The following is a 70636-nucleotide window of genomic DNA, read 5'->3' on the forward strand; positions in this document are numbered from 1 at the left end:
CTCACATAGACTCTTGTTGTTCTGTTTGTTGCAACATCCCAAACTTTATGAACACGCAACACAAAACCTCTGGAGTACTGCTAAAAGTGTGATGCTGGTTGTTTTTGATTGCCCCTCTCCACCAAAAGAGTGACTTCTGGTGTGACTGTAGTTGGATAAGCAAGTGCCCTTTTTCTATCAACTTTCAGTCAGTTAGCTTCATTATCACAGTGAACCATGTCAGGATTTGTTATAATGTGAAATTATTATTAATTATTAATTTTACGCTGCTGTAACATTTATACTCTTATAGAGTTTATGGAAGCCCCTACATGTCCTTGTTTTTCTTAGTTAAATAAAACATACATTATTTAATTCATGAGGCCTTGGCTGCTGTTAAAATATGCTGAATCTGATTACAGTCCAATTCTGGCCCTCATACAAACACAGTCTGTCTCATCCCATCCATGACTAAAACCATTAGGACCCGGGGCCTAAAACGGCAGTTTGCTGTGCGACTTTTATAGTCTACATGCAGAAACAAGAGGCTGAGTGTGAGTGTGAGTGTGTGAGTGTGTGTGTGTGTGTGTGTGTGTGTGTGTGTGTGTGTGTGTGTAGCAAAGTGATTTGTCACAGCACACTTGGCTGAACAAAGAAGTCCCCTCACTCTGTAACATCACAAAGACAGGCTGTCGCTACATCGTGATTGGTGGAGAGCATACACTGTGTCATGTGATTGGTGCATTGCCCAAGGGCTCAGTTATCATGAGTCAGCCCCTTTTTTCTGCATGAGACGAGGGAGGAGGGGGAGAGACAGACGAAGGGGGAGAGAGAGAGAGAGACAGGCAGAAGGGTGGTGAGAAGTTTCTTTAGGTATCTGGGAGGAAAAATGAGCTTTTCATAAGCAGAAACTCAAGGAAATACAAACTGAAATGTTTTTATTAAAATTTGTGTGATCTCACACCTTACACAAAAGATACAGAAGGGAATGCTAACTGTTTTTTTTTTTCAATTATGTACGCAAAAATATCTGTATAAACTGGAAATAAATTGTCTCAAGATTCTATACCGTTCATCAGTTCAGCTCCAGTATTTTCAACAGAAAAGATGAGGAAAGGAACACGTAACGCGGGGATCCACTGCATGACTGAAGTCCCGGGTTCAGAGGGAGAAGGCAAAGTATCTGAATGTGTGCCTTTCGACAGACTCAATCATCATTTCAGTGTGTTTCATTGTCTGAAACTCAAAGGAATGAGGAAGTGGCAGGCCAGAAATCTACATGAGAGAACATGGAAACTATGAAAGCGGAGAAAAGGTGATACAATCTGTCTTTAGAAAAACACCACATCTCAAAAACAGCACTGAAATGACTGCAGTGTGTGTGTGTGTGTGTGTGTGTGTGTGTGTGTGTGTGTGTGTGTGTGTGTGTGTGTGTGTGTGTGTGTGTGTGTGTGTGTGTGTGTGTGTGTGTGTAGGACTGATACACTCATCACAGAGTGTGTGTTAGAAGCGTCTGTAGTAGCGATGCGGGGGTCCGTAGTGCATGGGCAGGTCCATGACGTGATGAGGGTTGACAGGAGGGTTGTGGTGGTGATGGTGGTGGTTGTTGTTGTTGTTGTTATTGTTCAGGGGGGGCAGGTGCTGTAAAGGGGGCACGTAGGGGGCCGGGGGCAGCTGGTGCATCATCACCTGGTGGTACATCCTGCCCTGGGGCGGAGCCGGCGGGTAGCGGGCACGTGGAGGCACAAAGAGGGGAGCCTGTACTGCCTGCGGCTGAGGAGGGGCCAGAGGGTTCGGGTTCGGTTGGTTTTCAGGAGGAGGACCCACACGTGGTCGCTTGGCGTCGGTGATGGGCTCTGGAGGGGGGCCGACCCTCTTCCCTGAATTATCTGCTGGAAGAAGAAAAATAAGAAGTTACTGATGAAGTCTTGTCTGATCTTCCTGTCTGGTTTCATAACACAGTGACGTTGTTGTGAGGCTTCCCTGGAGGTTTCAGTCTGACCCCTGTACGCTCCGGCCTGCCTTACATGCTTTACACAAACACACTGACACAAACCAAACACAGGAAACACCCCTGCAACTGCTGCCGGTTTAAGCTGTAAACAGCCAACTTGTCCGGATAAATAATTGTTAAAGAGACAAAGAGGAAGCAGCAGAGAGGAAGAATAATGCGGCTGCAGTGCAGCATTTCCCTGCTGTGGAACAAAATTCACCACATTTCTACATCAGTCTCAGTGAAAAATGGGGGAGATGATTAACGGGACAGAAATGATATGTTTCAACAGCTGTGCTGTGACACTCGGCACTGACCTGCAGACTTCTTATTCAGCTCTGCCTCGCCCTCCTTCTGGATCTCCTGAATGATTCGCTCGTCGTCTTGCTGCAGAAACACACACAAAAGTTGTTAACATTAGCGCAACTGTTGCACTGTTCATCACAGTGAACTCAGTACTCAGATAATTAACTCGTGACAGCCTTAAAGAAATCTTCCAGGCTGTAGGTCACAGGACAGGAACAACAGGAACTTCTTTACAGGACAATGCAACACAACAGCAGTCAACCTTTATCAATACTACTAACACTGCTGAGACTGTTTCAGACATAACTCAGGTCATTTCTGAGGTGGTAGCTTGTGGTGTTGCTGTGTTGAAGTGTAATGTACATTACACAGTGAGGTGTTGTTGGGAGAGAACATGAGGAAGCTCAGGCCGGTCAGAATCTGTGTGATCCCCTCGTGCATCTCTGCAGCCTCAACATGTAGCTTCCAGCGTGGGCTCAGTAGTTATGTCTGAACCTTGTAATGCACAACTATAATTCAAGCTTTGGCCAGCACAGTGCTTGTTTAGCTGCAGGCTTGTTGTGTCTGAGTCTAATGAAAACTGTCTCGAGTGAGGTCAGAGCTGCTGTCGTGGGTGGGACAGTTTGCCATTAACCAGTGTGGTCTAAACTGATAGAGTAGTGGCTGTGTGCTTCTCTAATCTAAAAATAAACTACAGGTTAAGTGAAGATAAAGCTAGTGAGACGTGAAAAGGAAAAGCTTTAAATGATGATAAGACGGCAGCTGACCCCTTTCACTAACTCTCTTCTGGCCCTCTGGTTACCAGCATTTATCCGTTTCTTGGCAATGGTTTCAGGACCAGCTCTTGGCCAGCGAGAGCTGCTGGAGGAGCTCCAGCTCATTAACTGCTCAGGGACTAATTGTTGTTTCTAGCTGCCAGTGATGCTGTGGCCAGTTCACTGTGGGCTACCATGGAGTCAGATGGCTGGGGTCAAAGTGCAAGGAGAGGTGTGTGAGAGCGTAAAAGGCGACCACCAACATCTTGGGAATGGCTGAAGTGAACTGAAGTTTGTGGCCGAAAACTAAAGAGGTAATGTCAGGTCCTTCACTGTCCTCACGCTACAATGTCCAGAAGAAAGAAGAAGTCACTAGTTAACATGTCTAGGATTACCGTGGGGTCTGTCCAGAGGGAGCACTTGCGGCAGTGGCGGCAGGGAGCGCCTGGAGAGCGAGCGTGCTGGCAGAAGTGGTTGTAGCCAGTGATGGGCTCTCTGCAGAGGTAACACATGAAGCTGCCACAGCGGCACGACATCCTGTTGCAGCCCTCCGACTTGACCAGGCCCGTCCCGCACTTCACACACTTCCTCACCCGAGCTGCCGTCATGCGCTCCTCGCTGCGGCGCAGGGAAGACGGACAGGCAGAGTTAAAAACAATGAAAGGAGAGCGAGAAACTAATGAATAAAGATCAACAAAAAGGAAGAGAGAAAAATACAGACAGCGCTGCAAAACCACGTCTCTGACTTGGTGGCTGCGGATAATAACGTGAACTTTCTCCTGCCGGACAGAGTCCTCCTCGTGTTTTCTTAATCTTGGAGTGAAATGAGGAATGGGTCTGCAGCTCATGTTAGTATTTTCTTGCAGGCATGAACAAAAGGCCGTCACCCAGAGCTTCCCTCTCAGGGTCGAACTCATACACTGTTCTCTGTGTCTTTACCACAAAGTCAACATGACTTTGGGATACAAGAACAAATCAAAGTATTGGCCTAAACAGCCCACCAAGACACAGACCCACTGGGTGATCGACTGTCAAACAATCGAGCTATTTTTTTTTTTTCTCATGGCATTTTACCATTTTTTCTGCAGGCAGTCAGATATGTCAGAATTGATATGGCTGCAACCAAACATGGTAAGTTGATGTTTAGCTTTGGTTCAGCACAGGAATGGCAGACTTCACCTCTAACAATGAAAGCCAGCATACAGAGATAGTTACAGAATGTAAACGAACAAAACCTAAGTAGAGTAAGTACAGGGTTTAAACTGGGGCAGTGCTAACTGTACAAGCAGCTGACAGCAGGGAAGTGAATGTTGTACCAGGAACATAATTCATCTGATCAAGGGGAAAACACAGAGAGCTTTAAAAACCGGCACAGCCGAACAAAGAAGTTCTATCTGCTCCCAGGACCAGTGTAACCTGTTGGCAGTCCATTTCTGAGAGGCAAATTTCCAGCGTCTTCCCTGACATACAATGACATCGAGGCAGCAGCGGAGGAGGAAGAGGTGACGTAAATACAGTCCTTAAGGAAGAGTCGTGTGAAGTGAAACCGACCGACTGTGATGTTAAATGTAAAATGTGATATACTCATGTGTGTAGACTTTTAGGTTGAAAAGTATTCAGGTTTTAATTGGGCATGTACAATATCTAAATGTTTCCTTTCATGTAGCTTTCAGCTGTGCTTGTGAGATATTTTTCATGTATTTGATGTGTGACTGCCTCTGTACTCCCCCTCTTTGGCACTGATGTACTTTTGACTGAGTTTTCACTGTCTTACTGGAATACAGTGTATCTGGGTGTGGCAAACCAGTTTTAAACTCTGTGTTTGGGACCAAACCCCAAAATCTTGAGGGGACTACTGCTGCTGTTGTGATTCTTTCACTCGTGTCCTGTTACAATCATCAGGTCAGTGCTGCTCAGACCTGCTCCACTGATCTTTCCACCAGGCCACTTCCTGCTCTTTAAGCACCAGGACGTAAGAAGATGTGTGAGCGTCTCAAAACAGGAAGTACTGCCTAAGGGCCGGCCGGGCCACAGGAAGCAGCCGGCCTCTCTACTTCCTGGAGTGTTGTCCGGGACACTGAGCCGGTTACCCAGCATCCTCTCCGAGCGAGGAGGAGCAGAGGGGACAGCAATAGAGAGGTTCCCTCAAAGAGTCAAAATGTTCACGGGAGGCTATTGTTTGAGTTTCACAATGTTTAAACGTAATTTTCATGTCAGGTATTATTACATGTATGTGAATACTGACCTGTAAAGATCATGATAGGTGACTTCGTCTTAGTGTGTTTTATATCAGACAAATCACAGGTTTATTAAGATTCCCAGCACCAAAAAAATCCACAAATCAAAGGACCTAAAATCTGTGTATGAGAGGCAAAGTGTGGCTGTGCGTTTTAGCCCTGCTTGTTTCCGTGAGACCACTTACAAGAGCACCCTCATGCGGATCTCGTCTCTCTCCAGGACCTGTTCACACGTCTTCCCCACATGCTGCTTCCACTGGACGTGGCACTTTCTACAGCTCTCCTGAAGATAAAGACAAGGAAGGAATGAGATGTAATGTAGCGAGAGATTCTTCTTGTTGCATCTGCTCCCCTTCAACTGTCTTAATATGTCATGAAACACAAAGACATGATCTCAGATTTCCATCACATCCATCACTGTCGTCTGACAGTATTCCAGTAAACTGCTGAGTAAGAGGAACACTGCAGTCAGGATATTCCTCTCCAGCCTCTGCTCTATATGCTGCTGGTGCTGCCACTGCAGGGACTTGGACTTGCACAGACATAGCTAGGTGTGGCTCTTCTTGCAAATGAGTGTGTGTATGTGTGTGCGTGTGTGTGTGTGTGTGTGACTGCAGTAAGAGTGTGATTTGCTTGCCACTGACTGCTTAGTTGCCTAGAAACAGCAACTCCATCCTCCAGCTTCCAGCCTCCTTTGACGTGTCAGCCCAAGACGTTCAGCTAAAGGACGTGCAGGGCAGACAGCATCACTGCATGCACGTACGTACGCACGCACGCACGCACGCACGCACGCACGCACGCACGCACGCACGCACACATTCGCTGGGTTGTCTCCCTTGCTAACCCTTAGCTAAGTGGTGTCACCATAAATATTTGAGGCCACTCATCTAATATTGAAGAGCGTGGAATATGACAGCTGATGCAGCACGGTATGATCCACATCTGACCCTCAACCTCGGAAGAAAATTGGTCAGAAATCCAGCTGCTACGTCCTGTGCCATCTTTACACACCCTGCAGTCACTGCGCTTTTTTTTTGGTTATGTGCTTGGCTTCCCACAGGCCTGTAGCTCTCATAATATTCACTAAGACAGCTCTCTGTGTGTGTGTGTGTGTGTGTGTGTGTGTGTGTGTGTGTGTGTGTGTGTGTGTGTGTGTGTGTGTGTGTGTGTGTGTGTGTGTGTGTGTGTGTGTGCACGTAAGGTCAGCCAGAGGGTGGAGAACTAGGCTGGAGACGGCTGAGTTTTTGTTGGCATTTGGAGCGGTTTGGATGGAAAAACCACCGACTCTCCAAAGCCAAACCGTGGAGCCCATTCAGAAGCCTCAGGCTGAGGATGAGCTCTCAAACAGGTAACAGATGAAGAGCAGACCAGCTGTATTCATGTACCTGCGGCGTTTCTGGTTTATAAGGGAGTGTCCAAGCACAGAGGAGCATGAAACACAGTTGAGACAGTGTGTGTGATAAAGTATGATGAGAGAGCTCTCTCTGGACTATGATTTCAGTTAAACAAGGGTGTTGAGAGGAGGAGGAGGAGGAGGAGGAGGAGGAGGAGGGGTTATGTGCCAGCCAAGAGGTGCAGAACTGGTCTCAAGTGTCAAGAAAAAGCCAGCTCACACAAAGACAGAGAGGCAAAGTGTGAAGGGGAGGAGGACAGAAGGCAGAGTGGTGAAAGATCACCCCCTAGTGGTGCCCTAAACACCAGGAAGAGGGACGCCATGAGAGCGAGTGACAGTGAATGTGCCACCGACAGGCTGCTGAATACCAGGAACACACCTGAGTACTTATAGTGTGACTAAAAATACAGCCTGTGACGTCGGAGTCAACCCTTGCACAGGGCGTGTCTCCCCCCCATCCCCTGTGGGTGTGTGGTTGGAATGTGACAGACAGACAGACAGACAGACAGACAGACAGACAGACAGACAGACAGACAGACAGACAGACAGACACACACACACCTTTATGATGTATAAATTGCAGCAGTGTGAACAATTGAATCTTGGAAATTCTGCATGTTCAGCCCCTTTACTTCAGCCTCTACATCCACTCTTCCCATCCACCCCATCTTGTTCCCACTTGTCCTCCATCTCCATTCACCGCACTCCTTCCCCTCTTGCCCTGCCCTTCTTCTTCATTCATACCTTGCCTACCTTCTTTGCTTGGTGCAGGCTGCAGCAGCCCTTATAAGGCAGTGCAAACAGCTTGTAGAGCCTCTGATTGGGGGGCTGCATCGAGTCTCTTTGAGTGTATGTGTGTATGTGTTTCTGCATGCATCGTTTTTTGGGGGGAGGTGTCTTTTACTGCAATCAAACCTGAGTGCAGTGCAAAGGGTATGGAAGAAGAGAAGAAATAAGAAGACAGCATGCAGCTTAATGTGCTGTGACATAAGATGCTTCACTGGGAGAACTGATGAGATAATGCAGCGCATGTGATAATGTACGAGATGTGAGCTGGTGCAACACAACACTCACAAACACACAAAAACACACACAGATCCAGCGGCCTACATTTCACATTCCTCTGCTTTCATGAAGTAATCACACACAGACCAGGAACAAGCCTGTCCAAATGTCCTCATAACCACATGTGGAATACATTAGTATCCGCTTGTGTGCCGCTTGTGTGCGTGTGTATATGTGTGTGTGTGTGTGTGTGTGCATGTGTGTGTAGGTCAGCCAGAGCCATGGGAGGGGAGCGGGAGAAAGGAAAAAAGAGGGAGGAGAATCTGGGTCAAACTTGATCTGAAACACATTTGAAATGGTGGAGGAAGTGTGTCCAACCACTAAGAAACCAGTACGAGGGGAGTGGAAAGTGCAGCCAGCCAATGAGGTGGCGGTGTGGGAGAAAGTGGGTGGTCTTATGGAAGTATGTCAGTTACATAATGAAGCCCCTCCCTGCTGGGAGACCGAGCAGGCTGCTGAGTGACTGTACAATTGTCTTCCACCGTGCTAATGCTGATGACTACCAAGGGCAAGGCTAGACAATACCAAAAACACACACAAACACACAAAACGAGTCTGTGCAGTAATTAGAATGTGACAACAGTTGGGTTTATGAGGTTGCTTCCACCACACACAACACACACACACACATCCTCATTCCTGCACACATTTAACAGGAAGCAAGTTGTGTTAAGTTTCATAGCACTTACTTAAAAAAACAAGCTCTGTTCTATTCAGCTCAAAGTGTCCTTTTAAGAGCAGTGAGGACAATACTGTCTTCTAACAGTTAACCTAAATATGCAGTCGTCTGCAGAATAATCTTCAGACAAGGATCAGACCAGCAGATATCTGGTACATGTCTAACTTTTTGTATCTTTGGGTGTGTGTGAGAATGTAATGGAGTACAGCTGTGCAGGTCCACTGCAGGGCAGCCACTGTGAGCCTCTGGCTCCATCTACAGGCTAAAGGGCAGAATTGCAGGAGAAATGATGAACATCCTTGTCCACAACATATGCATTTCTGTGAGCTCAGAGATTTGTTGACTACATTTAGAGCCCTGCTGCTTTTCAGGCAATGATTGAAATGATAATGCACAGCTTATACAAAGACCAGCTCACAATCCAGCCAGTAACAGAGACATCACTGCAAAGAATTGGGTTTAAAAAATAGAGGACTACTGTAAATCCAGAGGAAGTGTGATGTAAAGTGAGACTTTATAGTCTGACCGCAGACAGCAGGTGTCAGTGTGTTACAGGAGAATCCTATAAATGTATCATTAAATAGTAAAAAGCTTAAAGGGGAATTTAAATGATTTTACACCACAAAGAGTGTTTACAGGTCTTAGTGAGTACTACTGCATATGTCAAAAGTTGATAAAGCCTTTGTGCCTTTATCAGTTGGGCAAGAAGTAGAACCACCCCTCGTCCTATTATCGATCCAGTTCTGCCTTATTTTGTGAGTGAATCTGTATTTAGGTGGTCGTTGAGGGTGTTTGAACAGTATGGGTCAGCACTGAACATGCTGCTCTTCAACTATCAGATTGTGCTACCCTGGAAGCAGGGGCTGTTTTTTACACGTAAAAATATCAAACAGGAACTACATTTTGTCCCTGGTTCTGGGCAAAACGCAGGTTTAGTTCCTCAGAAAGGTTCCTGGTTTCCTGGTAAAGTCCCTGTGCTGGAAATGCCCTACAATACAAGCCCAATTCCAAAAAAGTTTGGACCAACAACAGTTTTAGTGCCCCTGAGCCCACGCAGTAACATCCTTTATACAATCATGTGTTCACACAGTGCTGAACCTCTCTCTACCCTCGCTTGTGAGCCACTGAGCCTTTCCAGGATGCTCCTTTCAAACCCAATCATGATACTATCACCTGTCACCAATCAACCTGATTACCTGTGGTGTTGTTGTACCAGCTGTTTTTGGAGCATTCCACCCAGTCTTTTGTTTGAAATTTGTTGCTGACACCAAGTTCAGAATAAGCAGATATTTACAAAAATCGATGAAGTTAACGAGGAAAAACGTTCAAGGTATTATCTTTGTACTTTTTTCAATCAACTACACTGTATGTCAGAAAGGACAAGCAAATGATCACATTCTGCTTAATTGTTGTTTTACACAGCGTCCAAACTTTTTTGGAATCATGGTTGTAGATTATTTTTTCCATAGGCAGAGTTGTTGTTTTGATCAAGAGAAAAAAATAGAGAAAAATGCAGATGACAATTTCCAAGAGCCAAACTGCCCGACTTTGAGCTGAAACTACACAGATATTCAATGTGTACTTATAAAACAAAGAAAAGCAGCAAATCAAACATTTGACAAGCTGAAACCAGAAAAAGTCTGGCATTTTTGCTTGATAATGGTGATTAATTTCCTCCGAACATTCTCAGATTCTTAGCTCACAGTTACTGGAGGACTTGATGCCATTAGGTAAATATACACATTTATTATGTTGGGTGTGTTGACACAACCTCATCCCTCTCCCCCCCATTCTGGGAATGCGGTGATGGCAGGAGTGTGTGTTAGTTGTGCTGAGTCACAAAGAGACTGTGGTGGCGTGGCAGGAGTGAGACACAAGAGCAGAAACAATAAGAAGCAAAGACATGAAGAGAGAAGGGAGGCTTTTTGTTTGTGTGGTGAGAGCGAGAATATGATTGTAGGTATGCTTGTGCGTGTTTCTGCCAGATAATGGACTGGAATCCATGTGACGGCCTTGGCAGACTCAAAGCGACGCCTCCCCCCTGCATTCCTCAGACAGAAGGAGGAGGCCCAGAGATAAACAGAGAGGGAGACAAGAGGTGGCGACCTCGCCAGATGGAACCATTTCATCGCATCCATAAAACTATTCATCAATCTTTCCTCTCTTGCTGATTTTGATCTGCGTCTCATGTTGACGCTGTACGGAGATGATTTATGCTGAAGTGGCACATGCGGAGTGTTTAGGCTTTACTGTCGCCGCAGACTGAATTATTCATGATGTCTCCTCTTGAGGTCAAATCCAGCTTAAATCTGTCTTTTGTACAGCGTGGCTGAGCTCTCACATATGTGATTTCATCAGAGGATGTACATACTGTGCAAGAGTCAATGCGTTAGCCTACATCTGACTGCGAACAGGGAGAACAGTGACAATACAAAAGGCTGGTGTGTTTAATGAACTAAATCAATACAGAGTAGGCCTTACCTTGCGACACCGAGGGTTGGGACAGCTAAACAGTGACATGTCTTTGTCCAACAAGGCTGGGAAGTTGCAAAATGGACACCTGAAAAGGTCAGAGAGGAAGAAGGGTTAAGAAGTGAGACAGTGACAGTGAGAGGTAACGTATGACACAACGAGCCGTGAGACAGACAACTGAGGAAACAAAGAGGCATTATATCAGGTCCCTTATGAGTGTACAGACCCCCTTTAAGCCATGAATTAGCCTGAAATGGACAGTCGTTCAAGTTGGACAAGCAACTGGAATATTATCGTACTAGTCATGGTGAGATCAAGTGTTTGCTGCCATCATGAAGGAATTGTGCTGCAACTAATAATAACTAATAAAGTATTTCCGTCATGAATTCAAGTGCTGATTATTTTCTCCGCCCACAGATTCGTGGTTTAGTCTACGTAACATAGGAAAATTTTGAAAAAGTCTCCACATTAGCTGGAATTTCCTCACAAAGAAAAGCAGAAAGTCTTCACGTCTGAGAAGCTGAAACCTGAACATTTCAGAAAATGACCAAAACAATTTATTGACTATCAAAATAGCTTGAAATAGAGTGCGGCAGTAAAGGAAGCTTAGTGGTGGTGACGCAGAAGTCATGCAACCGTGGTGTAGTTCAGCTTTTGGCTTTTTACTTCTGCTGACTGAATTTCTGCTTCAACAATCATGAAAGTTCCGATTATCTTGCTGAACATGATGTGTAAGCATCCTACATTTTGGTTTGCCACACAGCTTATTTTCTGCAACAATGCAAAATCCAAAATGGACAAATCCCACTGGCTTTCTGTAGAGAGAACGAGGGCGACCCAGCAAACATATGTCATCCCTGCAGCACCTTGTTGACTGGCTAATTGTTTCTGCTCTATTAAGTATGTGAACATTATGGAACAAGTGTGCAACAACACACAATGCAAAGAGGATCCATTTTCAAGGTGTACATGACAAAGTTGAATGAAGTTAACCCACACGCAAACAGACAAATCCAGGGTGTGAACACACACACCAAACACACACTTACCGCACGAGTTCATCAGCACAGGTGGCAGCGACCGCCTCCTCCGCCTGCCTCTCATAATATTTACACAGTATGTTCTCTGGCAGGACCTTCTCCAGCTCACATACTGGGTAGGAGCACGGGCAGCCCCCCTCCATGCAGCTCAGCTCAGACTGAACACACACATTAACACACACACACTTAGCACGCTGATGCAAACAAACACTGAGTGACCAGGTTATTTTGCACATATCTGATGTATGTAAATGGAGGCAAGTAAAAAATTAAAAACACCTCTAATTGAACCATTTCAAAATGAAATTGCGTTATATTGCATGATATGACTAATCATATCTAGTTGTCTGGCAACATTAAGAGTTATGTCCTACTCAAATTTGAGAAAAAGTGTGCGTGTGTGTGCGCCTACCTTTCCGGAGCCAAATACTGCCTCCTGAGCGTATTTGACCAGGCACTCTTTACAGAACAGGTGGCCGTCTGAACACTGCGTCATCTTCTCGAAGGCGAACTCGCCGTAGCAGCAGCCACACTCGATCAGCTGGCCGTCCTGCACAGACATACACAGGTTTTATTGACCTCAGAGGTTTTCAAACAATATTTTTTTTTTTTTTTTGGAATTAGGAACAGTGTCAAGTACTTAAAGGGATTAAGAACTAAACTCAACCTACAAAGCAACCAACACCATTCCAACACCTTCTACAAGTGGATTTCTTTTCAAGGACACAGAAAACTAAGAAAACCAATTACATTCAGCTGCTTGACTTCGAGGGAAACACTGGAGGATCTATTTCAATTTGGGTCCCAACTTTTGCTGTAACCAGAACAGTAAATATACAGTACTGTGCAAAAGTTGTGAGGTGTGGAAAAAATGCAAAGTGAGCAAACAAAAGAAAAATCTAAATCAAACCAATGTTTGGTGTCACAGCATCAATTCTTATAGGTACACTTGCACAAAGTCAGGGATTTTGTAGGATTATAGTCAGATGTATGATCAACCATTTATACCAAACAGGTGCTAATGATCATCAATTTCACATGTAGGTCGAAACTGAAACAGAAACAGCTGTGTAAAACTGGGTGAGGAACAGCCGAACTCTGCTACCAAAATGAGGTTGTGGAAGACAGTTTCATGTCACAGGTCATGCACTGTGGCAAGACTGAGCACAGCAACAAGACACAAGGTAGTTATACTGCATCAGCAAGGTCTCTCCCAGACAAAGATTTAAAGCAGACTGGGGTTTCAAGATGAGCTGTTCAAGCTCTTTTGAAGAAGCACAAAGAAACAGGCAACGTTGAGGATCACAGACAGGCTGCATTTCTGCAAATGGAGTTGTCAGGATTAATGGTGTCCCCACAGAGCCCTGATCTCAACACCATCGATTCTGTCTGGGATTACATGAAGACAGAATGATTTGAGAAAGCCTGCATCCACAGAAGATCTATGGTTAGTTCTCCAAGGTGACTGGAACAACCAGCCGAGTTCCTTCAAAAACTGTGTGCAAGTGTACCGAGAAGAACTGATGCTGCTTTGAAGGCAGAGGGTGGTCACACCAAATATTGATTTGATTTAGATTTCTCTCATGTTCATTCACTGCACTTTGGTAACTGATGAGAATAAACTATTAACACTTACATTTTTGAAAGCATTCTTTGTTTACAGCATTTTTTCACACCAGCCTAAACCTTTTGCACAGTACTGTATATTCAGCAGCAGCAGCCATGTGACCGACTAACCAATACTATCCTAAACAAACCTATGAATGTGTCATCTTTAGGAGTAACAACAGGTTGAGGTATGTGTGGTTCCTACCTTCTTGTATTCATCTTCATTGACCTGCAGAGCCAAGAGGAAGTCCTCATGCTGGAAAGGGTGAAAGGAGTTTGGTTATCACAGGGTCAATGGTAAACAAACTGCACTTGTATTATACTTTTCTAGCATAGCACACAAAGCACTTAGAGACTCCCAGGGACTATTCTGTCCCCACTGGTGTGAATGTAGTGCCTCGTACACAGAGATCCTGCTATATTGTTAAGAAGACCTGTCATTACGCCAGCTTGGCTGTTTTTACACTGAACCACACAGCGCCAACATAATGCCACCTGCTAGCATACCAGAAGATGAGGAGTGACATGCAACACAACAGCACAGGTGTCTGATATAAGATACATATAAGGCAGCGACATTGCTGTGCTTTTGCTAACCGTGCACATTCTGTGAAGCCAAACAAAGTTTTGGTGCGTTGTATACAACATGATGTGATAAACGGTGGATTCCTGTGAGCGATCAGAAACAGAATAGAACAGAGTTGGTTGCTGTTCTTTGTCTTTGCATTAGCTGCTGACTGCTTTTAAATCCCCCAGCTGAGGGTTGCACACTAGCATGTCATCAAAACGTTACACTCCTGTTCTGTCCTCCCACCTCGCCCTTTTTACATACATTCGATTCGGCTCTGTTGCAGCAGGCCTTTTTAAGATCGAGGCAGATCTGCGCACTTTGAACCGCCATCTTGCTGAGCGCATTGCAGGACGGTTAGAATCAGAACCACCTTCATTGGCCAAGTGAAATTTGTTCTCTGTGTTTAAACCATCCTGAGGAGCAGTCTGTGCGGTACCCGGGGACCAACTCCTGCTCCAAGCAAGGAGTTATTTCTAGCAATTCTCATACACCCTTAATGTTAAACCAAATCATTACAATCACGACAAATGGCTGCTTTGGAGGGAAGCCTTAAGTTACCTCTGCTGCTGGCTCAAAGATTTCCACCTTGTGACACCATGATGTGGCCGTTTCACTGTTGGATTACCACCTGTGACAGCTTAAGCGGAAATGACCTCCAGCTCTTTCACTGGCTTCCCAGTCAGCCAATCACATTACAGTATTATTCCACATTCTTTAACACTGTATGTAGTTTCAAATTTAAAAAAATGTTTGTCAAATGGCTCTTGTTTTATGCTTGCTGTGTCCACATGCTTTTTTTTTTTTTTTTTTAGCTCCAACATAGAGCTGGTTTGTCACGTGAAATAACCAGAGATGTTGCATTTGCTAAATGAGGAGCACTAGACCATAATTGGTGTCTGTCTATGAGTTTGTAACCTAATGAGTAACATGATGACGTCAAGTGGCTAACAAATACATTCCCCTCCAGACCTAGCTTAAAAAAACGTAATAAAGGCCAGACATTTTCAGTACAATGTAAATCCAATATTCCCTACAGTAGTATGCTGGTGGAGAAATATAATGTTGAGAGCAAAATACCCTAAACTCACTCACTGACGGGGTTGTTGTCCTCTGCATATGAAAAAATATACACATTCCTTGTATGTGTACACATAATTGGCCAATAAAAAGCTGATTCTGATGAATAACTTTCACATTGTGTACCTCTGCCCATTCTTTGGCCTTCTGCTGATAGAACGTAAGCTCTTTCTGCAGAGATGCTTCCAGATTGATCCAGATCCTGCAGTAACGACGGTCGTTCTCCAAGAAATACATCCTCTTGTCAAACTTTACTGAGCCTGGTGGACAGAGAGAACCAAGTGAGTGAGACAGCCTGCAGCGGCAGCTAAAAGGTCTTCTGCAGATCTGTAGTCAAACTCAGTTACTGACACTACATACACTGCAACTAAGTGTAATTAAAAACATGCACATGCAGGTGGGTGTCTAGATTATAGCATCTGGTCTAAGCAGACAGAGAAAAGTGAAAAGTTTTGCTCACCGTGCTCAAAATGGAAATCAATGTAGCAGCGCTCAGAGGAGGTTCTGCTCCGTCGTCTCTTTCCTGAGAGGTCCCCTGAATCTTGCCACTTCTTCAGCGCTTCGCATAAGGCCTGTGTGAGTGGGGGTTAAAGAGACATGTGTAAAGCAGAGCAACAAAGAAGAGAGAGGGGAGAGTCGCAATGGCCGTGCCCCAAGACCACGGTACCTTGCGTGTGATTGCATAGTGTCCCTTCAGAGCATTGAGGGCCCATTTGATGTCCTGACAGCTGAGCATCCTGAAATCTGCCATGAGCAAGTCGGCAGCCTGCATCACAGACTCAGGTCCCACCGTAGCCAGTTTGGCATAGTCAAACAGGTCCTCTGTCACCTGAGGAGACCCAGAACGGACGCATAAAACACAGCACTCAGACACAGAGATGGACAAATGAAAAATGACACTGTCTAAGTGACATGTGAGGCTGAGGGGGAACAGCTGAATAATCAGGCTTCAAGGAAGGAACTGAAGGTCTGCTGTTTTGTGTGAACAACTGTGAGAGCCTGAGGTGTCACTGTTCTTTTCTGTTCTATGCTTTAATATGTGTGTGTGTGTATACATAGTACTCTGCAAAGTTTTCTTAAGAAAAATATAATATAAATTAATTAATTTGTGCCATGTTGATGCTTGTTGTGCTGGTGAGGATGTTAAACACCACTTACACTGACCTACACCACTACCATCCAAGCTTAAGTTAACTCAATTTTCACGACTAAAATCACCCATTTACTGAAAAATTGCACTAATCAGTAATGCATGTTACAGAGTTGAACAGACCCACACACACTCACACACACCTCTGTCTGGCTGTCTCCAGACTCCAGTAGGATGCTGGTCGGTGCTACTGCAGCTGCTGCAGTCTCCCTTCTTGGATACTCTGGGTTCTCCAACAACAGGTTACAGATACTGGAGACACAACAGAGAGGAGCAGCATGTAAACAAGCTTGCACAGACACAGACAGGACACACTGTAACAGATATGATGGTCTTTCAATACCTGTCAACCTACACAGAACAGATTCAAGAATACAGATTGGGACTGTGCCCTATTACATGTGTGGCAAAGGAGTGTACACCTTTTCAGCTATATGTGAGAGAAAAATATAATAAGATTTTTAATAAATAATAAATCTGGACTAGACAAAAGGCTTAATTAATTAACAGGAAATTCAGTTAATTAACTGAGAAGTTACTAATCATAACTCTATGTGAAGTACTGGAGAGTTGGTGCTTCTTACACATTCAGGTCTTTCACATTATTCTTTTGGATCAGTTCTGCTACATAGGCTTCTTGGACATCTGGGAATAGATCCAACTGTAGACACACAGAGAGTTGAATGGGCGAGATGTAGTTGAGACAGAGGAAGTGAAAAAATAAAACTAAAAAATAAACTACATATGAACCATCTTTTGAGCTCACTGTGGCTTTCTGTTCCAATGTGATACTCACAACACCAGTGATAAGCGTTCGAACAAGGGGCTGCTGTTGCTCCGCTCTCCCTCGTGGTGCAGAAGGACCAGGCCTCGCATCCTCTATTAAGGGGATGCCCTCCGGTGCAGGAGGGACCGGGACTAGACCCGGGGCCGGGTTGACCCTTTCTGGGTTTGGAGCTTGAGCCACAATGACAAGAGCCTCTCTTCCGTTGTGGGGGACTGAAGCCGTGGGAGCTGGTGGAGCAGGAGGATTAGAGTTCACATTAGGCACCCTGATGTTGAGGCTGCGGGCTGGTTGGACCATGCTGGAGGGACCAGCCTGTGGCGGAGGATTCGGCACAGCCTCCCCAGGCGCCTGGCTCCCCAAGATGATCCGGTGACCTGCCTCTGGAGGTCCTAGTCTCTCTGGTGCTGCAGCTATTAGCACTGCAGGGGGGATCACTGGTATGACCTGAGGGAGCTGAGGGGCCTGGACAGGAGGCTGGGCTGGGGCCTGAGCCAGGGGCTGTGGCTCAATCTGAATGAGATTGCCCTGCATGCAATTGAGTGACATGGGCTGCAGCAGGTTCTGGGGCCTAAGATGCAGCTGCGGGTGGGTTATTAGAGCAGAGGCATGGATGCTTGGCTGCTGGGGACGAACATCCTGCTTCACCTCCTTCACTGGAATGAGGTGTGGCTGTATGGTGGAGGTCCCAGTGGACTGGAGCTGCGTGGATGTACCAGGCTGAGACTGTGTCCTTGTGTGAGACTGTGCAGATGAAGTACTGGCCTGAGGATTGTCTTGAGAATGCGTACTTGTACTCGCCTTTTCTTGAGTCTTTGTAGAAGAACTTGCAACTGCACAAGAATAATGTGTGGCACTGGTTGAGTTTCTCGTCTGGGGCTCCACTGTTGTGTGTGCTGAAGAGCCAGCTTGTGGCTGTGTGACTCCAGATGAGCCAGGCTGAGGCTGAATTAGTACTTGTAAAGGTGCTCTGGATATGGTGGCGCTAGCCTTGGCGTTTGTGGAGGTAGATGGGGTTTGGATAGAAGAAACTGCATGGAGCTCCACTTTTATATGTGCTGACGTACCATCCTTTTGCTGTGAGTTTGTGTTAAGTCTTGGCTGAGACAGTGTGTGTGATGAAGAGCCAGGTTGTGGCTGTGTAGGTCCGGAAGTGCTAGGCTGCACTGGTGTTCGTATGGCTGGCCTTACTGTGGAGGAGCTGGCCTTGGCATCTCTGGAGGTAGAGGGGGCAGGACCGGTGTCCCCTGTGGGAACAGCAGGAGTTGCGCTACTATGACCTACAACTTGAATTAGGTTGTGCGAGGCCCCGCTCCATTTTGCGGCTGGGCGAATCAGATGTCTGCGTGCAGGAGTTAGTGGCTGCAGGAAAATGGGCAAAGAGACAAATTGAGGGATGAAGGAAAACAGAGATGCTACTGGTGTTGTAACTTCTGCGGCTCGTGTTACTGATTTCTGATTTCATGCCAACTGTAAAAAAAACACTTTTACACACTAAAATGTTTATCTTTTGTGTTCAAATTAACGGGAAAAATTTATGTGCACAATAAAGATTTAAGATCAGCCACCTCCAGTATCCTGATGTCATCATCATCAGCATCGTCCGGGACTAGAACGGGGCTGCCTGGTACCAGAGTCACAGGCTCCTCATCAGAGTCATCAGAAATGGTGATGAGCTCCCTCTTATGGGCACGGGAGCCTACGCAGGCACAGTGCAATGTCAATATTAGTACATTTATGTCTTTTCAGTTAAGTGTGTGAAAAAGAAAAAAAGAAAGGACAGAACAGAACATAAGCCAGAGCAATGAGGGCAAAACGGAATTACCGATGTGTTTAAACTGAATATTTTGTGTAAACATGCACATTTTCTGCTTTTTCACTTCTCTGTAATGGTAAACAGAATCATTTTACAGACCAGACAAATAATCAATCAATCAAGCAAATAATTGTTAGTTGCAGTCCTAAAAACTGAGATGCTGCAAGAGGGCGTGTGCGGAGGATTCAATTAATTCAGTTTGTTGTGATACTCGGGACAATAGGACAAGCGAAGTGTGTCACACAAACATGTGCTAATGGAAGAATACTGTAAGATGTCATGCTACTGCTACATGCTAAATACCATAACCATTAAAATATATCAGTGTTAGTGATTAAACTAAGGCAAACTGACTGTGGCTGTGATGGGTTCATTAAAGTGTTTGCAGTTTGAGTTACATCTAAGCATATGAGTGAGGATATGAAGGTGTGTCTCACCTTGGCTGCGGTGGACATTGAAGCTTGCCAGGTGAATGACATCGTCATCGCTGCCTCCATCTGCCATTGTGAAACTATACTTACCAGCAACCTGAATCAGCCCACACACAGAGTAACAGCTCAATCTGTACGATCTATTTAAAACACACACACACACACACACACACACACACACACACAGACACAGACACAGACACAGACAGACAGACACACACACACACACACACACACACACACACACACACACACACACACACACACACACACACAAACACACACACACACACACACACACACACACACACACACACACACACACACACAGTTAAAGAAGTTTATGCTGGTATTCCCCTAGAACTTCAACAAAGTCGAGAAGGGTTGGACTCCACCCTGGTATCATAAATAATGCTATGACACAAGGTTAACAGAGAACTTATAGTAATATGCGATTATCCATTGGCCAATTCAACACACATGTTCGTAAAAGAGAACCTAACAGAGAGGAAGTTTGTGATAAAGCGGTGAGTTAAATCATGTGGAGCAGCATGTGGCTTAGTGTTCATGTCACCAACTAGAAACAACATTAACGTTAGCTAGCTAACTGAAAGTTGATTTGAAGAGTGATGCCACAAGAATCTGTTGAAACAATCACTCCGTCATCGTTGCTTGCTAGCCCAGCTCCAGCTGCCTTAGATCTGATCAAAGTTGGCATGAATTCATCTTACATGTTGTTACACAGCAGACGCTAACACGGCGAGAAGCTGACAATGTTGAAATACTAGCTACATGAACTTGCGTTGTACTCATCATCTTGACATTGGTCGGAATATTGTACTATTAGCTTCAAGTTTTAGGTGCTGTCGATAAAAACAAACGTGTCAGGGCAGAAATCAATCATTTCCGCACACACACACACACACACACAGAACAAACCACTGCTCTCAGCTAAGCTAATGTTAATTAGCTTTGGCTTGCTAGCCAGCTAGTAGGTTAAGTAGTTAGCTCACTTCTGTCGGGATTACTATTCATAGAAATGCTTCGAAACAATCATTCACGGTCTAACGTTGAGGTATGAGAAATACAAATGCAGAAATGTACAATACCGCAGCTTCGCGTTGGACAACCAGACCTGAACGCCTTGTTACAGGACTGACAATCCGTGAATAACGAAACAAACTGCCAAAACAAGAACAGTAGCAACGTCACGCGTACGATGCCTTTCTCGACGTAAGGCCTGCGGCCCTCTGGGAAATGTAGTCGTAGAGGCAGAGGATGTTCTCGGCATTGTAGTCAGGCTCAGGTCACGGATACACCCAAGACTTGGAAAGAGGATAGTCTATTTATATGTAGAAAAGCCACAAGAGCAGCAGAGTTTATGGCTGTGGACAGCCCCAAGCTAAATAGCATCATTAGTGAGTAGCTAAGGTCACCCGAAAAGAGAAAGGAAAGAACAGTGAAGTCCTACTCTAAAAAGATATTATGGTATAACTAAAGCATATGTTTCCAAAATAATATAGGGTATCAATAATTTCAAATATGAAAATTATAAAGGGACAAAACATCAAAGATTGTAAAATCTGTATCTGGGTTTCCCCCATTGTAAAAAAATAGGTTTATTTTCTGGTCAGGGCCCTTGACCAAGGCACCAAGCTGAGTAAAACAAGGCCCTTATGAAAAGGAGCATTCCCTGTTTTTTGGCCAAAGTAATTCTTTTCTTCTCGTTGGTCTCCCTCAGCAGTGGTTTCTTTGCAGTTAAACCACGAAGGCCTGATTGATGGATCCTCCTCCAGCAGCTGATATCAGGATTCGTCTCCAACTGTCATCAAAGCAAACACTATTTCAATACAGAATTCCATTCTTTCATTTAGGATTAATGTAAAATACGTGTATGTAAAGATAGATAGATAGATAGATAGATAGATAGATAGATAGATAGATAGATAGATAGATAGATAGATAGATAGATAGATAGATAGATAGATAGACATGCATATAGTGGATATTTGTTGATTGATTTGGATCATTTGGATCGTCACATATACACAGAGAATAATGAAGACAACACGAGCAATGTATTTTCAATTTAATTTCTTTTAATATAATCTTATTTACATTGTATTTTTTCATAAATGTTTAGTACATAGTAAGTTACAATACTCTTGCATCCATTACACAGTGAACTCAGAACCTAGAAAATGCAGATTGAAATGATACTGCTTAACAGTCTCCAACATTCAATCTACAACAGATCCCAACTTTTTCCACATGACTTGCTCAACACTTCGGTTTTTTGATTTCATTCACTTCTATGGAGGATCAATGACTGCAAAGAGACTTTGTTCATTCATGGTGGTCTTGAGGATGATGACTACTTCTTCTAACATTCAGGCTATGAAGAAAAAGAGATGGGCAGAGAAACACAAGGGCCACAAAGAAAAAAAGATGGTGAAATGGATGATGAAACATGTATGAAAGGCTTATGAGATTTTATTATACATGTCACATACAACCCAAGAATTCCTGAATCTGACTCCTTCTTTCCATCCTCGTGGCTCATTTTATTAAATATTCAGGTGCACGCCCTCGGACCTCTCCATAACGTCAGTAGAGTTAGATTTTAAAATTAGGGCTGGGAAGATCAATCCCTTTCACATCAAATAAATGCAACATGGTATTTAAAACACCAAAACACTAACAGTTTCCATACACGGACAAGAGTATTTCTCCGCAATAATGTGAATGTTAAAAAATGTAACAAAATTCAATAAAACCCACTTTGTGGATTACTTGAATTGCAAGTGAATTGACCCTTCAACTCTGGTAGAGGGGGTGGTGAAGAGATTAGTGTGGGCTCTTTGTAGAGCATATAGCAGCTTGGTCAGTAATCACTTAGTAATAAATAATAAAATATCAGAGTGGATCAGAGTGGTCGCAGATACAAACGGAAGAGACAAAAACAGAGGAGCAGGCTCATTTTGATCATTTTTACAGCGTAACCGGGTGCCATGCCGGACACACACTCACACACTCACTCTCCCACCATCTCACATGCACTCACACAAACACGCGTACATGCACACATTCTGATACACGACAGTGGTTAAACATGAAGCATGAATACTAGTCAGTCCATCAGCTTGTCAGACAGAGAGACGATCAGTCTCCGCCTTGTTCTTCACACGTCTGATTTTCAAAAGTCTCTGTTCGCAGGCTCGCACGTGATTGGCAGATTCTGTCCGCGGACTCGAGTGCGTTGGGGAGTCAAATTCGCTGTGGCGGTAGACATTCTGAAGAATGACATCATAGCTTGTTAAAACTGAAGGATAAAAATGCTTCTTCAAAACATCTGAAAAAATTTTAAAATACTTTATTTTTTGTTTGTTTTTTCTGTTTTTTTCCCCTCCTCCTGCTGTGCTTCCTCCTTTAACCCCCCAACAGTTCGGTGGTGAAGAGGTGGCAAGAGGCCTGCATCTTCTTCTTTTATGTGTCCTTGTGATGCTTGGCCGCTCTGTATACTCTGTGTATACTCGATATTCTGTTGATGTCTGTGTGTGTGTGTGTGTGTGCGTGCATATATATGTAAAATGTCAAATAGATTGTGTGCAAGTGCAAGCGCAAGTGTGACTGTGTGTGTGTGTTGGTTTGGTTGTGGATTCATCACTCCACAGCGAAGCCGCAGGTCTCCTCCACAGCCGTCAGCAGTTTCTCGTAAAGTTTCTCGTAAGACTCGTAGGGAGGGATGTCTATTCGGTTAAAACTACAGAAAGAAAGGGACAATTAGCATCAAACCTGACACAGGGACAGAAACAGAAACCTGCATCACCTTCTTTTATGTGTCCCTTACCATGTGTGAGCCTTGGGCAGGTTGTCTGTGTTGGCGTCTATCAAATGGATTGTGAAGAGCCTTGGTCCTGCAGAACCTGTAGAACCTTACACACATACATTCTAGTTATCACTGCTCTACTCTGGTGCACAGAGCACAAGCATCAATCTTCAAATAGTGAAAGCTCTCATCAAATCTCAAAGTTTAGCAAATGAATTAGCCGATGTTTTCACTGTCATGCAAATGTCATTTAATTGATTACACTTCTAAAAATGTGTGGATTTGCATTTTCACTACAGTAATTCATTCACGATGGGGCACCAAGAGCTGGTGTAAAGATTGTTTTAAGCAAAAACGCCAAACAAAAATGGCGAATATAGTGTGTGAACAGGAAGTGTGCGTGGTCTCTGAGCCAGTCCATGACCCACCCTGCAGCGCTTTGAATCCCTGTAAGGGAACCCTGGTGGAGCCTGTGACAAACTGCAGGAGGCGTCCTCTCCTCTCCTCACTGAAGGCTTCCACTGCCTGCCAGAACCACCGCACCACGTTGCTTTCACTTGTGCAGTGCTTCAGGCGGGTGTTGGTCTTCCAGTCTGCAAGATCTATCTTCCCCAGTCCACCAATGATCAACTAGAAGAGAGAGGAAGTTTAAGGCCGAGCAAAGGCACAAAAATAATATGGCAAGTGATGAGCGGAAGACTTTCTAGTTTTATTATTATCTCATTTGTATTTTATTGACAGTTTAGATGTTCTCAGACGTCACATGTACCTCTAGTTCTTTATGGTCGAAGGGTTTGAGGAGGTGCTGGGGGATGAGCTCACTGAATCCCTTCTGCAGAGCCAGAAACTGGGCTTCAATTCCGCGCATAAACCTCCAGTTCACATAAAGTCTGAAAAACAAAAACACAAATGATGTAGCTATATAAATATACTGTGATAAACTGGCACAACTATTGAGCACAACAGCTCCTTCTGCAGACATGACGGTACATTGTTTACACTCTGTGTCAAGGCCAAAGTTTGGATAACATCCACAAAAAAAGATGCATCACAGCTGTCTCACTGTTCTTACCTCACATATTCTTTTTTGTTTTCTTCAGTGACAGGGATATTGCGGCCATTAGGTTTGAGTTCATGTTGTAAGAATTTCCCAAAGGCATTGTGCTCCACGCAGAACGTGTGGTCAAGGACTGAGGTGATGTCGTTCTCTCTGCACAGAGCATTGGAAAAAGTTAACACTGAAAAGAAAAATCTCAAGAGGGGAAAATTGCAGGACAAGAACTAAGAAACAGCTCATGCTCTCTGCGGGTTAATGTGCTCACAATATCCAGACAAGGCTCTTGTGCAACTCCGGGTCTGTGGTCTCCAGGTCGTTGAGCTGGATCGGTTTGCCTAGCAGCTGTTTGTAGAAGGGCAGCGTGAAGCTCCCATTGATGTAGTGACCATGAAAGACTGCCAGGCCCATCACGCGCCCCACAAAGTGGAAATATGACAGGTGGTCCTGAAAGACAGAGACAGACAGACAGCGAGTCAGAGAGTCCCCTTATTCAGTTTAACCATGAAGTGCTTCATATGCACCTGTGTGCATGTGTGTGTGTACTCACGGGGTTAATGGAGGAGTCAGGGTTAATCTGTAGTGTGTAGATATTGTCTGTGGAGTACTGGAACAGGCCGTAATAGGGGTTCAACATTTCATGACACAGCAGGTACAGCCACTCCCTACAGATAACCACATCGTTAACAAACATTCAAAACTCACATTTTGTCATCAGAAGAGTGTCTAATCATGCAGTTGATGAATACATTTTCACAATACGAAAACATCAATCATCTCAGTGAATTTAATGTAACACAACATTGCACGTTTTAATCAAACGCATCATTTGCAGGACTGCCTCCATATGGACTGTGAACACACAGTATAAGCTGGCCTGACGGAGGCTACGCTCAAGTTTGGGTAACCTTGTTTAGGATGCTGGACCAGACATGGACGTAGCTTGTAGAAAAATCAAACTCTGTGTTTTCTCTATCACAGAAACCATAGGGACCTACTTCTTAAACAGCACTGACGGTTTGAAGATATTCAACTTTTTCCTTTTGTATTACTTCCTAAAAAAAGTGTCTGCCAGGGTACTGTGTCATAATTTTCATTTGTTTAACCAGAAAAGCAGATTTATGGATGTATACCTGAACTTAATTTAACAGTGAGTGAAAAGATGGACTCATGCAAAGCGCAATGCTTTGAACTTTGCTTTTGAACTGCCTACAACAAATGCAGCCGCTCAGAGATGTGAGTATCTAATTACCTAGCCACCCCACCATAGTCCAGGCCCTCCTCTCCCCTGAACTTCACCATCAGACGCTTCTTCAGGTCTTTGGGCCTCATCTTCATTATCTGCCGATATGACTCCTACACCCACACACAACATTAATACAAAACAACAGACACACACACACACAGTCACAGACAAAAGAAACAGTTAGTGACCCACAACACAGCCCTTTAGATCAGTGATGTTCTGTCTGACTGCTTGTGTGCTGAAGAGAAGGACACTGAAAGAGTAGGTTGTTTTGACTCGTGTATGAGTCATGAAGAGTGTGGACGTGTCTGCCTTCTGAATGTAAACCTTCATAGGAGCTACCCACTCCATCATCGCTGCTTTCATGGCTCAACTGTGAACACATTTGTACAAATGTCTGATCTATGTGAGAGAGAGAGAGACTTCATTGTTGTCTGGTTGTGTGCAATGTTGGGATTTCTGACAGCTCTCAGGAAGCTTCAGGGTTTGTTCCATCCTGGTTTGACATTTGCACCCACCTCAAAGATCTCCTCCCGGGACACCTCTATGCGACAGTGTCCTGCTTGAGGCTGCTGCAGGGACAGCTCGTGACGGAGCAGCTTCAACTTGTGCACCAAGTCTCTCTCATAGCGCGCCGCCACATCCCCATCTCCTCCTCCTCCACCTCCCACTCCTCCAACTCCCACCTCCTCACCCCCGACATCCATCTGGGGTGCTTGGGAGGATTCCTTCGCTTGGGATTGCTGGCTGGAGGTGGGAAGATGCAGAGGAGGGTTGGGGAGCACAGCGGGCAGGGGAAAGAGAGTCGACAGAAGGAAAGGACAGGAGAAAAAAAAAGGAAAAAGGAGCAGACTGGATTACACTGTGCATTCAGCCCAGAGCAGCTAAATCTACCATAAGCCCACATTTCTGTAAATCACACAATTCAGCATCATTAACAGAGCTGATGACTGTTAGTAGGTCATGTTCAGAACCAATCTTAGTCCAGCATTATGGCTGGAAGAGATTAGATTAACAACAGATTAGTCTTTAAACCACTTATTTTGTATGTGTCAGGGATGTCTGCCACCCAGGTGTAGACTGGCTTCGCCATAAATGAGAGCATTTCAAGTGCACGAGCCTCTACCTGATGATGGTGTGTAGGCGCGGGTCTGTGAACTGTGTGGTTCGATTGTTGTGGTCCACAAAGTAGATCCGGCCCGACACGGTGCTCCGGACCTCCCAGCCCACTGGCAGCGGCCCAAGCTCCTCGCAGCTCACACTGGCCAGGTCCCTGCACCAGCAACAGGGTACCAGACTGAGCCAGCAGCACAAATCCACTGCACCAATTCAACTTGGTGAGACTAGAGCCTTCAACCAGACATCTTGTCTCCAACAATTCTGACCCCACATACTGTTCGTTCTTAAGCCCTCGATTGACCTAAACCCAGAAACCAGGGGCTGAGGGAAATAACCTGAGATTTTCTCTTAATCCGTTTGATTAATTAGTGCGCTGGCAAACAAGACATTATTTTTATACTTTTCTAACTACATCTTTCAAATGAGTCATAAAACTTGAGTAGTTCTTTAAATTACAAAGGTGCCATATAATGCACGACATAACCCATGTGTGGTAATTTCTATGGTTCTTTCTTTTTGTTTTATCTTCTCTGTGTCCTCTTTTCCTGCTGCTGCGATGACCTCGTTTCTCAGGGAGGTTTATTCAAGGTTAGGGTTAGGTGAAGCGGAGGTGTGATTGTACCGTGGTATCCGAGGGTCGTGCCAGGTGCTGACGCCTGTCTGTGTGTGAAGGAAGTACACCTGGCCTTGCACTGTTGTTCGCTGCTCTGTTTTTAAAAAGCAAACAAAGGAGGATGTAACATGACTTTAGGAAGACAACGCAACAGACTTAAGAGTAACAATGAAGAGTTATGTGAAATGTAAGTATAAACTGACCGTATCCCTCAGGCAGGTCAGGCGGTTGGTGTCCATGAGGTCTGTTCTGAGGGGTGTGGCCGTGGCCTCTTGAGTCCTGCCCTCTTATTCGCTGCGTCTGAAGACGGCTCTCTTGACTAGGTGAGTCAAGCCGACAGTTCCCGCCCCCCGCCGCACCAGTGGGGTCGGAGTAAGGCAGCGGCTCTTCGCTGAAACATCCCTCAAACACAGGCCTGCACACATGCACACACACACACACACCCCTGATCACACCACACACTATTTTCTCTGTTTTACTGGAATCATATGATAGTTTTTATTTTGAGTAGCAAAGATTGGGAGAGGATCAAACGAACTGTAATTATGACTAAACTGATCTTGCAACACAACAAACACCAAAAATGAGTCTCAGTCCTTCTTCATATGAGATTCCTGCCATAGAAGAGCCTATGCATTAACATAACCCAGTTCAAAACCTATGGGAGATTTTTGGGCCAAATGTGGTTTTCCACAGTTTGAAAAGTAAATATCACTTTCACTTCATTAAGAAAAAGCATCAACTGTGACAAGGACAGTGGCTTTTCTCCATCTATCTCTACATTTTACAACTGAGAAAGAGATACAGAATAATCTATGAAACCTGTTCAAACATTTTACAACGTACAAGCAATTGTTTCTCTAACTGTTACTACACCACGCTGGCTGCATAAACACGCGGTGACACACTCACCCATCGTTTTCCGACAGTCCTCTGCAGTCCACCACAGGGCCTCCGCTGCCAATGCGGTCTCGCGTCTGTAAGCTCACTGGAAACAAGCAGGTGGTAAAGGTCAGAGAGACGACACTGTGACAGAGCGGGGTGGCCAGAATGTGCCCACAGTGAAGGAGAGGTGACATGCAGAGTCATCTGTACTGATAATGCACCTGTGTGTCCAGCCTTACCTACAATCTGCCCCCGCACTGCGTCACTGTCCGAGGGGTTCAGCTTACATAGATCTAGACGCTGGTCTGGAAGAGGAGGAGAAAGGAAATGCAACGTGTAAATGAAAAGCTTTTCTCATGAGCATTTACGAATTTATGTGGATTTAAAATCAGAGGGCTGGGAAAAAAAAGAGGACAAACTTACATCCCGTGTCTTTTAGCCTGCTGATGGCATTTGAAAGAAGTCGTATGCAGCCCAGGAATCCCGCCCCCTGTCGTTTATGGATCTTTTTGTGGTTCCATATGCTGATGGTGATGGAGTCTGTCTTTCCAATGTAGCTGAGGAACAGACACACTGTAAGACTCTCATGTGTCCACTCCACAGTTTTCAACACAGTCTGGTATCAGCGTGAGCTACTGTCACCCAACAATTAGATGGATATGTGACACTTGTGGGAAGGATCATATTTACTCAAATATAGTGTCAACTATTGAAAACAATCCCTCATTTTTGCAACACCTGTTCTTATGTAAAATGACTGTTAGAGGATGAAGGAAAAAAATGGATAAAACAAACAACATATGCATCTTTATTGTCACATTTTAATAAAAGTAAAACATTCATTATAATAATCCTCTCTTTAAAAATGAATTCAGTGTTTCAGAGACTCACAGGTCATAGTGCTGATTCCATTTGGGGTCCAGTGTGCTCTTGACTGTGTCTGTAGAGTGGCATTGACCTGATCCGTCCACCACAACCTTGGCAAATGGATCTGGCAGGCCTGCGTGAACACAGTTCAAATTAATTTTTGACATCATCTACATTACATCACAAAGAATATAATATCAAAGTATTACAAATATCTAAAATGCAGATAACACCACCTCCACAACAAAGCAAAGCTTTCCACTCCTGCAGACATTTAACTGATTTTTTTTACTTCTTTTCTGTGTATTTCCTCAGTCTGTCCTGCAATCTGACAACCACCAACCCAATAATAGCATATCCTATATGGTTGTCAGTGTTATTTAACAGTAATCTCTACAGATATCTGCATATGCCTGCAGAATATTAAAGGCCAAGATTTTGGTATTGGAAGTGTTCTGGTTTTTGTTTTTAGCCAGAATAGTGCCGACCAATCATGTTTGAGTGGGCTTTGGTTGCCTGCAAGTAAACAGTCTGTGTGGAGTGCAAAAGAATCAGATACGAGTTATATTTCTATTAGCCTTTACAAAAATTCGCTGCATTCATAAGCACATAACTGTCAACAGAGATTTGCCAAAACATGGAGTTGTTTTGAGTTTGAAAGTTAAGGTGCTTATTGGCCAGCACACAGGATGGAAATCTTGGCAACACTGCAGCCCTGAAACATTGGCCGTTGCTCCCAGAAGCTAAACTGTAATCAGACGATAGCCGGTGGGTTCTGAGATTGACCTAACTGTATCTGGAGTGTACAAATTCATCGTAGCATGATGAAGCTGGTGGAAATGAACACTTTAATCCTGATAAGTCTTAAGGTGACAGATTGATTGTGGGTCGACTGCTGCAGTTGAACACCAAAGCCGATTTCTACACAGCATTGCTTTTCATGACACGCACAGACCCTTATTGAAACACATTATCTCATCATGTATACCAATCATTATCATAATATAAGATTCATGCACAAGAAAATGAGCACGTTAAAAAGGTACTTACGAAAGAAGTCTTTCTTTGCGAGGTTCTTGGCACATAATACTGTAAAAGATAAGATCATTATGAACAAAATGCCACACACACAAATATGTAAATGATGTTACAGTGTGTAGGCTGGTACAAATGTATGCTGGTGCACATGAAAACTGTGAGGAGGAAGAACACTGGTCAGGATAATATATGAATGCCAGAGGATGGTAATGCGCAGGAAAACTTATGTGACATGCAGACAAGAGGGAGCAGTAAAGTATAGCCTAGTGTCAGGATCACTGCACACAGAGGCACACACGCATGCACACACGCCGCCCACAGCCAGAGTGGCAGAATGCCTTCTCTGCCACATCATCTTTATGGATTCAGAGAGCAAAGCTCAGACTGACCAAGACTTTGTGAATTCCTGTTTCTGAGTATTGCGTTTGTTGTGTGTGTGCAATTTCTGGCTATTTGTTTGCCTGTACGGTGCGAAAGCAGGCATGTGTCACTCTAGGCCGGCTTTGCGAGCGCTGCTGTAACACTAAAAAAACACAACTGAACCACAATACACCAATTTTTAGAAACACAATCATGTCCAGTCACAAGTATGAATCTTGATAATAGGGCAGTGTGGGCATTGAACAAAAACAAGCTGCGTGTTTGTGTTCAAGGCTGATGTAATGCACTCAAAGTGACAGCAACGTGCTGTAACTGACATGAAAAAATAATATTTACACAACACGTCTCAGCAATGTCAGCATTTAAGCCCATTGTTGGGAATCGTATGTTGTCAAAAAAGGTACATAGACATTCGCCAAGAAGGCAGTGATTTCTTGGTCAGTATCAAACCACCATCAGGTCACACTGAGAAAGAGAAGTTTAAAGCACTTTTTCTGAACATGATTACTTGTGCTCATGCATAAGACGTTTTCAGTGTCGTTTTTTGCTGTAGAAGATAAAGGAGGGTGGAAGTCACCATAATAATAAAATATCAAAGTATGCAAACATCTTGTGTCTGTGTAGGCGACGGCCACTAGCTGCTGCTGCCAATAGAGAAGAAGCCAGACTTCTGCCCTGTTTGCAAACTATTTCCTGTGGCCATGAATAAGGAAATAGTTTGCAAACAAGGATAAAATATATGAATAAGGATAAAACCTTATTCATGGATGTACTAGTTGTGGGTTTTTCAATGGCCAGTGAGGGTATTTAGAGAGCAGGGTGGCCGATGGCTGATACATATTGCAAATATCTTTTTTTTTGGCATCTGATAAAATACATTTTACGTTACTATCTGCATTGTGTCAGCTTGCACTCTGTCTGTATTACACTATCTTTAAATAAAAAACATCTATCAACTAAATAAATGTCCATAGGTCATCAAAAAACTAAACTTCATAAAAATGGATAAAACCTTTGTATGAAAAATGAAGTTTCAGTGATCTTAAGGACAGCATTTATCAGCAGGTAGCAGCATCTCCTTACTTGCGAGAGTGAAGAAAAATGTGTCAATTTCCATAAATAAATAAAAAATAAATAAGCAGTGCACACAGTAGCACCCAGCAGATTATCTCAAAATGCCAGATATCAGCTCAATTAATTGGTCCATCGCTACTTTATTCCATAGAGTGTCACAGAATGAGTGCTGAATGTCAGTGTCTGCTGTGCGTCTTGACAGCAAAACTGTCGTGAAAATCATTAATTTTAATTTAGTTCAATTTAGTTTATTTTACTTTAATACAGCAGAACATATGTCCAGAGCAGCAATGAAGACACCTCATTATAATGTCTTATTATCTATGTGGGGCTGATTATTCATTCACCATGGTTGACCAGGGGGGTGTAAGGTACTCAGGAGCTTCACCAACAAGTGTACAGGTGTTAAATTACTGTTTGGATTCTTCCCTTAAAGCTACAGCAGGTAACTTTCATTTCACTAACATTCCCTGATGAGTAATTAACATAAATGGCCATGTTTGGTGGCCAGGAACGAGAGAACGTGACAGGAGTGTTTTAGACAACCCTTTGACCCCATTTCAAAGAGACACAAAATAAAATGAAGCCCATCTCACCAATGAGGTGGAAAGTATATCATGCCAATCACCTTTATCCAGTTCGACAGGGGAGACGGGCTGGCAGGGGGAGGAGTATCATCCCCTACATTGGTTTGAATTATTGACGGTCCTCTTTCCTCCTGTGCCTTTCTACCAGAGCTTTAAACTGGGTTTCATGCATTACAATTACAAACAACTACTTGACAGTTTTGATCATCAGCTAATAATCAGGCCATTTTTCCAGCCAAACATTTCCTGCATTTTCTCCTAAGTGAGGGTTTGTTGCTTTTCCCTGTCTCAAGTAATTCTGCATTAAATATCTTCAGGTTTCAGACTATTGATCAAATAAAGCAAGTTATTTGCATATGTCAACTCAGACTCTGGAAAATGATCAGCTATTACAATGAGACGAAAGACAAAATGTGAACCAGATTAATAAAGAAAATAATAGATGGATTAACCAATAATGAAAATAATTGTTGCAACCCTTTCTACAATCTATGCTAATTGAGCGAAGATGGGGTTACAACACACTGGTAACATTCCAGAGAGACAAAAGCAGCTCATGATCCATCTTAACTGATTTGCGACATCACCTGAGATGTTATCATAGCTTACAGGTCCAATTAAAATCTGGCATGATTTAGTTTGGCCCAGACAACCAGCGAGGAAGTTAGTCAGTCAGTGGTTGAGGATGTGGTGACTGTGTGGCGGTGTAGATGTTTCTGGTGTAGCCTGGTTTATTTCCTGTGATTAACCCACTGAGAATGGCTGCAGGATATCCTTCCCTCTTCCTCATCATCCCCTTCCATTCCTCCTCCTCCTGACTCACACATTCCACACCAAGACCTCATCTTTTCAACACAGACACAATGAAGAAAGCACAGCTAGAGGGGGAGAGAATCAAGTTTCTAATTTGCCCCTGCCTCCTCTTTCAGACAGGCAGTAGAGGAAGACTTCCTCCGTCACTGTCAATGCTTTGCTATCCACCCCCTCTCAGCCTCCAATCTCTTGCTGGAGATGAGGGACACCCCTTACTTCACCCCTCTTTTTTCCGCCTCTTTACCAGCTCTTCTGTGGCACTGACTGTGTGACAGGCCCTTTCTCAGCGTCTCAGGAAATTCCTCATTCTGCCAAGGTCACGGCTGGTAAAGACACACACAGTTACAGCTCAGCTGGTTCTCAATTCCCCCCACTGCCGCTCTCTTTTTGGCATTTATGTCCTTCCTTTTTTTAAAAAACCTGAGAGCTGCAGAGAGCCAGCGGGGGAAGAGTCCTATTCATCCAATCTTGAGGGAACAAGCAGAAACAGTTCAGGGGAGATGATGAAAAACTGAGCCTCTTCTGTGCCACGCCAGCAGCTCCTCTAAGAACTTGAAGTCACAACATGTTTTGAGCACAATCAACCATCTCCCACAAACATTAAAGGTTTGCAGTTTTGCTCTAGTCTTGCCCCATAACCACAGAGTAGGGCTGTACCAAATGTCATTTTGAGGTTTTCGAATGAAGCATCGAATGTCTGTCATCATATTTTATGGTGTCATTCTTATAAAATAAAATAAAATAAAATAAAATAAAATAAAATAAAATAAAATAAAATAAAATAAATGTTGCTACCCCACTAGTCAGCAACAGAAATACTAGTAGGTTAACACAGGACAATATGTTCATAATGCACGGTAGTGTTTCCATTATCTGGTAATTACTGTTATCCATTTACCAGGAAAATTTTCCCTGGTCATAATGTCTGGTGAAAATAATTCTCTTAAATGTGAAAATACTCCAGTTCTACTCGTCGTTTTCCGCCGCTGCTTTTCCAATGCCCACCCTCTCACTCACTCCTTGATCTGGTGGTTCTGTGAATTAAGAGTTTATTTTGACCAAAACATAGTTGGTGACTGTTGGAACAGCGGAGAGATGGACCAAGAAAGTTTTGCTGAGTTTTATTTTGTTTCTGTCGAGTTTGACTGAAGTGTGTTTCATGATGATAAAATTAACGTTTCTGTAAATGGAGTCTGGTGGCTTTGGCGAGAGCGATTTGGTGGTTTTTTTTGGTTAAACAAAAAGGATCTTGCTCTTGAACGGAAAGGTCTGCCTCTATAGATATCCTTTCCTTCATGTTGTCAGACACTTAGAATAACAATCTGAGACTGTCAGAGGCAAAAAGACGAACTTAAAGTGGACTTTTCGCAGCTGGTGGCTGCAGCACTCTCATTCGACACAGAACCAATTTCAATAGCCGGTGCCCCTTAAGCAATTTAATATAATAGTGTTTGAGCTGAAATACAATCTTGTTATTGTGATTATACAGATGTAATTTATAGTGCTGTTATATTGCTGCTCGACCACCCTCTTAATACAGGTGCGTACCTCCCTTTGAGCACAGTAAGCACAAGTGTAAATGGTGTTTTGACCGCAGTGAAAATGCAGAACACCAAAAGTTATGGATTGAAGTTGAATATTTCTTTAAATAAAAACACACTGTGAATTATCCATATGACTCAATCTTTTTTCAATAAATTTTGACTTTCGGACTCAAACTAAAAAGGAGGAGCGTTGGAAATTGGACCACACAAGTCAGAAACAACCCTACCACCACTGGAATCCTCTCCACAAATACTCTCTACAAATAGTATAATACTAATTATATTAGTGTAGCCTAATCTTTATCTGCAACTGTGCAGAAATACAAGGTTTAAACAGAATGATCAGACAAACAAAAAAAGTAGCAGCATTTAAAAGTTGATTTAAGATTCAAATGAATGAAGCTTCAAGCTTGCAACTGCTCGGTGCAGCGCTACCACAGAGAGCGCTAGACATTCGTCAGGTATAGGAAGAAGGGAACCATAAAACTGTAGAGGCTCAGAAGCTCATTACAACTTCTTAAATCACAGATAATGACCAAGTTCTTTGGAGAAGATGCCAAAGTGCAGTGAACTGTCTGTTCATCTGCATCAATAATCATGATACTAAGATCCTTCTGGGACTGACCAGACTGTACTGTGTCAGAGTGCACTCACAGATTTAAAAGTAAAGAGACCCATGTGAGATTACAACGATGTCATTTCCTGTCTAACCTCCTCTCAGCTCCAAAAAAACAAAGCAGCAGCCAGCGGGCACGTGAGCAAATATCTCACCTACTTAATAACGTGCCCTGCACCGGCATCCAAACACACACACACACACAAGATGACGAATGTGTCTCGTTGCCACACAAATACAAAAGCCAGCTTTAATGGTCACAAGCTCACAAACCAGCTGATAAATAAGCAACATCAAAAAACGAAACCAGTTCGTGCTGCATCTGCCTCATTGCCATTTGTTTGAGCAATGGTGTCACATTCTTGGTCTCTCCGTTCTAAATCTGTACATGTATTTTGTGTGCTTTTGTGAGTGTATGTGTGTGTGTGTTTCTGTACATGCTGCCAGCTCAGTAAGTGAGCGGATTAGAAGTGCTTATGCTGCTTCCCAAGTAAGCAGGATTCCCCACTTTCCTCTCCCTCTCTCCCTCTTTCTGTCTCTTACACTTAATCTGCTTTTTATAACCTTTGGCTTTTTGTCTGCTCTTCTTTCCTTTAGTTATTCAGCATATTTCTCTTTTTTCACAGCTCTCCCCGTCCCTCTGCTCTGAGTATCCCAGTTCACCTGCTGCCCTGATGCTGCCCTGTGTTGGCTCTTGAACAAGTCAGAGTTCAATCCGACTATCTGGCATCAAAACCTGAGCAGCACGTGTTGCTTTGTGAGCAAATTAACATTATCCTGCTGAATCATTGCTGCTTTCTTTCATTAGACTGCACTTTTTCCACAATAAAGCCCATTCATTACCAAACAAAAACAACCTGTTTTATACTTTCTGACCCATTTACATCCTGCCTCTGTGTTGTCCTGACCATGTCCTGTATTCAAAACTGGTCAGCAGTGGGAGAACAGTGGTTTCAATATTTTTGACGTGCAAGCACAATGTTTTGTTAATATCAAAAGATTACTTTGTTGATGCTGCCCAGGACATTGTTAATGGAAAAACTAGTACAAACTAAACACAAATTATTACTTAAATCAAGCAACACTTCATCAGATAATAAATGATAATATTTTGTTCAAGCATTCAACAGTGTTCAATATTCAAACACAATTTCAAGAGGTATTTAGATTCAATACAATGTCCTAAAGCGGATGAGAGAAAGCTTTTCAGCAAGCGGATATCTATAAAGTCTAATACTTCCCAGTCAGATCTCAATAGATCACACAAATTAAAGACACTGTGACAATTTTCTTATACTTCTTCAGCTTACTTAAGCTTATTCTCACAAAAACAAACAAACAAAAAAAAAAAAACAGTTGAAGGAGACGGAAAGACACAACAATCAGCACTTGGCTAGCTAAAACATGTCCATATAAACCCAACGCAGTCTCTGAAATCTGAACCAGCCTGGTCTTTGTCTGTGTCCCTGCCACAGACACACAGGCCTTTCTGATGTAGGCCAAACAACCCCTCTCTCTGACAGACTAAACAGAGTGCTGGCCAGCGGGGCAGCGTTGCTCTCCCATTGGCTCATCGCACATTCTTCACCCAATTAGAATTCCACTCATACCTGTGGGGGCGGGGCACAGTCAGGGGCAATAACCTTTGTTTGTACCCAAGCTGAAATAATGAATGACTGGTTTACACACATACAAACACAGACCCTTCACAGGGTAAATCATCCACACACACACACACTTTCTCTTCTCTCCTTCATCTCGACCTATCTGAAACACAACTGTCTGATATCGTTCTGCATTTCACTACTAAGATTTTCTTGGTGTTCTTTTACCAAATTACTTACATTATTCACTATATTAGCACCAAACTCTTGTTGTATTTTTATGTCCTCTTAATAGGGCTGCGACTGAGGATTATTTCCATTACTGATTAACCCATCAATTAATTTCTTGAAAAAATGATTGGTTTATAAAATGTCAGCAGACTGTGAAAACTGCCCATCACACATTCCGAGAGCTTGTAGTGACGTCTTCAAATGTGCTATTCTGCCTGTCTGAAACCCAAATGTTTTCCACGTACACTCGTAGTAGACTAAGACATCCAGACAATGTTCATATTTGTAAGATATAACCAGTGCATTTTTTTCCTTGTTGCAAAAATGTGAGAATAATCAATACCCAAAATCCTTGCTGATTATATTTCTGTAAGTGTTATTTCTAGCTGTTAAAACTTTTTAATCTATTTTGCCTCTTGACCTCTCTTTTTCTTTACTTATGTCCCTTACTGTATGTAATGTTCAGTCTTTGATTCTTGCTCCGCTCTTGAAGTCAAGTTTCAAAAAAGTGGGACAGAGAAGACAAACTCACGGCCAGCACGCGGCAGACATTTTTAAATAGCATTTAGGAACTTTGGCACTTTTACTCAATAACATATCCATCATCACAATCATGTACTGGACGTGTCCTCCTGCAGCAGTCCATACAAAGCACATGAAGAAACACTCAGCCCACCAGCTAGCCGATTTTGGTATGTGTTTGCTCAATTTTGAAGCAGAAGAAGGACAAGGCGTCTGCCCAGCGGCACATTGAGGTCATTTCCATTTGAATAGAGGCCCCTGGGTGCCCAGTGGGGTAACATTAGCTACAGTAATAACCATTGTCCCAGCTGTGTCCGTGTGTGTGGAAGAGAGAGAAGCTCCTATGTACCTTCCCGAGGAGAGTCTGACCTCAAAACGGACAAAATATTTGAGTTGAGTGTAGGCTGCCCCAAAAGAGCAAACGTGTCAAGCGTCTCTGAGTCAGGATAAGTTGAACGACTGAGACATTTGTCTTGCTACAGCTGACACAACAGCGAAATGCCAGTCGATATTCATGGGTAATCTAGGCTACCATGTCAAATTTACCGACAGATTGATTTTCAGACAGGCTGCAACGTTAGTTCGACATTTGCTTTCATCCCTTGCACACAGCTCGTCGCATTCAGGTCAAGCAATGGGTTCGGCTGGTGGTCAGCCCAAAAAATGGGTGTAGCTAGCGAGCGTTAGCGGTCAACATTAACTATGAATGTTACTATTAGCTAACGCTAGCTGGCAAGTGGTAGCAACTGATAAAGTTTCTGAACGTGGCTTTCAAGAGTCTGTGTTTCCAGTGACCCGAAAACAGCTGACAAGCCGGCTGTCTCAGCTGTGAAAGCCACAGGACAGGGGACAGCTTCTTGACTGTCCTCTCGGTAATTTGGTTAGCATCAGCTAACAAGCTAGCACTTGTGCTGCTGTGTTTGCCACACAAAAACCGGATGTTTGGGCAAACAGCAGAGCCGAGAACGCGACAGACACTTCGTGATGCCTAGTTAGGTTAGCTAAAATCAACACTTTAAAACAGTGGTTTGTAGGTAAAACATTTCAGCTTCAGTTAAAACATGCACCGTAAGCGCTTTCTTTCGGTCGCGTTTTTTTACCTGTCAGTCGGATTTTGATGCTGGACCCGTTCCTCCGAGTCCCAGGATTCGACATCACTCCGGGAAAAACGATCACACAAACTTCCCGTTGGAGTCCCCCAAAAGCACAGTTTCACCACTTAATGGGAACGCGAATAACTTCAATTCAAAAACATGCGGTTTGTTTTTGTTTTCCTCACGGATAAAAATGTATTATTTCATCGCAAAGTCCTGCGCTCCTTCGAAATCCAACAACACGAGAGAACATTTTCGGGCAGGCTCACAAGCACGTACTGACGTCATGTCCTTAACGGGTATAACCTTACGTGCTCGCGTCTGGGGAGCGTGGGCGTGCTCGCGAGGATCAACTTCTTCCATGGAATCAGACCTTCAGACTTAGCCTTTGGTGTTTAAGTCATGTATCCTACAGTATCAGACAGTTTCCCCTCATTTATTTACAGTAGTTAATAATGTTTGTTGTTTTTATGAACCGCAAACACAGACAATCTTACTATAAACATATTTCAATTAAAAAATACAATAGAATATTAACAGATAAGATGGGAAATCAGTGATCACAGCGAAATGAAATTTAGTTTCTTTTACATGTACATATTCACTCATACCTTTCTCAAATGTTCAGAAGGTGAATCCAGTCCATTTCAAATAACTTCATCACTTTCAACTGTTTAAATTGGTAGATCCATAAAAATAATAATCCATTATTTCAATAGTAGTTGAAGCAAAAATTGAAAAAATTAGAACTGATTCAAGAATTCTTTAATGTTTTCAAGTGTGTGTGGAAACCTCCAACATACAGACTTTAATATCAGTTTATAAAGTTATGAGTTTTGTCCAACAGGTTTGTGATCACAAAGATCAAAAGAGAGCAACAATAACACCAGAGGGACTTTGTGAAAGAGATGATGAGATTGATGATGAGAGATGATGAGAAAGTTGATGGAATGCCACTCCATTGAGTCAATGCTGAGATATTTTTCAAGATAAGTGAAAACTTTTGTCTGCGGCTTCCAACATTTGAATGCAACAAGATGGAAGACTTCACACAATAAAATCTGTATTTTAAACAAATTATTATGCAAATTATGGTGACAGTGGAGGTGAGCATACAGATATGACATTAAATCAAGTTCAAGTTAAAAAATGTCTGTCAGGAATGTTAAGTATAATATGCAGTGGACTAAAACACTGGTACGCTCCTTAAAGGGGCTGTGTGGACAGGGATAATGGTTGGAGGGATTTGGCTCTTTAGTAACACTGGGGTTAGCTGCACGGCTGCAGTATTAGCTGGTTGAACAATGGACCCTCTCAGCAGCCTGTTTACAGGACACAGTAAATCCACATAAGCGGTGAGATGGCCTGCTGGACACAACACACTTCCAGCAGCTAAGGCTCTCTCTCTCTCTCTCTCTCTCTCTCTCTCTCACACACACACACACACACACACACACACACACACACACACACACACACACACACACACACACACACACACACACACACACACACACCTTGTCTCACAAACACACAAACAGTTGCGGCCTTTATAACCATTTTTTCTCTGTTTATCTGTCTGAGTCTGAACCCTCCACACACACACACACACACACACACACACACACACACACACACACACACACACACACACACACACACACACACACACACACACACACACACACTCTTTTTCTGTTTGCCCTTCTCACACAGATACACTCATAATTGCAAGCAGAACAGGTGGAAGTAATGATTTAGAGGGCTCGGCCTTCATAGAAGCGTTGGTGTTTTTGTCTCAGCCTGTCCCTTTTCTTAGCCTCTTCCTCCCACTTCTTTATCTACAACTGCACATCTATCATGTATGTACTATGTATGTGTAAACACTCACACAGGTGGCTGTAGTATCGGCAGACATACGCAACTTAGTTTATCCCCCAAAACGGCCGTGTACAGCTGTTAGTATGATTATGTGATGCATGTGGTGCATTAGCTCTACAGACTCCAGCTGACATTGAGGCCACACTACATAAGATCCAGAGTGTGATGCTGAATTGTAAAGTTTCCCTGAAAGTGCCACAACAATCTTTGGTGGAAGCAAAGGTTTTCCTCTCATTATATTGATTACTTGCACAAAACTATTTCATATGTGGGCTAAAACCAAACTCATCTCAGCAATCTGCCAATGCATCAACTGCAAGGCACTGTTTCAAGATAGCATACAGTTAACAATGGGGGTGAAAACTGGGGTGTGGAAGGATGAAGGCATGAAGAATGTCAAGGAGATGGTTTCAGCCTTAGTGGTGGCTTTCCACGGAAACCCTAAATGGATGGAGGCAGATCGAAGACTTCTCAGATCCGGTGCTGCCAGGCAGAAGGAAAGGATGAGACCTCGAGTAATGGCTAGTTTTAGAGCCGTGACCATATCAGGAAGGAGATGGCCTGATAACTGCATGGCCTCAGCTCACACACCTATTTTCCTCCTGAGCCTACCTCCAGCTCCTGCATTGGTGAGTATCTGAGTCAAATATTGGATCCTGCTTAACCGATGGCCAATGTCCTTCTTCTTACAACTATTAACCTATGGATTCCTGCTGTTGTTCCATTCTTCAGCCTCTGTCTGCAGCAGCCAGTCCGTGAGTGAGCTGGTTGGCTGGTTGGTGTTAGTTGGTAGCAGCAGCAGCTATGCCAGGTGCATATAAAGGGGAGTGCAGGGATGATGTGGACCCCACGCCATTCCTGATTCCTTCAAAGAAGGAGCGCCTGGATGCTATGAATAAACCATATGGTATCAGGCACTCCTGCTGGGTCAAAGATGAGAAGGAGGCATTCATTGCTGGGGAGATTCAGTCTGAAGGTGGAGACAAGCTCACCATCAAGACCACCAAGAACACTGTTAAGACAGTTCAGCAGGTGAACCCTACAAACGTAAAGCCATGGATAACCTCAGCAGCCGCTATGTGAGGATCTATGTAAGAGAAGCTGGAGTTAAAAAACGAGGGTGTGGAGTTTGAAATACACACGTATTGACCAGTCAGAGTGGGCCAAATGAAAAGATGCACTTGGTTGCATGATGGGAAATTTAGGATGCAGTATTTGGACTTTTCCTTTAACTGCACCAGACTTTTTTCTTTTAATGCATAGGTTCCAGCAATGATCAACCCATACAAATGGCTGCCAATCTATGGCATTAATGTGGCCCAGTTATACAATTTATAGAAATGCAACAGACTTCCTCCTGATGGGTGAGGAGAGGGCGATGACAGGGTGTCAAGAATAGACTGTCAGATTTTCAGAGAGAGGGAAGGAAGAAATTTTAATCAGTCATAGGTCATTGATGGGTGAGGGGAGGGAAGTAAAGCTGGCACAGAGAAGAAGTATGTATGCAAGTGGTATGTGGTGACGGGATGACCCCCTCGAGATGATTGCCTTGAAAGTCATTACACTGTTCTCTATGTGAAAAGAGGGAGTGGGGCAGTTGCTAGTAATGAGTGCGGCATGTGATGATTTGCTTAGGGAGAAGAAAAATATTTGAAGCCATTATATGGCATCAGGGGAAAGCTGGCAGCTGTCTGTGTTGTTGGTACTGCTGACAGAGAACATCAGCAGCCCTGTGATCTGCACAGAGGGAAATCAGCAGTAATTATTCTAGTCTCTCTCACACTCTCTGTTTCCTCTGCTGCCCTCTTTATGTCCCATCACTGCAGAGCATGAGAACCAGTCTATGCTGATCATGTCATGTAAGGACTTTCATTTATATTTTTTAAACAAATAACATATATGGCATTGTCTCAGTGTTATTAATTCCTTATTTGTTTCTCCCCTCCAGTGCTGGCAAGACTGAAAACACTAAAAAAGTCACCCAGTGCTGTGTTGGAGCTACTGGTAGCAAAACCTCCTACTCCAAAAATCATGTAAATTTCTCTTCTCTTCTCTTCTCTTCTCTTCTCTTCTCTTCTCTTCTCTTCTCTTCTCTTCTCTTCTCTTCTCTTCTCTTCTCTTCTCTTCTCTTCTCTCAGGGCTCTCTGGAGGACCAGATCATGTAGGCTAAACCAGTGCTGGAGGCATTTGGCTTGGCAACGGCAAGACCATCAGGAACAACAGTGAAATGATTAATGTCCATGTGGAATTAAATACAAATTGCAGAAAATAAAAACAGCACAATCACCAAATCTGCGAGAATAATATTTCTGAGTTTTAGGCCTCCAGCTAAGACGCCTGGTGCCGACATTGAGACCTTTGAGTGGATTTCTTTTGCACCTTGGTAAAATGCTAAATCTTGGTTTTTACATCCTCTGTTTCATGAAATAAAGGTATTATCCATTGAAAACCTGTCAGCTGTGAAAGGAATAGAATGAGCATCTTTAAATCTGTTTTTGTTTGTGTGGGTTTTGTTCTGTATCTACGTCTGTGTGTGTATCAGATCTGCCAGAGAAATCAAGAGTGATTTCCCAGAATGATGATACCACATCTTCTACCAACTCCTGTGTGGAAAGAAGCCAGAACATGAAGCTGTAATGTCACCAGTTAATGTGGAATTACAGTGAAGACAAACCTGCATTTGAAGGGGAAGGACAATTTTGTTTTTCAGATGGAGATGACACATGTTTGGGTGTCTCAGAATGTGTAGAATGGAGACAGAGCAGGGCGATGCTGTTTAAGAGTCTGATCACATACAGGTTCGAGAAAGACAGTGCTGTCTGGTGGTCATTTTTAAATATTAAACCTGCAATCAATAACATAGTTGAAATCAGTGATTCCAGGCCAGCGGTAGTTTATTTGCAGAGTGCTCTCATGCAGTTGTCATAGGGTCGAAGAAACAGAAATTATTATTAAAAAAAAATTGCACATTGTGCTAGCTGTAACACCTGAACAGTACATGTTACGATTGAAAATACATGAAAAGCTGTTAGCAAGTGAGCAAAAAAAGTCTACAGCTAGCAAAAAGTAACGGATAAAGGCATAGTTTTCTAAAAGTGGATGAATGGTTAATTAACATTAGCTAAAGGTACATTAACAACAGCTGAAATAACGAGTTAGTTAAAAGTAATGAATAAAAACTTGAAGAAGTTAGCTGTAGTGGATAAATGGTTGAAACAACATCAGCTAAAAGTATGATAAAAGAGTTAAAATAAATACAGTTAGCTTAAAGTAACGGATAAAGGAATAGTTTGCTTAAAGTAGTGGATAAATGGTTGACATTACATTAGCTAAAGCTACCTCAAACAGTATGTGTGAGTGTGTCAGGGAGTCACCGTGGGGGACAGCATGGATGGCAGGGATGAACTGCTGCTCACCGATGTGAGTTCATTGTAATTCTCTGTGAGCTGAGTTAGTCATGCTGTGCAATCAGCCGTTAAGATGGACACACTTCTTTACATGACCACTGAGAAATAATATAAAGGCATTAGCCTGTTGATGGTGCTGTTGCTCTTCTTTGTGTATCTCTGTTGTACAGAGCTCTTTTCTGTCCTCTCTCTCTCTCTGTCTATGCTTGTGTGTCCACAGGAAGCCTTTGATGTCCTGGGCTTCACTCCTGAGGAGAAGATGAGTGTGTACAAGCTGACTGGAGGCATAATGCACTTCAGCAACATGAAGCTCAAACAGAAAGCCGGAGAGGAACAGGCTGATGTGGATTCCACTGAGGGTATAAAAAATCCACCTGGCTGCCTCTTCTTCTCTCTCATTCTGGTGTCCCAGCTGTTTTTCTTTCCTTTCATCAGTCCGAGTCTCATTTGTGTGTTCTGTTCTGACCTATTTTTTCAATGTTGTGTGCAACACAACATTGTCAATTCCTTGTCCGCTCTCTTCTTCCCTTCCTTAAATGGCTGACAGAGTCGTCCACCTCATGGCTGTCAGCTCCAGGGAGCTGCAGCAGGGTGTAACACACCCCGGGGTCAAGGCTGGCAATGAATTTGTGATTCAAAGACCTCATTTAGCCGAGCCAAATATTCTTGAATCCAAAGATGTGAGATCTGAATGGATTAGGTGAGATATGATCATGTCTTGCCCACTATTTTTCACGTTGTCTGGTCCTTCTGTGATCCAACTCTGTCTTTCTTGTCAGTGCAACGGCTTTGAGCAGCTGTGCACCATCCTCACCCATGAGAAGCTGCAGCAGGTCTTCAACCAGCACGTTTGTGCTGGAGCAAGAAGAACACAAGGAAGACGGCATCGATTAGCTCTTCATCAACTTCAGCCTGGAGCTGCAGGTCTGCACCGAACTGCACACACACACACACACACACACACACACACACACACACACACACACACACACACACACACACACACACACACACACACACACACACACACACACACACACAGCGCACAAACATGGGCTTCACATTTTTTCGTATTTCAACTTCCCCCTCTCTGTCTCCTCTCTAGCCTATGGGGATTTTCTCCATCCTGGCGGAGCAGTGTGTGTCTCCTTCAAAGCAGCTCTGTATGACAGCTGCCTGGCCGAGTCGTCCAACTTCCTCAAGCTAAAAGGGGGGAAGAAAGGACCCAAGACCCACTTTGAACTGGTGCAATTTGCCGGCACTGTGAGTACTGAATTCTTGCAGCCTTTAACATGGAGATGTTAGTGGTTAGAAAACACACAATTGCCCGCATAGGATGGGGATAAGTGTGTGCGTGCGTGTGTGTGTGTGTGTGTGTGTGTGTGTGTGTGTGTGTGTGTGTGTGTGTGTGTGTGTGTGTGTGTGTGTGTTTTGAAATAAAGCATCACTGATGGTCCTGCCCCTCATTAATGTGTCCTTTTGCCTCCTCCTTCTCACTTTATCTGCCCCTACTTTTCCATTTTCATCCATCCATTTCACTCTATTCCATCCCTGTTCCTCTTTTCTGCTTCAATTCCTCCTCTTGATGTCTCGTAGGTACTATATCCTAAACCCCAATGTCATCCCTAAAGGATTTATTATCAATAAAAAGGCTTCTGAGCTCATCATGAATTCAGTTGGACTGGATAATTTGGTGTACTGAATCGGACACACTAAGGTGCACCGCTGTTATGATCAGCCACATCTAAACATAATATTTAAATGATATGCGGACACACTACACTAAGGTGGTCAACATAGTAAACATTATGCCTTCCAAAGCTCAGCATGTTAGTGCCATCATTATGAACATGTTTAAATGCTTAACTTAAGTATTACATGCATCATACATCATCATTATCCTGAGGATGTTAGACAGTCTATCAATTCAACAGCTGTGGTACAATTCCCACTTACAGACTGTGAATACTGGTGAATTCACTACAGTGTTTGCAAACAACACTCTGAGGAGCCTGATTTTTAGGACATTTTTAGCAGTGGTAAATGTGAGGTGATGAATGTTGGATACGGCCAGTGGGGTGAGAGGGAAAGGATAATGAGATGTAAATGTGAGATGAGAGATGAGAGGGTGGAGGAAAGGAGACAGAGCAGAGTGAATGTAAGGTTGGGAAGAAGGGGAGAAGGTGAAACTGTGAAGTAAAGGAGGATGATAAATGGTCTGTTTGTAGGGATTCAAGTTTATTGTTGTTTGTGTCATTCCTTTCAGGGCCGCATTGAGGAGCTGGACGCTAAACGAGTATAAATAGGCAGACAGGTGGGATGTTATGGATTGCAGGAGGAGATAATGGTTGCTTCTCTGGCTGCTTTCTGAAAGGTGAGGAAGCAGAGGACAGAGCTATTGTGAGATCTGGAAGAGGACGGAGGAGCCGCCATTACCCAGGTGAGAGAACCTGACCAGGCTGGAAGAGGACCAGCAGAGCATGAAGGCTGAGATCAATGTCATCGTGCAGGCCACTCATTGAGCAAAGGTGCAAGGTCATTTGGAAGGTCTTGTGTGATTAACTCCAAGGAGAACAAGGTACAAGTCACCGCCAACACACACACTCATTCATTTGACCTTTACTTTAGGGAGAATGTGTGATATTTTTCCACATTTTCACAACTGAGAGCTGTAACACAGTGGTGGTGGGCCTGGCCAATGCCTGTCATGACTGCTCCCTGCTGAAGGAGAAGCTGAAGGTGCATTCAGAGGTCCACAAGGAGCTGCAGCGCTTCATATCCAAGTTCAATGGCACTGTCACCTCCTGGAGGAGCAAGCATGAGATGGATGCATCCACTGCACTGAGGAGCTGGAGGAGACTGAGTGGGTTGCAAAGCAAATACGGTGACTGTATTCATCAAAGTGGAGCCAAAGGTTTTCTATGTCAGCCTTGTGCATGAATGAAACATGGTGGTGGTCTTGATACTTTTTAATTTAATCCCACAACTTCCTCTCCCTCTCCCTCTCTCTCCCTCCATCCACTCCCCTCCAGTATTTACAGTGTGTCTCCAGGAGGTTGAGGAGGCAGTGGCGGTGGCCAGAGCCACAGCTGCCAGCTTGGAAAAGGTCAAGAGGCTGCGGAGAGAGATGGAGGACCTCACTACAGACCTGGAGAGGGTAACACACGCACGCACGCGCGCACGCACGCACGCACGCGCATCACTTTTAGGGACATTACATAGACTTACATTCATTTCCTTAAGACTTGCCATAACCACCACTTCATTGTAGCTTAATTTAAGGCTTCAGCCAGCAGCCAATTGGCTTAAATTAGCATAAAGACTGGAAGCAGGAAAACGGCTCGCCTGGCTCTGTCAAAAAGTAACTAAATGTGTCTACCAGCACCTGCAAAGACCAGTAATTAACACAATATATCTTGTTTGTTTAATCTGTACAAGAAGCAAAGAGAAAAAGCAATAAAACCGGCTGCTCGGCTAATCAGCTGCTGGCGGTAGCCTTATATTTAACGGACCAATTGGAGAGTGGACTCAGTCTTCTCATCTAACTCTCCAGTAGACAGGGAGTAGCATATTTCCCAAAACGTCAAACAATTCCTTTAAATTGTGGCACTTTTAATTATGCTACTTGGATCCCATTAGACCCTAAACTATTCAGGAATGTGTCAATCACAAAATGAGGACACTGTCTCTTAATTCCTCAAAAGCAGACATGTTAGAGAGCATGTTGAAGACATAATTCATGATGTAACAAACAGTCCATGTGTTTATTTAATACTAAGACAAGCCTCTTGCCCGTGTCTCTGCAGGAGGAAGAAGACCGTCCATGAACTGGATAGTCCTGAGGAGCATACAGAGGTGGCAGAGATGACCCTAAATAAAATGAGGATGGGGGAACCGAGCCTCCTCCATGAAAGGCTTCATCTCTGTGGAGATCGTCCAGGTCAGCAAGCCCACCAGTGCAAGACAGGACAGGTAGAGGGCAAGAGCATTTAATCTTCACCTTTGACAGGCACAGCATTGTTCAGCCTGTCTTTGTCTTTGTGCTCCCACAGAGTGACACACACCCATTCAGCCCCCCAGAGGATGCTTGACTGAGGAAGTATGAGCTCAGACCCCTCGGGGAAAGTCTTAAAAAGGCCTAGACAGACCTTTTAATAGAAAGTCTTGAATAATTAAATGAGTCTTTAACACCATCAATAGTCTTAATCAATTTTGACTGATTGACCTCTTGTAACAGCTGATTTTAGCCTGCACGCAAAGTATGTTTTAATGTCACGGTGCCTTGAATGTACTGTATGCGACGACAGTCTTTGCTGTTATGGGTCTGTAAAGTGTTTGGGATCCTGTGTTGTTCATTAGTATGTGTGAAGAGTTCAATGTGTGTGTGTGTGTCTCTGCCTTGCATGATCTCAGTTGGTGTCTTTACACTGGAGGGGGATGGATGCGTGTGTGTGTGTGGGGACCTATTTCTAGTTTTTAGCTTTGATCCTGTATAGACACAAAATTCATTTAAATACAGATTTATGATGCAAATGCCCCCATAAGCACTGACAGTTCATTGAGTGTTTTTTGTGCATACTATTAACCAAATGTTCAATTAATGAAAATACCAGAAAGCAGAAAGTAATTGGCACACAGTGAAACTGAAGCCTTTGGAGCTCTGGGGCAGTAGCCTGATTGGTCATCAGCCATGATTATGAATGATGCCACTGTGTGAAGATCACACACAGTTTCCCTGGGGTGCTGTGTTCTGCCAGTTTTCTACTTAACAATGAGACATTCATCCACATAATGATGCTGAAAGTGGATGTTGTTTGCTTTCTTCAGTTTGAATGCTACCAAAATCCTGAAATCTGGATGAAGCTAAACATCTTATTGTTATCATGTTATAGCAGCTGCTACACTAATTAACAATATTAAATACTGACCGTTCTCTCACTGAGCTGCTTTTCTTAACAAACTTAAGCAAGTGTGACAAGAACAAAAGGTATCTATCTCATACATCAACATGGAATTTATTTTCATTTTAGTTTCAGATGAACGTTTCACATTTTATACAAAATCATTAGAAAATGCCCGACACTCCAAAATCCCATGGCTAATCCTTGTTTAGCGGCTTCAGACAAAGGATTAATAGGGAATCATGCAGCATCCTGGACCAGTTGATGAGGCTCTGCCTGAGCTCCAGATCAGTCAAATTGCAGTCCACAGTTCCCTTGATGGTCATAACGGTCATAACCTGACAAAATGGTACAGTGATATCTGACCACATCTACTAATTTACACAGTAGAGAAAAAGGATGCTGTCACTGACAGCTTCCTGCCTTTCCCAGCTGATCTGCAGACTTCCTTTAGCTGATCATCACCACCCAAATGTCTTCGATGAATGGACAAAGTACCACATCAACAACACCATGCATGTTTTCTTACGCATGACACATCATTGGTTATGACTGGTTATGTAGATTTAAAAAAAAGATTAATATCTGACTTTAAAATTAACCAATGACTGCAGGCCTGAGGGAGGGGGTCCACTGAGCCTCTGTTTGGATGAGGTAAAAGTGAGGGGGGGGACAAGTGGAGGCTAATCACTCAGTGTTTTGCTAATGTACATGCCCAGCATACACACACACGCACAAATGAGGTCTCAGCTCAAGCGCACAGACACACACCCTTACTCGCAAACACCTCTGCCTCATGCCAAAAGCTTCTGAATTGTTCTTTGAGGGTACAGTTGAGCCAGATGACTGACGCCACACTCCTCGAGGGACAGTGTGTGACTGCGTGAGAGAGAAAAGGGTCAGAAAAGATAGTACACACCCCCGATTAAGATCCAGCGACTGAAAATAGATTTTATTAAGCCAATGCAAAGAGATGTCCCTCTCAAACAGAAGAACCCATGACAGCGGGGCAGCGAGGCACTTACACAATCACTTTCATTTTACACAGTGCTTGCGTCAGTGTGTGTGTGTCTTAAGTGGAGACACAGCTACATTTTTTTTTTTGTTACTGTTTTTTGATCAGACGTTCAACACGCGCGCACACTCACAGGTACTCGTTTCACATTGGAGCATGTTTTTAGCAGTTGGCACATGTACATGCAAAGCTTCAGTTTGGCCTGCGCAGGCAAACTGAGGGAAAAGGAAGCAGAGGAAGGAGGGAGGGGAAGGAGGGAGGAAGGAAGGAAAAGATAGACGTGTATGTGAACAGACAAACGCACAGATAGACTTACAGACAGGCTCTTGAACACTTTGAGCGTTTAAAAACACCCCCCTGCCTGTCTTTGATCCTGCCCCTGCCCCCCTTGTGTCACATGTTCATAGCAGCACCAGAGGAGCCCTCTGATTGGTGGGTACAGCCGTCCGTTAAGTCAGTCAGTTTCAAGGATGAGTGGTGGTTGCTCGTTCTCTTCCTCTAAGCGCAGATCATTGAGGTCATCTTCTAGCCCCGCCCCTCCCACAGCACCCTGCTCTTCACAGTAACCTGGGAAACAAAAGTTCAAAGGTCAAATCCTGAAACGACTTTGTACACGACTCAATTCAAAGTACAGGAGAATAAAGTAGTAGTAAACTGCACTAACTGATTCCTACAATTAATATCAAAAACAAAAATAGTCAGGAATTACAGCTGTGTAAAGGACGTTGTGTGACAAACCTTTAGTGACTGCAGCACTGTAGGTTTGTGCCACAAGTGGGCGCTCATGTGACCCCTGCTCAAGGATCTCATTGGATGGCTCTGCACTGCCGTCTAGCCTGAAGTCAATGACAGCAGATATTCAGAAACAATAAACTGTTAAAATCCAGGCTGCTGGTTGTGTAAAAGGTCAGATTATAGTGTTCAGTGACCTGTCACATGTATTTATTCTGTGTGTGTGTGTGTGTGTGTGTGTGTGTGTGTGTGTGTGTGTGTGTGTGTGTGTGTGTGTGTTACCTGTGCTGCTTCATAAGTGTGCATTCCCCTCCCTCTTGTGGATCCAGGTTGTACAGATACAGGTAACCATCAGCCGCTGCCACCAACAACCTGGGAATCTTCTGAATCCTAATTTCAGACAAAGATTCACAAACATAGTGGTGTCTATTTAAGGATAAAGACCATTTTTGGGCACTGTGGCTTGTACACTGTTGTTATGCAACTACTGAGCCCGTGTTTGCTGCACTTGCTCATCAAAGGACTCTTTCACAGACTGATACAAGCAGCAGTTTATAAGATTCTTCCAAGTTCATTAAAACACCGCAGTTGAAACCTGTGTTGAGCTGCATCTGAAACATCCAGTGGTAAAATGCACTGATTCACATTTTATAGAACAGAGGAATATGAAAACTGTTATTGAGCATGAGCAGCAACATTAACACTGCTATAGTAAACATCATTAAAAGACTTTCAAACAGCACAGCATTGAATACAGTATCTGACTGAAGGCAAAACATGAAGATTACGTCACAGATGACTTTGAAGTTCTTCTTCTTAATAAGAAATGAAGATGGAATGAAAGGCGCAAGACAAATTTGCGTGACCTGTCTATGTATTGAAATCTAGCCCTGAGATCAGAGCAGCATTGAGTCATCCATATTACTGTTAATACTTTCACTTTCACTTCACTGCAGTTCTTTCTGGGTTGGGCATGGCATCTACAAATGGATGTGTGTACGTACATACTGTATGTTTCCATACAGGTGTGTGTATACTCACACAGCTAAGGCGCAGATGTTCTTATGTCCGCAGAATGGCAGACGTACAGTGGCAAAGGCTCGTCCCTGGGTGAACATTTCCGTAACCTGGGAAGGCAGGTAGGTGGTGGACGCCATCAGAACCTTGCCCAGGTACCCTCCCCATGTGGTGGGCTCCTCCGCTGGCCTACATACACACACACAGAATGTGAGAAGCCTGTGTTCATCAGAGGACAATGCACGGCATCCCAGCTCTCTGGAGCCTTTTAAAACTGGACGTATAAGGACAGAAAGAGGAAGGGAAAGGTACGTACACATACTTCTCCTTCTGCGTCTCTAATTTGAAGATGTGGACCGTCTCTGTGTTGCTGGAGGCCGACAGGTACAGGCCTTCCATACTGAACGCCAGTGAGCAGATGCTCACGCAGCTAAAATAACAGACAGAATCATGGCAGTCTTAAATAGTGAAACAGCTTTAATTTCTGAAAAACTGCAGTGCATCAATCATCAGATCATCTACCGCTTGACTCCTCTTCGAAACTCAAAGAGCTTCTGTCCCTCTGGGATTGAGAAGACACGGATGACTGTGCCCTGGGAGGAAGTGAAAGATGCACAGAACATGACAACACTTGGAGGGGAAGCAACAACAGTGATCTGTATTTGCTCAGCTGGAAAACAAGAATCACACACAAATAACCCACACAGGCCAGTATACTGGAAAGTAACTGCGCTACCTTCTCTGAGGCTGTGGCTAGTTTGGTTCCACTGGCATCAAAAGCCAGAGCCGCTAATGGGCTGTCATGGGCTGGAATCATATTAGCCGCTCGCTGGAAAACAAATACCGACACTAGTTAGAGATGTACGACTTCAGAAAGACAAAAATAGTGAGCATCAGTGACTGAGGACAGGAAACACTGGCTGTCAAAATAGTGAGGACACCGCAGAACAGTTATGTATGATGAAAAAAGGGGAAATAAGAGCTTGGCTGGCACGAATGATTACATATAATGGCTTTATTACACAATGATGGCATAGCGCAGAGGGCCTTACTGTGTCTGCGGTCACCTACCAGATTGACTGTGTCAAACACTTGAACTTCTCCTATCGTAGCGCTGCCTGGGTAAGCCAGGTAACAATTGTCATTGCTGATGGAAAGGGCGCACAATCCTGGAGAAATAACAGATTCAAGCAAATTAGCAAGAGGAAGCCAAAGAAAGAAAGACAGATTCATCCGATTCTCACACATCCACATTCATCTGAACGTGACAGTAAGTGAAACTGAAAGAGTGACTCAAAGGCTGACAATCAATTGAATGTTTTCAGCTTTGACCAAATTTGAAGAAATTCACCCATTGTGCTCCTGAGATGTCGTGTTCAACCAGTGTCAGCAAATGATTGTATTTATGTTTTTAACAGTGTCTCAACTTGCTTGGAATGGGGGTTGTATGCACACACACACACACACACACACACACACACACACACACACACACACACACACACACACACACACACACACACACACACACACACACACACACACACACACACACACACACACACACACACACACACACACTACACTATGTTGAGATGCTGCCTGCCTTTCTTCAGACTCACCTGAAGGGTTGGGTGGAGTTTCTCTGATAGTGTGCAGCACTTTCATGTCTCGGATGTTGTGAATGTAAAGCGACTCCTCCAGACACACAATCAGCCTCTGCAGAGGAGCCAAAGAAGATCAACATCACAAGACAAATACGGCTTCCGGCTTTGATGAATATGTAACAAGGTCAAGTGAAAACGCCTGCCTGACAGACAGACAGACAGACACAGACAGACAGACAGACAGACAGACAGACAGACAGACAGACAGACAGACAGACAGACAGGTATTTCTTTGCCCTCCACCTCCTACCTGTCTGTTGAGCTTGACAGCCAGTATGGTGTTGGAGTACGAGTAGTTGCAGATCTCAGTTCCCTTCTTGAAATGACAGACTTTGAGCTTCCTGGGGGCCTTCAGGCTGACGATGGCCACCAGGCTGCTGGAGAACAGGCGCTCCACAATACACACATCCTCTGTGTCCGCTGCAGGAACACACACACACAAATCATCACCTCACTACAATCGCCCAGTGGCATCCTTTCATCTTTTAGTAGCTGACTTTCTGTGACTCTTGCAGTGACAATTTTAAAATATTTAAGGAATTCAAATGGTGCAAATGAAAGCATCTCTTTATAGCCACGTTTAGCAGACAGCTGATTCACAGAGGAACACTAACAGCTGTTAGTGGCCACTGTGGTGCTGTTTTAATCTTTTTGTGACTTTCATTGTTTCTGAACACACCTGCAAATCTTTTATGCATGTTTAGTAAATGGCCTGGGCACAAGCTAGGTTTGTATCTTCTACTGCCTGCTTTGCATTGGCCATTCAAATTTAACATATTTATCAAAAGGTACATGTCAGCTCACAATACATGAGCAGTTAACAAGCACATGCAAGAGATCATGCTGTGCATTATGCAAATCCAATAATGCGAGGGAGGCTTGATGATTTAGTCCATGGGTGTGGGCAAAGTGCTGACAAAGTTTATTAATATTTAAAGTAACAGCACTCCTGTAATGGTGCAGTGACTGTGTCCAGTCTAGACAAAAGGCATTATAAACAATAACTCAAAAATATGACTGATATTGCAGATTAAGCATCTTTAAAATCCATTATACATGCACAAGGATTGTGTACTTGTGACTGCATAAAATAATTATACACACAAGTGCAGATAAGGTATTACAACTGAAAAGCAGAGCTTAGACAATACTCACTACATTCATATATCTGCTCCAATTTGTCCACAGAGGACAGGGAGAAAAACTTGTATCCTGATTTGGTGCCAACAGCTAAGGACCTGTATAAATAATAAAAACAGATAAAGGAGCAGCATTGAATAATCATGGCATCAGCAAGATATCACACCCATACACCCGCTGATCATAATTATTACAGCTCACAGAGGCGTTTTAAAGTGGACACAGGAGGGATCAGACTCATGGTTTCATTTCAGTGTTACTGGTTGTACTGGTCAGATGGTGACAGTGGTCACACGACCAGGGCCCTGTGGTCTCCAGCAGTCAACAGCAAATTTAGCAGACTAACCCTCCGCGCAGTACAACGGCACATCAAGCTACATGTCTTCAAGAGATCTGTCTTAAAGAGGTACACTGACCCAGTATGAGACTTTTACGCAATTAAACAGTCCTTCGGCTGAAGCGCCAGTCCTTCAGAAAAATCACCCGGTCAAAGCTGGCGAGCATAACAAGTAAAAATCACAAGTTATGTCTGTCTGCAGTCAGTTTATTAATAATAACAATCGTCACCTCAGCCTCCCAAGTTACATGACACCTAACCTACATGTGTATTGTAGCTAAAGTTAGCCAGCATCATGCTAGCTAGAAAGCTATGCTAGTGACGAATGAAGTAGCACACACAGTTTGCATTGACTTGACAGTTTTACTAGGTCTAGCTATATTCAGCGTCTATTAGAAGTAATTTTTAACGTGATAAACTACATGCAGGGTGCTCCACATCGAGCCCTGTCACACCGCGAGGCGCCCAGACAAGTCCACACTCAACTAGCTAACGTCAGCTAGCTTGACAGCAGAGGCCATCGGATCCCCAGACACTCTCCCCGGCCCTGCCTTACGTGTTGTCCTGGTTAAAGTTGGCGAACAGGAGCTGGCTTCCGCCAGCATCCCCGCTTTGACTGGCCAAGTTCATGGGCTCGGCACCATCGACATATAATGCTCCGGTAGAAATAGCAGCAGTTGGGCTGGGATAACTACTGTGGTAAGGGCCAGAAGTGTTGAGCTTCAGGGGGCCATCTCTTTTTCTTAGCCTTGCTGTAGTGATTGTTGTTGTTTTTCAGAGGGGCTGTTGCTCCCCCTTACTGCGCATGCTCCGACGACGCAGCGTGCGGTGCCTTTAAAGAGCCAGAGCAGTTTTGTGAAGTACAATGTCGTGGTGACAATAATGTCATCATATCCGATATGACTGTGAATAACACGTTTTTGTCTGATTATCACGGTTCCACAAGACAAATAAAAGCAGGAGAAAACTCTGCTGCAAACCCTCCGCTGTATAGCAACTTTTCATGACTTGATGTAACAGCGCCCCCGACCGTCAATATATGAGAACTACATCTAAACGAATGGGCGAGCTACACGTTTTACCCTGATTGGTAAGTTATAAATATTATATTCATACCACATACCATTGATGTAGGCCAGTTCATATGTCCTCTTGCCTCCAGCTGAAAATTGAGTATTAATTAATACTCTACATCACACAGTTTGCAAAGCTGTTCCAACAGCTCTTCTCCAGGTAATTAGAATTTTTTATTCAAATATGTCCACTTTCTTACCTTTCTTAAAAATATCAAATGTTTCCATGTTTAATCATTCAATTTTAAACTATAATGCCGTGCAGCTCTGTTTTGTCATTCTACAATGTTAAGATAATCACAATACACATCCTGTTGCTAATTTCCTGAACAATAAGTTTAATTTTGAATTTTTAAGCGGACTCTCCATGTGTATTATGTGATTTATTCTACTGATATTGTCATACACTGTAATTTTAATATTTAAGTTGTATGAGATGCCATGTTTGTCTGCAAACTGAGTTTTCCCTTCACCACTGTGCAATGGCATATTTATTGTATGCGATATAAGATGTAATATAATTATATACATACAAGAATATCATTTAACATTGAAATATTTTGCAAAATAAAAGGGAAAATTGCATGTGGTTGTATGATCCCTGTGGGTTACTGTTACAATGCATGTTGTAAAAACCTATAAAGTATCCCAAAGTTGTATTTTCATAATCCTATTAGATATAAACAAAGTAAAGTCACACATTTCAAATACATATTCATTCATTTCAACACCTAATTATTTTCCGAATGGCCTGTCTTTCCAAGTGAACTTCCACGTGAGCATCAAAACATAATGCATCCCGCAATAACGACTGTGATGGCTGCAGCAGCGATGCCTGAAGCGTGGGATGAGAAGGAGGCAGTTAGCGATCTGATGCGTTGACTGTAATTAAGAATGTGAGTCACAGTTTCTGTCAACGTGTTTAAACTTCGTTGCAGTTTCAGATGTAAGTCTGAGCATGTCAGAGTGTGATTCATTCACTGGATAACAACATCTAGCTTAGAAGCACTGGGAAAGATGGATAGCGAATATTAAATGGAAAGAAAGCAAAACTAGAATTAGGACCTTGAAGTTGTTTGCCTCTGCCAACTACTCAAGTTGCACTTTACATCCGCACACATCTGTCCAGACTTTATTGACAGGCGTGGCCCAAGTGGACACAGCCCTGTTCCTGACTCATATAGTATATACAGTGAAGACTTTGAAGGATTTGATAAAAGGTATTAAGTGTACTTTGGGGGGACTGTGGTGGACTACAATACTTCAAATAAGAATGTTGCTGCACATTGTAAAATGTGGACACTTGACACACATCTTCAACCCGACAGCACAGATCTTTACAGTCAGCACAGTTAGAAGGTGGACGCCCAAGATTAGAGTCACCAGTTCAATATCTGACCACATGTGAAATATGGTCAGAGTCTGCCTTCTGCTCCTGAGTTATGGTGCTGAATAATGGCCAGAGAAGTGTTTTTGTAAAACATTATGATGTCACAGTGAAGCTGACCTTTGACCTTTTGGATAAAAAATGTCAACACTTCTTCACTTTATCCCATGAGACATTTGTGTGAAAATTTGTCATAATTCGCGCATAAATTCTTGAGTTATTGCCAAAACTAAACGAACAAAATGTGAGAAAACCAAAATTGCTCAGCTGCGGTGAAAATAAATTAGTCCCCCATGATAAACTTTTAGCCTCATGAATGCGTCTTTTATCCTTACCAACAATGATGTTAAAGCAATCTTTTTATGCAGTCATAAAAGCTCTTATTAACAAGAAAGTATTATTAATTATTAACAAGCGTTTTATTAAATTTCAAGGCAGTGATTTCTCTGAAAGATAAACCTCAGCGATGTCACATCACTGCGTGTACTATACATAAACCTGTTTTATTACAGCCCTATTAATCACATTGATTATAATTTTGTACTAAAAAGCAGTACAGAGGCACATCTGTAAAGTTAGCACAGTGACTCCATCCACCCCTCCATTTTGAACTCATTTAGTCTATGTTGCTTGTTTGCTCCTGCGTGGTCGTGATTGTGCGTCAGCTGTGTCCTTTCGTCCAGTTTACTGTTTTCAGGGACTGAGTAACTGCCTCTCCTCCAGAGCTCTGTCAGCACAGGCAGAGGTCCACCACCCTGTGTACTGGCCTTTGGTTTACACAAGCCACAGCTTCCAAATAAACATGACAGACAGAGAGACTGAGGCAGGCCTTGTGAAATAGAGAGCAAAGCTGCGTGAGCCTTGCAGGAAAGAGTTTCTTTTGATGTTCATGATAATGATAAGAGAATAATCAATCCAAATAAGAATACTGGAGGAATATTTTGGATTTATCTTCATTAAGGATTTTGTTTCCAATAACAACACGCAAAAATATGGTGTTAAAATATGAAAAAAATCCATTTCTGGTGTTTACCTTTTAAGACCATTTAAATCTACATTTTTTGAAAATTATACCCAAATAAATAAGCTTGTAGCAGAAGAACCGTTCAGCCAAAATATATGTCTGAGGACTCATTTGAGAGGCAACTTGCTCTGCTTTGTTGAAATGTGCTCGTTTGGTATGTGGCTAAAACACAGCCTACCCTGCATCGGCTCTAACATGGGAAAAAAATTTTTTTGGTTCTTGTCCTCAGTGAGTAGTCTTTGAATAGCATTAATGAGGCCATGCTCAGTGTTACAGCTATGAAAATCACCGCATAATGTTTCCAGTATGTCACCGACATATGTGTAAAATCTTAGACCTGTGGGCCAGACTTTAGGATAATTGAGTGTTTAGTTTGTAGTGTCACTGGCATTCTCAATTTGTAACCCTGATCTGATTTTGACAGGTTAAACGGCCTGAATTTGTCATGGAACTGTCGCATCATAAACACACATGCACAAACACAAGCGTGTTTGACACAAGCTAATATTAGCCTTAATGTGAAGTCAGTCTTCACGCTTTAAAAATGTTTGCATTAGTGCTAGACTACATTTTTGCATGCTTACTGTCAGGTGTACCTACAGTGCTGTGGGAATAACCAATACCGCTGTGTGCAAATATGCCTGTCTGGCCACTGTCACTGACGTTCTGAATCATATCTGTAAACACAGCCGGGGTGAATGTGTAACACGTTGTGTTTGAAGCGTGGAAACTTTGGATGTCTGCGTGTTTGCATAATGTATCTGTTCTGTCTCACACAGCTGCTGCGCGGTGCCACAAAGGGCCTCTGCTGGCCACTGTTGTTGTTGGATAATATTTAATTTTCCATTCAGTTTGAGCGTGTGTGTGTGTGTGTGTTTGTGTGTGTTTGTGTGTGTATTCAGAGACATATGGAGAGAGAATGACATGCTTCCCTTTTTATTATGAGGAGATAAATGTGTTGCAGAGCTGGCAGTAAAGTAGAACTAGGTCTTTTTTTAAGCTAAATATATTTATTTTAATGTCACATACAGCGTGTGTTCTGTATATGTAAGACATATCCCTGTCTTACATCAGTGCTGGTCTTCTGTTGTCTGTATTGACCACTGCTGATGTTGCCTTGAGACTGACCCTGTTTGACATAGTCAATCACGCCGCCACTGATGATGGACTGATGCACCTGTAGTTCATAAAGTCAAAGTGCAGACTTTGATGGGAATAAAGGTTTGTGAGCAAAAACATCAACTATATTGTGTAAAATGTTAAAATGGGACTGAAAATTTGCATCATGGAACAATTTACTGAATCATCCCAATGCCTTGTGTGTGTAAGCAATAGTTTATTGTTATAGCTGGTTGTGGTGGAGTTTTTAAACTTTATATACACTTAATCCAGCGGCTCCCACCCTAGGGGGTCAGGGCCCCTCTAAAGAGTCATGAAAACATGACAAAAAGCTCTGCACATTGTAGCTGCTTTAAGTGCAATTCAATGGTCCAACCAGCAGTGATGTTTCAAGCTCAGACCTCCCAAGAGCCACAATATACATCTGAGGGGTCGTGAGCTGATTTATTGGCGATGAAAGAGGAAAAATTTAGATTCTTTTTTTAAAAAAAAACCAAACTTCTCTTCAATCGTTGCTTTTTGTGAAATATTGGATGATTTTGCAGTTTTGGTCCTTGAGTAGTTATCTCAATGAAACCAAAGTGGCAAGGTACCCCGACTTTATTAACTGGTGTCACAAGCCAAGAATGTTGAGAACAGCTGGTTTAATCTTTTGTATTTTAATATGGTCTTAATCTGAGCTTTAACCGGTAACTGCGATGCCAGAATAAATATCTCCCTCATGAAATGGAAGGACCTTCAAATTGCACACTACTTCAATGAATGTGTAATTACTTTCCACCACTCATTAAAAAGTACAGAAATATAATTCAACGGTCAACTGAATTAAAATGAAATAACCAAAAAATGAGAAAGAGGCTGTGTTAATGTTTGCTCCACATTTTCTGAGAGAGGTGCGTTTCAGGAACGTGGACTTCTGAAATCCTTTTTACGGCCCGGTGTGTGTGTGTGTGTGTGTGTGTGTGTGTGTGTGTGTGTGTGTGTGTGTGTGTGTGTGTGTGCGTGCGTGCGTGCGTGCGTGTGTGTGTGTGTGTGAGTGTCGATGCTGCTCATACCCATCTTTCCCAGTATCTCGCAATTGTTTGTTTATATGATTTTCTCTAAAGGCAAAGCAGCATGATAACTCTGTTTGTAATAACTTGGTCAGGTTTAATCATCACCTTTGTCTTTACTTTCCTTCTGAATATGTTCCCACAACATTTGAATGCCACACCAGAGCATTGGAAAAGGAAGAGTGAGGCGCTGTGTTGTGTGTGTGGGGGGGTGGGGGGTGGGGGGGTTGCTTTGCTGTGTTATCATCAGCCAGGATAAGAGGAAATGGGAGGGGAGGAGATGAGAGGAGGGGTTACAAACCCAGTCCCGCGGAACATCCTGCGAACACATCTGAGCTGGAACTAAACTCCGCGCAGCTTCTCCTCCCCGCTCGCTGCGGAGCACGTTGCTTCGTCTTCCTGCCGGGATGGCTCGTCGGTTCAAGTCCCGACACTTTAGATAAAGTCCTCCAGTTGTTGTTGTGTGCTTGACTGCGGGTCGCTGCCCCTCTTGGACTTTATGCGTGTTTGGACGCGCGGCGGTGGGACATCCGGAATGGGGAATCCGTAGGAGGAGACGACGCTCGCGGGTGTGCTGTTGGTAAATAGAGCGCGAGCGCACAAACGCATCCGCGCGCACGGGGAGCCTACGCACGAGATGGACTTTAAGAAGACGAAATTTGGAAGGTAATTTGTGTTCCCTCACAGAAGTTTGGCTCATGTTGATACCTGCCTGCATCTTTTTCATGTGTGACAGATCCTGCGCATCCATGCGCACTGACGCGATGAAACAGGGACAATCACAGGGATGTTATAGATTAGTTTGTGTGTGCGTGTGTGCGAGCGTGTGTCAGACACAGAGAGAGAGAGAGTAACGAACTAGGAGTCCAGAAGTTTTATAACTACTAAAGCATCCAAACAGACTAAAAGAGCCGAAAATGCCCTTATTAACAATTTCATTTTCAGTTTTACTGTCACAGACACAGTTCTTCTTTTCCATTCATTCCATGCTGCCCAGGTTCCTTTTTGGGTGTAGATCAGTTGAAGTCAAGTTTTTGTGTCAGGCGCTACATCACACACACACACACACACACACACGCACACACACACACACACACACACACACACACACACACACACACACACACACACACACACACACACACACGCACACGCACACACACACGCACACACACACACACACACACACACACACACACACACACACACACACACACGCACAATAGTTTACAGTAAGCCCATATCACCATGATTTCTGCTTGGGTGCATTCATCAGCCAGTTAGTCTGAATGTCTGTGTATGTCTTCCAGTGTTGTGTGTGTGTGTGTGTGTGTGTGTGTGGGGGGGGGGGGGGGGTAAAAGGGAAATGGTGATAATCGTGAGAACCAGAGTCTGAGTCTCAGAGGAGATGAACTTGAGCTTTGCTGAAAAAGGACTAGCCCTGGAGTGACAGTTACGGAGAGGGTGTACAAACACACACACACACACACACACACACACACACACACACACACACACACACACACACACACACACACACACACACATATACAGGGTTGTGTTTTCACCACTTTTTGGGATGTATTTACTTCCTGGAGACTTACGCTAACCACAACCATAACCACTACTTTCCAAACCCTAACCCTAACCTTAACCCAAGTCTTCACCCTAAAATTTAATGACTTACATCATAGGGACTTGTCTTTTGTCCCCAGAAGGAAGACGAGTCCCCACAATGAACAGATTGTGGGGACTCGTGTGAACAGATTTAGATTCTTAACGCCTTATTCTAATGTAACTCTTCCAACCATGTCTTAACCTTCAAACAGCCCTTGAAGTTATAAGGACCGGCCAAAATGTCCTCTTTTTTCAAAAATGTCTTCACATTTGTGGTCCGCACTATGTAGAAAATGCAAGTACACCCCCCCCCCACACACACATTCCTGTAGTGTACACTATCCTATGAGACAAAGGTCCTGATCCTCTTAGATGCCACTGATCCTATTAATGTATGGAATGTGCTATAATGGGCTTTTCTCACCAAACACTCGCCTTGTGAGGTGAAAGCATGTCGCACACACACACACACACACACACACACACACACACACACACACACACACACACACACACACATACACAAACATATATCGAACCATATGACACCTATGTGCAGTAACAAAGTGTGTGGAAAGACAGAATCTGAATGGAGGAAAGAGAAAGAACAGGGTGCTGATGAGGACAACAGTATTCTCTCTGATCAGAGCCTGTGAAGCCCTATCCCTTCCTTTCAGTTCAACACACACACACACACACACACACACACACACACACACACACACACACACACACACACACAGAGCATTCTGTCATAAGCAATTAGAGGACAACAGACTGTTGCATTCAGGTCCATTGATAGCCCGACAATACCACAACAGTGCTCAGAAAAACACAGTTCTCTTGTTGTGCACGGCCTGCAGCGAGAAACAAAAGGAAAGGGAGCTAAACAATGATGTAATGTTAATGACACCAAATGTTTAGATAGAACCACATATTTACTGGCTTTTGTGACAGGGATCATGCAGACACATGTTTAACGAATGTGATTATTGGTCTGTATGATGATGATAAAGTGATGGAATGTCTAGAAAAGTCTATTAAAAGCAGACAGGAGACATGACTGAGGGGGTGACAGATGTGTTCTGTGCATTAGACACACACACACACACACACACACACACACACACACACACACACACACACACACACACACACACACACACACACACACACTACTGTAAGATCAGACATGAAGTACACTCTCTGAATCTAGAAAGGATCACATATTCATGTCTCAACTATAGTTTCCATCCTCACACAAGATAATCTTTACTGCAGATAAAATAATCATGTGATCTCAGCCAGCGTTTCAACTTGTGTCAGGAGTCACCTTTTTAACTTAAGTCTGTGCAGCTTGAAAGGTTTGGAGTCTGAAACTTGCTTTTTTTTGGCTGCTAGACGTCAGGTCAAACTGTGTTATGCAAGACCTTTTTCCTGTTACATTAGCAGGAGTGTTTTGGCGAGGGTTTTGATAAATCGCACGCCCTTTTGTTTTCTTCTTCTGATTCACTTTCTTCTAATTGCGCTCTTCACTGTGCAGAATTAATAGGGCGTTACAACAAACAGCTACGGGATATGTGTGTGTGTGTGTGACTGTGTGCTGGGAATGAGGCGTGATGCCGGTGTGTGTGCGTGTGATGATGAGCCATCGGCCTAAATGTGTAATCAAATAACACAGCTGACTGACACGGACACACCTGTGGCCCCTGCATGAGAAGCTGCATTCAAGTGAGTGCGCATGTGTGTGTGTTGGGCCCTGTTTGTGCGTGTGTGCATCTTGACGTATAAAATGATGTTTCGTAACATCTCCAGATGTGTTTTTTCCCTGTAAACGGGGATTGAGAGAATTACTGCGGATTAAATAGCCTACACAACGCACACACATGCCACACACACACACACACACACACACACACACACACACACACACACACACACACACACACGATCAGTAACGATGAGGGAGACTAAAATTCAGACAACGTGATGAGGATTAGAGGCCTGTAAATCCTCCAAGAATGACCATCACATGCACACACACACACACACACACACACACACACACACACACACACACACACACACACCACTGGCTTTCATGGGTTCAGCACACAGTAACTTATTAACTAATAACGCAGTGCCTTGTTTTGCCTCCAGATCAACGTTCATTACGTGAAGACACCTCTCTCTCTCTCTCTCTCTCTCTCTCTCTCTCTCTCTCTCTCTCTCTCGCTCTCTCTCTCTCGCTCTCTCTCTCGCTCTCTCTCCCTCTCCCTCAGGTTCATGAACTGCAGGGTCCCAGCCAGCAAGAGATACCAGCCCACTGAATATGAACATGCTGCAAACTGTGCCACACACGGGGTGAGCCGAACAGACGGACAGAAAACACACATTGTCCGGGCGCTTTCTGTGTTTAGTGAGTTCTTCGGTTGAGAGAAGCCTCTGAAAAGATGGCGAGGATTGCCAGGAATGAGGCGGAACAGGCAGGATTTTTGGCCATGCCATAGAAGCAGTGGGCTATAATCTGTGATTCAGCCTGTAGCTTTCTCTAATCTGCTGTAATCTCTGTGCGCTTCCGCCTCCGAGAGAGCAAGACAGAGAGTGAATGAAACAGACAGTGAGAGATGAAAGGAAAACGTGTAATAATGGCTTTAAAGCCTCAAACGGGCTGAGACATTGTCCATTCACTCTGCCAGCTCAGGTGCAACCCATGAACATCAAGTATGATCTTCACCTTTTGTTAGACATGGGATCCATTAAAGGAGCAGTTTGACATTTTGGGAAATATTTGCTTTTTTGCCAAGAGTTAGACAAGAAGATTAATTGCACTCTCATGTTTGCACTGTGCATAATGAAGCTACAGCCTGCAGATGTTTACGTGAGCTTAGCCTAAAGACTGGAAACAGGGAAACAGCTAGCCTGGCTCTGTTCAAAGGTAGCACAATCCACCTAGTGGTATTTGACATTTTTGTACGGATCAAACATACAAGATATAACACGTTCCTTAGTGATCTTTAGAGATGCTGCTAGGCGCACTTTGCCACTGGTAGACAGAGTCACATTAGCTGTTTATGTATGTTTTCTAAAGAGTTCATGTGCATTTAAAAGATCAGATAATGTGGAAGAAAAGTCTGTAAAAGTCTGTGTGCAAAGTCTAAAATGCAATGTGTGTATCATGAGAAAATTATGTGAAACTTTGGTTTTTCTGATTCTTCCCAGTTGTGGATCCTCCCAAGTCTGGTGGGCGGGTCTGTGCTCTACTTCCTGTCTGTGGACCAGTGGCATCGCGTGGCTGCATGGCTCTACGGGGGCGGTCTCACTGGCCTCTTCGTCACCTCAACACTCTTCCACACCGCTGCATGGAAAATCAGCCACCTCCGGTGTGTGTGTGTGTGTGTGTGTGTGTGTGTGTGCATGGCAGAAAACGCTGGTAGGGATTTGGCAGATGTGCATGTGTGTTTATGAGCGGCTGTAGACGTTTACATCACACTCAGACATACAGTTTGTTAATTATGACACAGCCAGAAGGCCAGAGACCAAACAACAGATGTGGCGCGGTGAAGAAAATATTTCACATCATCTTCAACTTACACTCTCTAAAAACATTTACTCACTCATTGAAACAAACTCTTTTTGACTATTTACATTCAGTTTGTGTCTCATAAAACAGAAAATGGAAAAAAAGCATATCTCAGATGATCTTTAAATGTTCACTGTATCTGAGGTTGAAGATCCCTCTTAATTAATTTGGACTGGTGTTTTTAAATGTACTGATTTCATTATGTTTTGTACTTTATCAAGTATATGTATTCAACTCTTTATATTAGAATTTATTCTGGATAATCTATAAGTCTCTTTACAACCTGCATAATCTCATTTAAAATCACAAGTATGTTAACAATTTTCATCACATCAGAAAGGTGTTTATCTGTATTTGAGAATCCCTAAAAAGTATGAAAGTAGAGAAATCCTGTAATTTTGCAAGTTTGACAAGGACTTGTTTCTATGACACCAGCTCCAGATACTCCAGATAAACCATCTTTGATGAACTGTGAAATCCAGACTCGTGAAATAATCAACGATCAAATCAAACCACCTCAGTTATCGATGAACAGAGAAGCTCAGAGCTACTAAGAAAACCTTGAACATTTGTATTTATTGACATATTTAACTGTGAAAGTGGTGAATAGATTCCCACTCTTCTTCCAGCTCTTAGTCCAAACAGACACATCAGACCCTGTTTCGCATGTTGAAGGACGGGGTCCAGGGATGTTAAAATGTGAGATCCTGCCATGCACTGACACAAACTTCAGCACTCTGCAAAGGTCCCTAAGTAACCTGCTTAGTGATTTTTGCAGGCTGGTTTTGCCGTTAAGAGGAAACTCACTGAAGGTTGTCATGATTTAGTAATGAAGTCTTCTCTTTGTCACTATGTAGGAAGGTGGAGCAGCGTTTCCACATGTGTGACAGAATGGCCATCTACTTCTTCATAGCGGCCTCCTACTCTCCCTGGTGGGTCATGTGACTGCAGTCAACAAACCATATGCAGTTTGGTGGATTTTATGGCTGGTGAAGATAGTGAACGTGCTGATGTGTCTCCTCAGGTTGATGCTGAGGGAGCTGGGGCCCTGGTTGTGCCACATGCGCTGGCTGATATGGGTCATGGCCTGTGTAGGATCAACATATGTCTTCTTTTTCCATGAGAGGTAACACTCAACAACTCTCTTTGTGTCTCTCTGCTCTGTGTCCTCGTTTGAAACCAAACTCCAGGTGTTCACAGAAAACACTCGAATACTGTTCGAAGCAGAAACTTGCCTGTTGTTTTCTGCCTGCAGGTACAAGCTGGTGGAGCTGTTGGGATATGTGGCCATGGGGGCCGTTCCTGCCTTGGTCATCCTGTCTATGGTAAGAACAAACCACTTCTGTAAGCCCCCTCCTCTGCTGCAAGTCTTCCTGCCATTGTGTGTGAATCAGACACTGTCAGTATTTAAAGAACCAAACCGGTGCTTTTGTTTGTTTGAGTCCATTACCTGCAAATCACATCTAATACTTCAACATAACTGCCAACCTTTTTCAAAAGTGTATATTTTTAGACTGACTTCCTCTCCGTTACTGACTTGACTGCATGGGCTTGAAACCCTAATACTCATGGTACACTCATTTACAGTATGTCCCCAAAGGACTGTGGATTTGAGTGAAATGTTGCAGCAACTATAGAATGGATTGCCTTGAAATTTGGTATAGATATTCAGGTTCCCCTTATAACTGTCCAGTACTCAGGTTTCATACTAAATATGTGCAAAACAATCGTCTTGTGTTATGCTAACATGCTAAACTAAGACTACACATACTATTAATATTAGCATTATCATTGTGAGCATATTAGCATGTTAGTGTTAGATTTTGGCTCAAAGCAAGTGTGTGTAAATGTACTCCATTTGTTTGAGCTCTACATTCTTTATAGCACCAGTATTCTTAATGTGTTTTTGACATGTCATAGGTGGAGCGTGCAGGTGTGTGTGAACTGGCAGTGGGAGGCGTCTTCTATGTGGTCGGTGTAGTCTTCTTTAAGAGTGACGGCCTCGTCCCTTTCGCCCACGCCATCTGGCATCTTTTTGTTGCAGCAGGAGCATGCATTCATTATTACGCCATCTGGAGGTACCTGTACTTACCCGGGCAAGTCCTGCACACATCGAGGTGAACAGCCGCTCCCACCTGAGATCACATGGTTCCACATCACGTGACTGACCGCGAAAAGTGCATTTTAGTCATGAGACCAGTGTGTTTTGACTGCAACTAACGTGACTAGCGAGGCTACACCTGGAGAGGTGGTGCTGAGATGATCTGACCGTCAGCGCTGACTGTGACAGGTCAGATGTAATTCTCTCCAGGTGGGGCCAAAAGCCCGGGATCAAACGCACTTAGTGTTCAACAAAAAAATCCTTTCAATGTGCTACATGTTGAACTTCAACTAAATAACAGCCCTGTGTATGAATCTTCAGTTAAATCTTTTATAGCTGCAGTAAGCAGCCTTTTAGCCTAGCTTAGCACAAAGATTGCAAACTCACCTGGTTCTGTCTAAAGTTAACAAAATATACCTACCAGCACCTTTAAAGCCCAACAATTAACATTAATAACTAATGTTATATGTCATTTGTAAAGTTGCAGTTTTATGTGCAATTAAATACAGAGGATTGTTTCTTGGTCAGAGCAGTGACTTCCTGGGGTCTTTGTGTGATGGTCAGGCAACCAACAGACTCCAGGAAGTCACTGCTTCTAAGCTAAGCTAAGCTAACTCTGTGCAAGAAAGCAAATAAGCTATAAAGTATTTGAATTATTCCTTTAATCACACATCTGTCACTGAACTGATGATAAACAGTCTGTGACTACACCTCCTAAACTATTGTGGGCTTGTAAACTACACCCTTTCCATATTCCAACCATGAGTGATGTGCCAAAACTTACCACACACATTCCTTTCCGACGGTGCTAACCCCTGCTTTTAAATTGAACATTCATTTTAGTTTTGTCCATTTTTGGACAGCTGTTAATCATGAAAACATAGAGTGGGCACAACAGCCACCGAACATCTCAGTGAGGAAAGTTCATAATGGAAACCTTTCTTTTGAGCTGTTGCAGTTTTAGGCCAGTTTTGTTCCTCTGAGAGTATTATTTGAGTTCTCAGTGTGCAACATTGAGTCCCCACTGGTTTCATAAACATCTGAGGTTAACTTCGACTGTGCTAAGCAACCTGCAGACACACTTCAGCCATGTCTGGGTGATACACTGATATGAATGAACAGTCACTCAGGGGAGAGACCACCTGTTGGGGATAATGGGCCTCAGCAGAACTGGCCCAGTTATGATTTATATCCGTCATGAATCAGCCTCAAAAATCAATTCTCATGATTTACTCTAATGTGATTTTGAAAGATTACCATAGAGCTAATGTACCACTAACTGTATCCTGTGTCAAATGTTAAACTCACAAAGAATGTCAAGGCTGTTTGCATCGATTATCTTCTTTAGAGGACTGTGTCTGCCAGTTGTTTTGTTTGTGATGCACTCTTTACACTGAGCACTTTTCTATCAGCAGCAGTGATGGATTAAGTAGAAATTCCTGAAATATGACAGAATTAACACACGGGCATTTCATACATGTAGACTATATATGCAATTTTTGATACTTCTTCAAACACTTAAGATCACACCTGCAGGTTTTCTCTAACCTCCAGTAGTTCAGCTGTCTCTGTTTCCACTGTCACAAAACAGAACACTTACTCAGGAAGAGAGCTTTTCTTTCCTTTTTTTAAAAATCAGATGATCTATTTTGTAAAATTTTATTTTCATTGTATTAAAGAAGAGAAACTACATTACACCGAGAGGTATCTGTGTGTTTTGTGGGTACCAAAAATCCTTCATTCCATCAAGTTTAAATCAAATTATTTCATTTATTTACAAAAGAAATGTGCAAAAATGAAAAGACAATATGAGGATTTCATGAAATATTTTTCTTTACACATCTTCAAGTGCGATGTGCATGTGTGTGTGTGTGTGTGTGTGTGTATCACTGTGAGTGTGTGAGGCTGGTGAGGGCCCGCAGTTGCAGTGGCATGGCCAGGTTGGTGTCACGGTGCCACTGGGGTGTCATAACATGTGGGGGTGGGGTCAGGACACTCTGAGCCACACCGGGGGCCTTCAGCAGTGACCACAACTCCTCACCCCGCATTACTATGGCAACAAGGTCCTCTTCATCGGAGCACCAGGTAACTGACCCACTTCTGGCGACCGTTCTTAGCTTGGACAGGAACAGAGACACCCTTGAACAGACAAAAACAAACAGATTACAGGACTGTATGAATACAAAACAGGTTTAAGAGTATCTTCGGTTGTCACTCACCTGGGTATGAGGTCATGTGATCGTGACGCCAGCTTAGCCAGAGCGCTCATTAGAGTGGTGATGACTCTGGGGGCAGGGCACGCTGCTCCAGGTGATGGGGCAGATGAGGTGATCTCAAACAGCACCGCCTCCAGTGCCTCAAAACAGGAAGTTATGAGCCTCACGGAGCAGCGGGAGTCACATGACACAGACAAGTACTCTCCCAGCACCCACACCTGAAAGCCAAACAAGTAAAATATTATGGCAGCATCCACTTTGGGCACATTTGATTGGTTAATGTGATATTTTACCATGTATCACTAAATGGGAAAAGATGCTGAGATTTGAGAAATTTGATTCGGTGGACGTTTAACAGGATCCAAAATACACGGAAAGGAAAATGTATCATCTACAAATCAGCATGATCCTCCTCTCTGCCCTCACAGCTTCATTACCACATGCGTGTAGATTTCTTCTTTGCTGTAGACGTTGGCCGTGGCCCCAGCGAACTCCAGCAGCTCGTGAGACTGGTCCACCACCAGAGAGGGCTGGAGCTTGCACAACCTCAGCAGGTGACAGCTGAACACCCTGCAGAAACAGAGAGGGTGGGGAGGTGGAGCGAGTGAGGAGATCAGCATGAAGACGTGCAGCAGAGGAACACTGTATCTGTTTACCTGTGTATCTCTTTGATATATTTAGGGATGTTGAGGAGGAGGCTGCTTCTCTCCAGCATCACCAGAACCAAGTGGGCTAAAAGCTTCTCATCGGCTACCTAGACAACAGGCATGCACATTATGTTGTTTTTATTATCTGAAACGAAACATCTGGCATTTGGATTTGCAGTAGCTACAGTTGTACTGAACATTAATCTCTTCACCGTGATGACTGTGTTGAAAAAAATGTGCAACAGCA

At 43.5% G+C, this 70636-nt stretch overlaps 5 protein-coding genes across 13 annotated transcripts in view; 1 reads left to right on the forward strand and 4 right to left on the reverse strand.

Moving 5' to 3' along the window:
- Positions 1 to 900: 900 nt before the first annotated feature.
- rnf216 (ring finger protein 216) lies at positions 901 to 20558 on the reverse strand. 4 transcript variants are annotated; one of them, XM_070981563.1, is made up of 18 exons: positions 20466 to 20558; positions 19363 to 19496; positions 18678 to 18808; positions 17122 to 18471; positions 16910 to 16986; positions 16469 to 16577; positions 15843 to 16004; positions 15636 to 15747; positions 15302 to 15435; positions 13733 to 13783; positions 12332 to 12469; positions 11929 to 12077; positions 10889 to 10967; positions 5456 to 5553; positions 3429 to 3651; positions 2290 to 2359; positions 1455 to 1871; positions 1279 to 1408 (listed from the first exon to the last, which is right to left on the reverse strand). In XM_070981563.1, the coding sequence occupies exons 2-17, from the start codon at positions 19427 to 19429 to the stop codon at positions 1483 to 1485; spliced, it is 3339 nt and encodes a 1112-aa protein (XP_070837664.1). In that variant the 5' UTR covers positions 19430 to 19496; positions 20466 to 20558; the 3' UTR covers positions 1279 to 1408; positions 1455 to 1482. The 4 variants fall into 4 exon arrangements, with proteins under 4 accessions (XP_070837666.1, XP_070837663.1, XP_070837664.1 ...); XM_070981564.1 differs by having other exon boundaries at positions 1295 to 1412; XM_070981565.1 differs by having other exon boundaries at positions 901 to 1868.
- Positions 20559 to 21435: 877 nt separating this feature from the next.
- On the reverse strand, positions 21436 to 38753 carry smurf1 (SMAD specific E3 ubiquitin protein ligase 1). 2 transcript variants are annotated; one of them, XM_070981066.1, is made up of 18 exons: positions 38480 to 38753; positions 30020 to 30058; positions 28994 to 29102; positions 28526 to 28659; positions 28342 to 28407; positions 28130 to 28205; positions 27421 to 27632; positions 27227 to 27311; positions 26612 to 26758; positions 26004 to 26232; positions 25492 to 25595; positions 24790 to 24904; positions 24508 to 24686; positions 24258 to 24395; positions 23955 to 24075; positions 23614 to 23815; positions 23207 to 23291; positions 21436 to 23119 (listed from the first exon to the last, which is right to left on the reverse strand). In XM_070981066.1, exons 1-18 carry the CDS (start codon positions 38532 to 38534, stop codon positions 23020 to 23022), a joined length of 2196 nt encoding a protein of 731 aa, XP_070837167.1. In that variant the 5' UTR covers positions 38535 to 38753; the 3' UTR covers positions 21436 to 23019. The 2 variants fall into 2 exon arrangements, with proteins under 2 accessions (XP_070837167.1, XP_070837168.1); XM_070981067.1 differs by having other exon boundaries at positions 23207 to 23282; positions 38480 to 38750.
- A 10007-nt stretch (positions 38754 to 48760) lies between these two features.
- wipi2 (WD repeat domain, phosphoinositide interacting 2) lies at positions 48761 to 55388 on the reverse strand. 2 transcript variants are annotated; one of them, XM_070981288.1, is made up of 12 exons: positions 55127 to 55388; positions 54249 to 54331; positions 53344 to 53513; positions 53049 to 53145; positions 52498 to 52595; positions 52163 to 52255; positions 51949 to 52019; positions 51749 to 51856; positions 51451 to 51615; positions 50692 to 50799; positions 50416 to 50513; positions 48761 to 50244 (listed from the first exon to the last, which is right to left on the reverse strand). In XM_070981288.1, the coding sequence occupies exons 1-12, from the start codon at positions 55198 to 55200 to the stop codon at positions 50132 to 50134; spliced, it is 1278 nt and encodes a 425-aa protein (XP_070837389.1). In that variant the 5' UTR covers positions 55201 to 55388; the 3' UTR covers positions 48761 to 50131. The 2 variants fall into 2 exon arrangements, with proteins under 2 accessions (XP_070837389.1, XP_070837388.1); XM_070981287.1 differs by having other exon boundaries at positions 51743 to 51856.
- Positions 55389 to 60548: 5160 nt separating this feature from the next.
- Positions 60549 to 69221, forward strand: mmd2a (monocyte to macrophage differentiation-associated 2a). Its single transcript, XM_070981097.1, has 7 exons — positions 60549 to 60891; positions 64125 to 64206; positions 65065 to 65225; positions 66283 to 66357; positions 66450 to 66551; positions 66681 to 66750; positions 67346 to 69221. Exons 1-7 carry the CDS (start codon positions 60863 to 60865, stop codon positions 67544 to 67546), a joined length of 720 nt encoding a protein of 239 aa, XP_070837198.1. The 5' UTR covers positions 60549 to 60862; the 3' UTR covers positions 67547 to 69221.
- ap5z1 (adaptor related protein complex 5 subunit zeta 1) overlaps positions 69183 to 70636 on the reverse strand; it is an 18303-nt gene continuing 16849 nt past the window's right edge. The window contains exons 13-17 of one of the 4 annotated variants that reach the window (XM_070981090.1): positions 70602 to 70636; positions 70399 to 70496; positions 70180 to 70312; positions 69746 to 69960; positions 69183 to 69665 (exon numbers count right to left, since the gene is read on the reverse strand). The exon at positions 70602 to 70636 is cut by the window's right edge and continues 93 nt beyond it. In XM_070981090.1, the coding sequence (XP_070837191.1) occupies positions 69413 to 69665; positions 69746 to 69960; positions 70180 to 70312; positions 70399 to 70496; positions 70602 to 70636 (734 nt within the window). In that variant the 3' untranslated portion in view covers positions 69183 to 69412. The remainder of the gene's footprint in view (positions 69666 to 69745; positions 69961 to 70179; positions 70313 to 70398; positions 70497 to 70601) is intronic. The other 3 variants (XM_070981087.1, XM_070981089.1, XM_070981091.1) reach the window with 3 other exon arrangements.

Source organism: Chaetodon trifascialis, chromosome 15 (assembly GCF_039877785.1).
Source record: "Chaetodon trifascialis isolate fChaTrf1 chromosome 15, fChaTrf1.hap1, whole genome shotgun sequence".
Lineage (NCBI taxonomy): Eukaryota > Metazoa > Chordata > Actinopteri > Chaetodontiformes > Chaetodontidae > Chaetodon > Chaetodon trifascialis.

Bases quoted from the DNA above. Each gene is read 5' to 3' on its own strand.
- mmd2a (XM_070981097.1), top strand. From the start codon at position 60,863: ATGGACTTTAAGAAGACGAAATTTGGAAG. The intron at 64,207-65,064 runs GTGAGCCGAACA...GATTCTTCCCAG, and splicing joins CAAACTGTGCCACACACGGG to TTGTGGATCCTCCCAAGTCT. The intron at 66,358-66,449 runs GTGGGTCATGTG...GTGTCTCCTCAG, and splicing joins GCGGCCTCCTACTCTCCCTG to GTTGATGCTGAGGGAGCTGG.
- smurf1 (XM_070981066.1), bottom strand. From the start codon at position 38,534: ATGTCGAATCCTGGGACTCGGAGGAACGGGTCCAGCATCAAAATCCGA. The intron at 24,076-24,257 runs GTAAGAACAGTG...TTTGTTTTTCAG, and splicing joins AACAAAAAAGAATATGTGAG to ACTTTATGTGAACTGGAGGT. The intron at 23,120-23,206 runs GTAAGGGACACA...TTCTTTCTGTAG, and splicing joins CTGCCCAAGGCTCACACATG to TTTTAACCGAATAGACATCC.
- wipi2 (XM_070981287.1), bottom strand. From the start codon at position 55,200: ATGAACTTGGCCAGTCAAAGCGGGGATGCTGGCGGAAGCCAGCTCCTG. The intron at 52,256-52,497 runs GTAGGTGACCGC...TTTGTTTTCCAG, and splicing joins TGTTTGACACAGTCAATCTG to CGAGCGGCTAATATGATTCC. The intron at 50,514-50,691 runs GTAACACACACA...CATTGACTTCAG, and splicing joins ACACTTATGAAGCAGCACAG to GCTAGACGGCAGTGCAGAGC.
- rnf216 (XM_070981562.1), bottom strand. From the start codon at position 19,429: ATGGCAGATGGAGGCAGCGATGACGATGTCATTCACCTGGCAAGCTTC. The intron at 15,436-15,635 runs GTGAGCAAAACT...TCTGTCCACCAG, and splicing joins TGATTTCCATTTTGAGCACG to GCTCAGTAAAGTTTGACAAG. The intron at 12,470-13,732 runs GTAGGAACCACA...ATGTCTGTGCAG, and splicing joins ATGAAGATGAATACAAGAAG to GACGGCCAGCTGATCGAGTG.